General features: G+C 38.7%; 2 protein-coding genes and 1 pseudogene across 2 annotated transcripts; all 3 read right to left on the bottom strand.

Annotated features, from left to right (window-relative positions):
• Nucleotides 1–24,632: 24,632 nt before the first annotated feature.
• On the bottom strand, nt 24,633–25,739 carry LOC139744531 (5-hydroxytryptamine receptor 1F-like). The gene has a single exon (XM_071654963.1). The coding sequence runs from the start codon at nt 25,737–25,739 to the stop codon at nt 24,633–24,635; it is 1,107 nt and encodes a 368-aa protein (XP_071511064.1).
• Nucleotides 25,740–35,059: 9,320 nt separating this feature from the next.
• On the bottom strand, nt 35,060–36,144 carry LOC139744530 (G-protein coupled receptor moody-like; annotated as a pseudogene).
• A 6,936-nt stretch (nt 36,145–43,080) lies between these two features.
• LOC139744529 (G-protein coupled receptor moody-like) lies at nt 43,081–44,217 on the bottom strand. The gene has a single exon (XM_071654962.1). It carries the CDS (start codon nt 44,215–44,217, stop codon nt 43,081–43,083), a length of 1,137 nt encoding a protein of 378 aa, XP_071511063.1.
• Between the last annotated feature and the right edge of the window lie 27,872 nt (nt 44,218–72,089).

Raw genomic sequence — 72,089 nt, 5'->3', positions numbered from 1 at the left:
AGAATATTGCATATGGTTGTGATTCCTAGTAGGTTCTTTAACTCTCTTCAATATGAGAATCTATATCATGACGAATCTCCGGAATAACGAACCTTTGGAAAAAAAAAATGAACCTTAGGAATAATAAACTGTGGCCAATATTGTTATATTGTACAAGCGTTAACGCCGACGTCTATTAACCTACTAATCACACTCTTTGAAAGTAAACACGCCGACAACCAACGTCACAACACGAATGGAAACAATGTCACTATCGTTTTCAAATTCCCAGTAACAGGGCATTTAATCTTGTTACTTTCGCGTGGCCTTTCTTTCTCTAATATACAAGAAGTAAATTTGTTATTGCTTTCAGCCGGCAGCATAGTTTTCGATGGCTTGTGATATCATTAAAATTAAAACATTGAGCTCTTCATAGCTGACAATTGTAAAGTAGTAGCCCGCCAAAGTTGTATTACCTTTTTTTGATAGGCACTCTATAAACTGAACCCCCCCCCCACAGAATTATTGGGTTTTTTATCAATTGTACATTACAATAGCCACTCAAATGATCACTCAAGGCATATGTCAAGGCATATGTAGCACCCAGCTGAGCCCAAGGTTTTCATATTAGCTCATCTGGGGAAAAGAATAGGTGAAATTGGGCATATTACTCATACGAGAGTTTGTGTACAAGCACACTCGGGGATTATGCCCTATTCCTATAATCCTACGCTAACCTAATCCTAATGTCCTACCCCCATCGACCTACTTCCTACTTCCTAATCCTATCTGATGATTCTGCGTCACAGTATTTTATATATCTGCAAAAAAAAAAGAAAATCTAATGCGTGAAGACATCGGCGATCGTTACTAAAATCCGATCACCCAAATTTCTCATTTGAATATTCATATACGCATGAATATTCATGATTATGTGTCCTTATAGGTCCTATGTGGGACTGCTGTTGGACCCGTGTGGGTAGGCCTATAGAAACCATAAGTCCCATCAGGGATTAACTAAATTGTCATGTTTGGTTAATGATAAAGATTTAAGTAGCAACAGCTGTATGCGTCCTACACACACACACACACACACACACGATCATACAAGCACACTATACAATCGCACACACATAAAAAAGACAGAGCTAGCCCTACAAAACCCCATCATGCTCCCTGGTGGCCATGTGTATGCCCATGTAACACCCAAGTGGCAGGCCCATGTGAAACCCATATCAACTTTTCCCGTCTCTGCCCTTGGCTGGCCCACAAGGGCCCCTTGAAGGATGACCCTCGAGTAGCCCTTGCCCAACTCCAACCCGGCTTGCCCACCTTTTACCCATGTTTGCCAAAGTGGGCCCCACATGGGTGTGTTTGCTTTCACCAGTTTTAGAACGGAATCACATTTGTGTGTGGTGTGCACTTTGTCAGATAGACACTTGTAATTTTTTTGTTGTCTGTTTCTTTTTGCTTCCATGTGGATTAGTTGGGGATGTAGGATCCTTGTAGGACAGTTTGACGTTACGCCTGAAGAACAATAAAAAGAAAATAGCTGGGGAGGACATTACCCTTAAGATATATTAATAGCAAGTCCCGAGGGACTGTGGATGTACTTTTCATTTATAGAAAAAAAAGGAAAATTTTTGAAATTCTCTATATAAGTTCCTTATATCGTTGTCCAGAAGCGCTGCTATTATGCATTGTGGTAGTTTTTTCATTCATCGATGGCAGCACCGTTGCTTTAAAAATTCATAACTTTTCAACGGATTGTCCGATCTTCCTCAAAACTCCCCTCCTCTGTGTTCTGCTAATAAAGTTATATCGTGCGTTAACTCATATTGTTATATCATCATTACATTATCATTATATATTGGGGTTTCATTCCCCGCTAGAAAGATCCAGGACATGCCGGCCAAACCAGAATATAGCATGTGGTTGTGATTCCTAGTAGTTTCTTTAACTCTCTTTTCAATATGAAAATCTATATCATGACGAACCTCCGGAATAACGAACCTTTGGGAAAAAAAAAATGAACCTTCGGAATAATAAACTGTGGCCAATATTGTTATATTGTACAAGCGTTAACGCCGACATCTATTAACCTACTAATCACACTCTTTGAAAGTAAACACGCCGACAACCAACGTCACAACACGAATGGAAACAATGTCACTATCGTTTTCAAATTCCCAGTAACAGGGCATTTAATCTTGTTATTTTTGCGTGGCCTTTCTTTCTATAATATACAAGAAGTAAATTTGTTATTGCTTTCAGCCGGCAGCATAGTTTTCGATGGCTTGTGATATCATTAAAATTAAAACAATGAGCTCTTCATAGCTGACAATTGTAAAGTAGTAGCCCGCCAAAGTTGGATAACCTTTTTTTGATAGGCACTGTATAAACTGAACCCCACCCCCCCCCCGAATTATTGGGTTTTTTATCAATTGTACATTACAATAGCCACTCAAATGATCACTCAAGGCATATGTAGCACCCAGCTGAGCCCAAGGTTTTCATACTAGCTCATCTGGGGAAAAGAATGGGTGAAAATGGGCATATTACTCATACGAGAGTTTGTGTACAAGCACACTCGGGGATTATGCCCTATTCCTATAATCCTACGCTAACCTAATCCTAATATCCTACCCCTATCGACCTACTTCCTACTTCCTAATCCTATCTGATGATTCTGCCTCACAGTATTTTGTATATCTGCAAAAAAAAAAAGTCTAATGCGTGAAGACATCGGCGATCGTGTGTGTTTTTTTTCTTTCTTCTCATTGCATGTAATTTGATCTGCTGTTTAATTGAAGAAACTGTATTACTTTAATCTATACTGGACCCTCCTGTAAAACAGCGGGACCATAATGGTCCTCTTCGCTGAGCGAGGCTATCCAGCCGTATTATTTATGAGTTTTTGTATCACATGATTTGTAATGTTGATTTTTATATTTACGGAAATAAATTACCATACCATACCATACCATCGTTACTAAAATCCGATCACCCAAATTTCTCATTTGAATATTCATATAGGCATGAATATTCATGATTATGTGTCCTTATAGGTCCTATGTGGGACTGCTGTTGGACCCGTGTGGGTAGGCCTATAGAAACCATAAGTCCCATCAGGGATTAACTAAATTGTCATGTTTGGTTAATGATAAAGATTTAAGTAGCAACAGCTGTATGCGTCTTACACACACACACACACACACACACACACACACACGATCATACAAGCACACTATACAATCGCACACACATAAAAAAGACAGAGCTAGCCCTACAAAACCCCATCATGCTCCCTGGTGGCCATGTGTATGCCCATGTAACACCCAAGTGGCAGGCCCATGTGAAACCCATATCAACTTTTCCCGTCTCTGCCCTTGGCTGGCCCACAAGGGCCCCTTGAAGGATGACCCTCGAGTAGCCCTTGCCCAACTCCAACCCGGCTTGCCCACCTTTTACCCACGTTTGCCAACGTGTGCCCCACATTGGTGTGTTTGCTTTCACCAGTTTTATAACGGAATCACATTTGTGTGTGGTGTGCACTTTGTCTGATAGACACTTGTAAATTTTTAGTTGTCTGTTTCTTTTTGCTTCCATGTAGATTAGTTGGGGATGTAGGATCCTTGTAGGACAGTTTGACGTTACGCCTGAAGAACGATAGAAAGAAACTATCAGGGGAGGACATTACCCTTAAGATATATTAATAGCAAGTCCCGAGGGACTGTGGATGTACTTTTCATTTATAGAAAAAAGGAAATTTTTGAAGTTCTCTATATAATTTCCTTATATCGTTGTCCAGGAGCGATGCTATTATGCATTGTGGTAGTTTTTTCATTCATCGATGGCAGCACCGTCGCTTTAAAAATTCATAACTTTTCAACGGATTGTCCGATCTTCCTCAAAACTCCCCTCCTCTGTGTTCTGCTAATAAAGCTATATCGTGCGTTACCTCATATTGTTATATCATCATTACATTATCATTATATATTGGGGTTTCATTCCCCGCTAGAAAGATCCAGGACATGCCGGCCAAACCAGAATATAGCATGTGGTTGTGATTCCTAGTAGTTTCTTTAACTCTCCTTTCAATATGAGAATCTATATCATGACGAACCTCCGGAATAACGAACCTTTGGGGGAAAATTAACCTTTGGAATAATAAACTGTGACCAATATTGTTATATTGTACAAGCTTTAACGCCGACATCCATTAACCTACTAATCACACTCTTTGAAAGGAAACACGCCGACAATCAACGACACAACACGAATGGAAACAATGTCACTATCGTTTTCAAATTCCCAGTAACAGGGCATTTAATCTTGTTACTTTCGCGTGGTCTTTCTTTCTGTAATATACAAGAAGTAATTTTGTTATTGCTTTCAGCCGGCAGCATAGCTTTCGATGGCTTGTGATGTCATTACAATCAAAACATTGAGCTCTCCATACCTGACAATTCAGTGTAAAGTAGTAGCACGCCCAAGTTGGATTACCTTTTTTTGATACGCACTGTATAACCTGAAAAACAGATTTATTGGGTTTTTATCAATTGTACATTACAATAGCCACTCAAATAATGATGTATTGTTTGAGTTAATCTTCGTACACCACTAAATTACCAATTGCTAATAATAGTCTTAATCTTCGTTGTAATATTAAACTAGAAATGTCGCTATGACGACTGGTATGCCTCCGCCATAATGCATGATTCTCCTAATAGGTCTATAGTACATGTGGACAATGTGTGATTACATTTGCACAAAACTGGCAAAATGTTATAATGGCATGTTTGTCACAAATGTGTTGAATGTTCACCTTCCTTGACCTATTCAATTCAAATTCAATTCAAAGGTTTTATTTTCACTCCTTTCAACAGAATGTACAAAAAATAAAGATTCGACATGCGTTTGAAGGAATGATACGTAGATAGCAAAGAATAACATTTGTCAATAGTCTTTACAAAATTATAGGCATTTTTCATACAGACATATTATTCATTCTGCGAAAAAAAGTGGAGGCACCCACTTAAAAGACTATGCTTTTACAACGTGGGCACCTCACAGGAGGAAAAAAAGGTGAAAACTTAACTACAAATGTGCGGGATGAAGAAAGAAGTGGAAAAGGGGAAAGGGAGGAAACAGAAATACAAGTAAAGAGATGAGACAACTAAAAACAAAAAGCCTAGATCAATCGATACATTCAAGATCAAACAGAGATTATTAGCCATATTAGAAGTGTAGAGCGTTGAAAGCGACGAGAAAGTGTTATACAATTGTATGGAATTGCTGATACTAGAACACATTATCTGTTCTGTGAAGGCACGTGTAATAATGTACAAGTTTTCAATAAGAAAAACAGGGGATGCGATGCGGAATTCCGCGAAAGATGCGACCTAACATGCCTATGAAAAATCAATAGCACCCTGGTGCTTTCAAAACCTACTTACTGAAAAAGATTAACAAACAAAATTAGTTTCTTTCTGTTACATTATAAGACTTAAGGAGGAATGATTTCAATCTTTTTTTTTTAATGAAAACAAAGAAGGATCATTTTCTTTATGTCTGGACTAAGGGAGTTCCAGAATCTTGGGCCTGTATAAATAAATGTCTGCTGAGCTAACACCGTTCCAAGCAGGGGCAAATGAAATTCATTAGACTGTTTTGTTGGGTATATGACATGTCAGGTTACGAGAAAACATAGAATCAAATATAAGCGGAAGACAGATATTATTATAACTATACATAAATTGTCCTAAATGAAATAAAAACATATCTTTAATTCTCAGAATCTTATTTTCAAAAAACAGAGAAGCTGTATGAGAGCAAGGAGCGGCATTACAAATGATTCGAAGTGCCTTCTTTTGTAACAATAAAACCCTATCTAATAATGTTTAATGCGTGCTTCCCCATGCCAAAATTCCGTAATTTAAATAAGGTAATATCAAAGACGAATACAGTATGAATAATGAATGTTGGGGAAGAAACAATTTGAACCTGCTAATGACGCGTATACTGCGTGAAATAATTTTACAAACATAATCTATATGAAATTTCCAAGAAAGTTAATTATCTACTGTAATTCCAAGAAATTTTGTATGTGAAACACTTTCTAAAACAGTATCATCAAAATAAACATCCATATTCAAATTATGTAAAGTGTTACTAAAAAACATATACTTGGTTTTATTAATATTCAGGGACAGCTTATTAGCTCGTATCCAATCTCGTAAATTTTGTAACTCCGAATTTACTGTGTGCACAAGAATATTTGAATCTTCATGTGAAAAAAAAAACCACATTTGAGTCATCGGCGAAAAGTATGAATGATAACACTTGGGAGAAGGCACATAAATCATTGATATAAACAATAAACAACAACGGCCTCAATATACTACCTTGTGGCACGCCACAAAGTAGTTCTGTCATATCAAAGTTGTAATTGTTTATTGAAACATATTGTTTACGATCAGTTAGATAACTCCTGAACCACTTCAAGGCCTTACCCACGTATACCATAGTGGGACAACTTATAAAGCAATATATCATGATTAATAGTGTCGAAGGCCTTGGAGAAGTCCAAGAAGATACCGATCAAATGAGAGTGAGTATCTAAAGCATGTGCTATTTGTTCAATGAAATTCAAAAATGCATGAGAGGTGATATACTTTTCTCGAAAACCAATCTGGGAGTTTGTTAGAACACAATGCGTCTTCAAAAAATCCATTGTTCTTTTATATATAATTTTCTCTAACATTTTTGATATACAGGATAATAAAAAAATAGGTATATGATTACTAATATCTAAATTATCACCGTTTTTAAATATAGGAATAACTTTTGCTGTTTTCATGTGTTCAGGAAACTGACCATTTGACATTGACAAATTGAAAATATACACCAAAGGATCCACAATAGAATATATTGCTCCTTTTAAAGTCATATTGCTTTTATCATCATAACCTGCACGTTATTTTTATTTTTCAAACCAGAAACAATATCAATAACCTCATACCTAGTGGTAGGAGTAAAAAATATGGAATGTGTATTATACTGATTCAAAAAAAAAAATCATTAAAATGTTTATCAGTATTGGGAATTTCTTGAGCAATATCTTCTCCAATAGTTGTAAAATATTTATTGAAAATATTTACAATATCTTGAGAATTGTCAATAACCTTGTCATCAAATCGAATTTTCGATATACCAGAGATTTCGGTAGATAAACTCATAGCTTGTTTTAATACATTCCACGTACTTTTTATATCATATCTATATCTCTACAATTGCTTATGATGATATTTTTTCTTTTCTATACGTAATATTTTTGTGAGGTATTCTTATACGAAGTGTATTTCAAACGTGCTTGCTCAGTTCTTCTCATCTTAAATGAATAAAACAATTTATTTTTTCTAATAATAGATCGCAAAATGGACTTTGTAATCTAGGGAAGCGTTAGTGTTGTTTTATAATTCCCCCGTTTGTATTTTCTTTTGGGAATACAAATATCCAAATGATTATTCAAAACGTCAAAATAATTATTCAAAGACAAATTAATGTCATCTGTATCAAACACACATTCCCAATTAGCATTATCTAAAGAAGCACAAAAAGAAAACAAATTTTCTTGAGTTACTCTACGCCTTTCCTGACGATAAAATGAATTAACATTAATATGATTATACTTAAAATCCGTCATAACAGGAAAATAATCAGTCATATCAGACAAAATTATAGAAGAATATAGGAGAGTTAAAACATTACAAAAAATATTATCAATCAAAGTAGCCGAATGACTAGAAACACGAGTTGGTTTGGAAATAAGAGGTAAAGAAGAAAAGGATAAGAGTGTATCAAGGAATTCACCCGGTATATTGTCTGTTGTATGTTTTAACAAATCAATATTAAAATCACCGATTATAAAGGACTCTGAGTAAAAAAATAAAGGATCTCTGAGCAACTCTGTAAGATATGATAAAAAATCTTTGTTATTAGAATTTGGGGGTCTATAAATAATACCTATCACAATATTTTTACTCCCAGGAACATTAATTTCAACAAAAAGGGACTCCACAATATCATTCATTTTGCTCAACTTTTCACAAACAATACATTCGAAACTGCTTAAAACATATAAGGCAACCCCACCGCCAGAACGATCGGGTCTGTTATTCACAAAAACATTATATCCTAGGTTTAATTGGATGAATAGGAGAGCATGTATTTGGGGATTTTAGGACTTTAACTTGACTTTGACCCTTTCATAAGTTTATACATTGAGTAATTTCCAAGGTATGGAGAAAAAGTGCAATTTCTGTATTGAGTAGAAAATTGTTACCATTTTCATCTGGCCTTTGACCCCGAAATTCATAAGAGAATCACTGTCAGGCAGAACATGCATAAATATGTACTTAGTTTTAAGATACCATGAGCCACTTCCGAGAAATGGAGGAAGAAATAAGTTTAGCACTTTCATTTCATCTTTGACCTTCGACCTTTTTGGCAAAAAAAAAAAAATGCCAGAGAATCTCTATTTTGGGTCATACATGCATACACCAAGTTAAAAAGAAAAATCCTGCTAGCATTGCATAAATATGAGGGAAATAGTAAAATTTTTAAAGTGTTGCCCTTGACCTTCGACCCCATGAACCCCAAAGTCCCTATATAATCACTTCCAGTCAGTACATGGATATATACTATGTTCCATGAAGACACGTTGAACACTATCCAAGATACAGAGAAAAAAGTAAGATTTTATTATTTTCACTTGACTTTCTCATATTTTTTTAATTCAAGTTCCATATTCCACATTTCGTACAAGTTTTATATTCCATTTGATTTGAAGCAGAAATGATTTTTCACACAATGGTCAGTTTGAACCAATAATGCACAAATGTATAAGGACATATAATTAACGTGTAATATGAGGAACCCACTAAAAAGCAAAGCTTTTAGGATGTGGGCTCCAAAAATATAACATAGGGTTTTAGTACAGTATATCAAAGTCAGAAGTGACGTAACATGCAGAATTCAAGATATCGAGAATATTACAATGTTTACGGGATGTACAAAGTATAGTATATAATGTTTATGATTAACTTATGGTATAAATGCTAAGAAAAATAGCAAGTTGATCAAACTGATGAGGTCATCCGAGCAAGGCATCATTTGAGTATATGCAAAAAAATAAAAAAATTCAAGCGATTACGGCAAAATCATTAAACATAGGATTTTAGAAATTTGGCTTTAAGATTTTTCTTAAAGGAGCTTAAAGAACATTTGACCTTAACCTCATGACCCCACACTTTTACCCGTGAATTTTAATTGGGTAATACCTATATTAACTAAGTTTTAAGAAAATATCTTCAGGCATTGCAGAGATATGGGGGGAATGGTGAAATTTTAAGCATTTGACATCGATCTTTTGACTTTGACCTTGAGCATGTGCACTCAAAAGTTGATAGGCACAATATTTCACCCCCAATACACATACATGCCAAGTTTCATTAGGATACATCAAAAGGTTTTTTAGATACACTGTCCAAAAATTCATTACGGGCGGACAGAAGGACGGACGGAAGGACGGACAACCCGAAAACATAATGCCTCCGGCACTACTTCGTGGCGGAGGCATAAAAGAGAATCTTGATTACATAGGTGAAGTAATCTTTGAAAATATGTAAATATTGATATGTACGGTATTGAAATTGTCGTGTTGATTATCCTTTATGGTACGTTACTACTCTCGTGGAATTCACTAAGCTGGTTCCACTTTCTCGATTCGCCCGAAATCGTGGTCTTACTCGGGGATTAATCGTGCTGATCATCAGATAATCAAATCTTGATGTCAGTCAAAGACATTGTGTTGATCGTAGTAATTTTCGAACAGTCCAATAATTCTTCTACGATCAACACGATTACCACCATAGACCTCAAGATGTAATAAGCCATGATAAAATCACCACGATCACTCGTACACTAAGAATCGATTTGTGGTAGATAGTATACATACATGTATTAGCATATCGAGACGCGCGACGATGAGAACCTAGTGAAAGTGTTTAACGTGCAATGTCAATAATCTTTTGGATATCGATCATGCACATTTATATTTACTCTATTTAAAAAGGATCGGCGGACGAGTAGGGCATGTATAAGCAGATAAAGCTGAGCATCAGGTGATTGGTCAATCTGCACAGATTTAAAGATTTACTCTTTATACCCAAAAGTGCTGTGGGCAGTTCTACAAGACTTTAAAGGCATAATTTACCATTTGCATATGAAACAAAAGCCTAGCATTAGTACTTCAAAATAGTTCTAGAATGTGAGTTTGGGATAGAAACAACCAATGTAAACATGTTTACCAGTATAATCGATTAACACCCAGAACAATGGTCGTGAGAAATGGCCAGGGTTTTAATGCTCTATCACAACATATTCATGAGAAATTCCACTATCACAGTTACTCTTTTCATCCTGTAATGTAGTTTATGCAAGCACATAAAAACACGTGCTTGGTTTTTTCATGTGTATGCATTTTCCCCTTTACCATGAATTCAGATTTGCCCAGGGCAATTCATCATGAATTATTAATAAAGAATTCATGTGCATTGGCGCAAGAGACCAGACGCCTTCTGCTATATAGTCGGCAAAGCTCTGAAAAAAGTGGTATTCGTGGTATTCATTTCTATTGTTCAGGGTCACTGTAAGCACACACTCACATACGCATCACTGGTTCCTGTGTAAAGTTCTATTCTGTACAGAGGGTCCAAATTTGACCAAAACCTGAAACCTAACTTTAAAAGTACATGGATGTAATGAAACTGATTCATGCTCTCATTTTCAAATCACATCCAACAAATTGTACACTATTCAGCTATTACGTATGTATATCAATGACAGTGTAATCTGATGTATAGTTTTCGAACTGTTAAGGATCAATAGTGGGAAATGTTTTTGTGTAACACCTAATACTTACATACCGGGAACTTTAATGCAAACTATTCTTCCATAGTACGTATAATTGTTTTCATCTTTTTTGAATAAATGTATGTAGCCTATGTCTGCTCTTTGTGATGTCTTTACCTTCCTATTGCAACGCGACCACACGTAAATGTTCATCAATCTTTTGTACGTATTTTGAATTTGTCTCCCACACCTAGAATAGAAATAAACCACAACAAGAGGCTATTATACATTCACAACACAGAATAAATCAATTTTGTAAACTTACTAGCCTATAGTACATGACACAGGTCTGTAACCATCTTTACAGTAATTGGCAATATTTGTGTTTGTCTGTTTAGCTTGTTTATATTTATTTGTTTTAATATGTTGTGTAAGGTTTATTAACTGAACAGGAACCACTTAAGTATATCAAAGTGCCATTCGTCCTTCCAGTTTAGTGGTGAAAAGTTTTCCAGGAGCAAGACTTGAAACAAATATAGTAACATGAGCATACTCAAATCTATTGATCAATGTTTTCACTACTTCTTTTCACAAGAAGAAACTCTGATATTTACTATCAAAGCATGCTTGAGAACATCGCTCTCATCCCAGTATACTATTTTCTCATGATAATGTTTATTCAACACATTGACAATGGATCGTGTATGTGCTATAGGACTATGAAGCCATTGAGACCTACTGACCGAAAGTTGTAGCCTTTGAATTATAATAATGGCCATATTGTTAAACATTCTTTTCTCCACACTCGTGGTAACAATAGTTGCGGAAATAGCCACGATGTACACACGGCTAAAAATCTCACAGCGGAATTGTTGTCTTCAATAATGGTCGCTGCCATATTGAAGGATTGAAGTGGACGAATCAATAAGCAATGTGTGGATCGTCAGTAGGTTGTCACTGTAGTTTGTCCTACCCTATTGTTTCATTTCATTTCGATTATTTGTTTCAATATCCAAATAATACAAAATATTGCACAGTAGCATAATCGATTTGTACAAGAAGGTGAAATGTCATAAAGCACTGATACAAATGAAAACAATAATGTTGCGGTCGTATAGTACATGTACAGCAGCACGGGCTGCACCTAGAAATGATTGTACATGAAGATGAAATGTCATGAAACATTGATACCAATACAAACATCAATATTACAAAAGTATAATACATGTACAGCTGCACCTAGAAACGATTATACATGAAGGTGAAATGTCATGAAACATTGATACCAATGCAAACATCAATAATACAAAAGTATAATACATGTACAGCTGCACCTAGAAACGATTGTACATGAAGGTGAAATGTCATGAAACATTGATACCAATGCAAACATCAATATTACAAAAGTATAATACATGTATAGCTGCACCTAGAAACGATTGTACATGAAGGTGAAATGTCATGAAACATTGATACCAATGCAAACATCAATATTACAAAAGTATAATACATGTACAGCTGCACCTAGAAATGATTGTACATGAAGGTGAAATGTCATGAAACATTGATACCAATGCAAACATCAATATTACAAAAGTATAATGTATACATGTACAGCTGCATCTAGAAACGATTGTACATGAAGGTGAAATGTCATGAAACACTGATAGAAATGCAAACATCAATATTACAAAAGTATAATACATGTACAGCTGCACCTAGAAACGATTGTACATGAAGGTGAAATGTCATGAAACACTGATACCAATGCAAACATCAATATTACAAAAGTATAATACATGTACAGCTGCACCTAGAAACGATTGTACAAGGTGAAATGTCATGAAACACTGATAGAAATGCAAACATCAATATTACAATAGTATGATACATGTATAGCTGCACCTAGAAACGATTGTACAAGAAGGTGAAATGTCATGAAAAATTGGTACCAATGCAAACATCAATACTACAAAAGTATAATACATGTATAGCTGCACCTAGAAACGATTGTACAAGAAGATGAAATGTCATGAAACACTGATACAAATGCAAACATCAATATTACAAAAGTATAATACATGTACAGCTGCACCTAGAAACGATTGTACATGAAGGTGAAATGTCATGAAACACTGATAGAAATGCAAACATCAATGGCAACACGTTATGGCAACCGTGCCTTCAGTGTTATTGCACCCACACTATGGAACAACTTGCCCATCCACGTCCGTGAAGCTCCAACAGTAGACTCCTTCAAATCATCACTGAAAACTCATCTGTTCTCTCATGCCATGTAATTTGTATTGATTTATTATATGCAGTCTGTATATGTTAAGTTCGTTCTATACGTTATAACTTACAATGTTTATCTTATGTATTTTGTATAATGTATTGCGTTTCATCGTATCTCAATCTTTATATGTTCCATGATTGAATCTATTTTTCCTAATTTTTCTTCAGCGCTTAGAAACATCGTAATAAGCGCTTTATAAATGATATTTATTATTATTATTATTATTATTATCAATATTACAAAAGTATAATACATGTACAGCTGCACCTCAGTAGAAACGATTGTACATGAAGGTGAAATGTCATGAAACACCGATACAAATGCAAACATCAATATTACAAAAGTATTTTTTTTTACCCCAACAGGGTATTTATTGCCTCCATAATTCAACATTTTATATCACATTATACAAAAAATGGAAAAAAAATACAATGAGCTTCAAAAGGGGTTCCTGAGATCAAAGGAAACCACAAACTATTTACACAATATACTTCATTTCCTTTGGTAAATTATAATATGTTTTCTTATTATTCAGATCTTCCTCTATTCTTTTACAAATTTCTCTTCCAAACAAATGTTACAAATTAGTTTCACGACATTCTTTTCCGGTTTTATTTCTTAACAGTATATATTTATAAATACACCAAAAGGCAATTGTCAAAAACAAATCTAATTCAGTCTCTTTATGAGCTTTTAACAGATGCATTCCTGTTATCTTAAAATCAACTTTATATATAATTTTAATTATAACTGTTAGATACGAAAAGAAGAACTTATTCAATTTACACTCAATAAACGCATGTAGATTATCTTCATCTACACCGCAATGCTCACATATTCCATATCTTTTGATTTGCCATCTGTACAAATTCTTTTTTACTGGTAGTAGATTATACGAAATCTTAAAATTGAATTCTTTCAATTTGTTTTCTTTACAATAACACAAGTTTCTTTTGAATATATTCATCCAATCAAATGATGAGTCGAATATCTTTTCCCAGTATATACAACATCTGTTACTATCGGGACATTGTGTACACAATAGTTTGTAAAACTGTTTGGTTGAAACATCTTGAATGCTTCTTTTCTGCTCTCTTCTTCCTATTCTTATTTTAGGAATTTCCAATAACCTATTATGAAACTTTATACTTGATTCCGCGTAATTACTTATCCATGCTTTTGGGATAGCCTGGCGTAATAAAATATAATCAAAAATTAATGTTTGCTTACTTTTCTGTCGTTTAAGTTGATACAAAATTTCTGGAGTGGATATAAACTTACCATTCTTAAAAAAGTCTTTAAAAAATACAATTCCACTTTGATACCAACCATCATAAAATAAGGTCTTTTTATGAAAGGTTACATTTTTATTATGCCACAAAATTTCATATTGTACTCCGTGTACCATGGGTTGAAATTTTAAACAAATATCATTCTTTATCATTAACCAGGCTTCTAGTATTTCAATATAAAAGAATGGGAGTTGATCTTTACTTATTCTCTTCATATTCAAACAATCCAAATTAAAATTTAACAACAATTCTAATCCACCGAAAGAGTTATACCAATAAAAACACATTTTACCCCATGTTCCTTTCGTTGCACCTATAGTGCGACCAAGCCATCTCAATCGAAAACTGAGTTTTTGCTTATAAAGATCGATCATATTAACGCCTCCTTTTTCAAACTCTTTAATCATAATAGTTCGTTTCACTTTTTCAGTTTTTGCTTGCCAAATAAAAATGTATAACAGATTATTCAGTCGTTTCAATATTTTCTCAGGAATTGTGTCAACCATAAGTATATGAACTATTTGACTTAAAGCTTTTAAAGTTTTGACAATAATCAATCTACCAAAAAGAGTAAGTTTTCTTTTTCTCCAATTATCCAAAAGTCTTTGCAATTTTGTAAGTTTGTTTTCCCAATTCAATGCTCGTGCTTTATTCATATCAGGTGAAACATAAAACCCTAAGTACTTTGTGGGTGTGTCTGTCCACACTAAATCAAGATCATCGAGTGACCATTTTGACTTGGCAGCTCCCAGCCACATAACAGATGTTTTACTCTTATTCAGTTTTGGTCCCGCTACATTTCCAAATAATTCCAACTCTTCACTTACTTTTTCTAATGATTGTTTATCTGAAACAAAAAATAAAGTGTCGTCTGCATATTGTAGTAATTTTACTTCAAAATTTTCCTCCATTTGTAAAACAGAAATACAATTTATACACTTGTTATTTCTTATTCGGGTCGACATAAATTCTGCAGCAAGCACAAAGAGTAAAGCTGAAAGTGGACATCCTTGTCTAATGCCTCTTTGTATTGAGAAAGACTCAGATATCCAGCCATTTACTAACACTGAGCTGCGAATATCTGTATACAGTATTTTTATCCATGTCTGAAAAATATTACCAAAATTAAACTTGTTTAAACACAATAACACAAAATCAAAATCAATTACATCAAAAGCTTTTGAAAAATCTGCCATTATTATTGCACCATCTAGGATTTTTCTTTTCATATATTCAATAACATCGATTGTCATTCGTATATTAAAAGCGGATAATCGATTTTTTATATAACCAGTTTGATCTTCATTTACAATTTCACTAATCACTGATTGCAAACGTGTGGCTAAAACTGCGGCAATTATCTTGTAGTCGCAGTTCATCAGTGTAATTGGTCTCCAATTTTCTAAATATCGCTGATCTCCTTTTTTATAGATCAATGTTATGAGTCCATTTTTTTGAGTTTCGGAAATTTCTTTCTTTTTGAAACATTCATTAAGAAAATTTAAGAATACAAATTGAATTTCATCCCAAAAAGTTTGATAGAATTCTGTAGGTATACCGTCAGAACCGGGTGATTTGTTTTTATTCATTGAAAAAACCGCACGTTTGCATTCAGCAATTGTAAGCAGACGTTCGCATTTATTCTTTCCCTCTTCACTCAATGAAGGAATTTGAACTGATAGTCCAGTCAATCTAGCGATTTTTAGGGGGTAACCCACCACTAATTGCAACAGTAGGAATTTCACTGCAGAGCAAGTCGTTGAGGCCTCCTGAACACCATACTAAAAGTCCCAAAAAATCCAGCGGGGCAAAATAGTAAAATTTGCATAATATGCAAATTAGCACCTGAAATGAGAGGAAATTGACAGATCTCAGCTTCCCGTTATCCAATTTTAAAGATTTAAATGTATAAACTTATATTTTGTAGGTCAATGAACACAATAGATGCCTTTTCGAATTGGTCGTACAAAAATAATTTACATAAAATGCAAATTAGCGGTAACTGTAAGAGTACATTCATAACAACAGTACTCACGTTGGCATAATGCACGTTTTGCATATGGGGACGCGGGGTTGAGGGGGTAACTTTGGGCGCCTCCCAAGGGGCCGCTTTAAATGTGCACCACTTTTTACTATATAAGTATTGTAAAGCAATGTCTCCTGTGTTGATTACATTGCATTTCTTGAAAACAAAAATACCCTTGCTATAAGGCACGATCGAATTTTGACAGTATGTACTTTTGGAACATATATATTCGCGTTATATGATATTATATGTTTTCCATATTGCCAAGAGGATAAAGGGCATTTCGGGGGCACACGCCACAGGGTCGCCCTTCAATAAGCACCCTCTTTATTGTGTAGACCTTGTAAAGCAAATCTTCTTCTATCATATTCATGACTTTTCATTTATATAAGAGTGTATTTGCTGTATTGCTGGACCTACATTTAAAACCATTCACGCTAGAACAACTGCATTTGCGTTGCTAATATCCGTATCTTGTCATAAAGGGCGTGAGCGTAGGTGTAAATTTAGACACCTCCCCAGGGATTACCTTTGCATGTCCACCTTTTTGACAATGTAGTTATTGTAGAGCAATGTTTCCTCTACTAATTAGTTGCATTTTTTTGGGAAACAAAAGTGCCTTTGCTATACGGCACGATGGAATTTCGAAAACATGTACGTTTGGAACATTCGAGTTATATGATATTATATGTTTTCTGTATTGCCGTGAGGGTGGAGTATTTTTGGCACATCCCACAGGGTTGCCGTTTGATGCGCACCCTCTTAAGTGTATAGATCTTGTAAAGTTAAGTTTCTTCTATCATTTTCATAACTTGTCATCGATGAAAATTGTATTTGATGTATTGCAGGAACTACTTTTACAACCATTCACGCTAGAACAACGGTATTTGCGTTGCTAATATCTGTGTTTTGTCTTAAGGGTGTGTGAGCGTAGGTGTAATTTTGGACCATTCCCAAGGCATTGTCCTTTAATGTCCACCCTTTTGACAATATGGATATCGTTAAGGGATGTCTCCTCTATTAACTACAATGTATTTTTGAAAACAAAAGTGCCCATGCTGCATGGCATGATCGAAGTTTGAAACATGTACGTTTGGAACATAATTCGCGTTAATGATATTCAATGTTTTCTATATTGCCGTGAGGGTGGGGTACTTTGGGGCACATCCCACAGGATTGGAATTTAATGTGCATCCTCTCACTGAATAGATATTGTGAAGCAATGCTTCTTCTATCATTTCCACGACATTTATCGATGTAAAAGTGTGTAGCTGTATTGCCGGAACTACTTCTAAGACCATGCACCAAAGAACGTCAGTATTTGCGTTCATAGTATCCGTGTGTTGTAATTACGGGGCTTGAGCAGAGGTGTAATTTTGGACACTTCCCAAGGGATTGCTGTGAAATGTTCACCCTTTTGACAATAAAATTAAGGTAGAGCAATTTTTTCTTCTTTTAATTATATTGCATTTCTTGAAAACAATAGGGCACTTGCTGTACAACCGTTGGAAAATTGGAACATATTCGTGCTAAATGATAGTGCATGTTTCCTATATTGCCCTAGGGGTTGGATGATTTGAACACATCCCACTCGGTGGGCTTTGATTGTGCACCCCTTTGACTATATGATATTGAAAAGCAGTGTCTCTACCATTTAAAAATCATGAAAAGTAAAGTGTTTTTATTTACAACCCGGCAAAACGACTTTCTACGTGCATGTACAACTGAATTTGCTTTGGCATATAATGCATGTTTTGTTAACCTGTTTTGGGACCACGAAGGTCAAGGTATGGGTGATTTGGGCACTTCCCAAGGGCTTGCGTTTGAATGTCCAACTTTTTGACAATATAGATATTGTAAAGCAACGTCTCCTGTATTACCTGAATTGCATTTTACGAAAATAAAAGAGTATGTGCTAGACAGGCGGAAGAACTTTTCAGAGGCATGTACCCATGGAACATTTTTTTTTTCGCCGTTGTATATACTGCATGTTTTTCATTGCCCTTAGGATTTCACCTTTTCATCTTATAGATATTGTAGAACAATAATTCTTCTATAACTTCCACTGAAATTTAATGGAAATGAAACGAAAAGGACGTTATAGAGGGTTGTTTGTTTGTTTGTTTTTTCGCTTCAAACAGCTGTATTCACGTGTATATACTGTGTTTTGTACCGGGCTGTGATGGTATAGGGATAAATTCGGGTACCTCCCTCCGAGTCGCTTTGACTCATGTGCACCACCTTTTAAAGATGTACTTTCATGGAAATAGTCTTTGCTAGACGGCCAAACGACTTTAAAGAAAAAAAAAATCTTGTACGCTTAGAACAACGGAAATCGCGTTGGTTGATGCATGTTTTGCAAATGGCCGTGGGGATATGATCGATAGGGGCAACTTTGGTCACTACCCACAGAGTTTCCTTTGACTGTGCTATCTTCAATATCTCAAAACCCTCAAGGGTGCAAGAGCTGAATCATCCAGAATCGAATAAGCAACTCTCCAAATTGGACAGGTTATAGATGTTGACAGTTGTTTATATTCGTACTTTGATTCTACGTAATTAATGGATAAGCTATCATTATCTGTCTGATAACAAACTATTATTCGCTTAAAATTATTCATGCTAGGTTTCTAATGCTGAAAAGTTTGTTTTTGGTGAAGAGAAACTGAAATATCACATTTGAACACTCTTGATATGCTCATATCGGGCACTTTGGTGCATTTGAACATTCCGTTGGCTCGGTACCCTTTGCATATTATGCAAATGAGGCCCAGATTATGTACATGGAATTGTTTGTATCGCACTAAGTGACATTGCAAACATATGTTTCAACACTTTCAGTGTTCCAATCTGAAACCTAGAAGCATAGTTTTCATGGAAACACTGTATTATTATCATTATTGGAGCTAATTTGCATATTATTCAAATGAGGCCATGAATATGAACATGGGATTGGTTGCATCGCACTAACTTACATTGCAAACATATGTTTCAACACTTTGGGTGTTCCAATCTGAAACCTAGAAGCATAGTTTTCATGGAAACACTGTATTTTTATCATTATTGGAGCTAATTTGCATATTATGCAAATGAGGCCCAGAATATGTCCATGGACATGTTTGCATCGCACTAACTGACATTGAAAACATAAGTTTCAACACTTTCGGTGTTTCAATCTGAAACCTAGAAGTATAGTTTTCATGGAAACACTGTATTGTTATCATTATGAGGAGCTAATTTGCATATTATGCAAATGAGGACCAGATCATGTCCATGGAAATGTTTGCATCGCACTAGCTGACATTGTAAACATAGGTTAAAACACTTTCGGTTTTCCAATCTGAAACCTAGAAGCATAGTTTTCATGTAAACACTGTATTTTTATCATTATGGGAGCTAATTTGCATATTATGCAAATTTAGCCACTTTACCCCATTGGATTTCTTGGGACTTTTAGTATGGTGTTAAGGAGCCCATAACAAGTTGCACTGCAGTGAAATTCGTACTGTTGCAATTAGTGGTGGGTGAAACCCTATTTTGACTGGACTATGAGTTTATATACTGATTTTGCTTATTTTCGTCAGCATTAGATTTCTTATATAACAGTGAACAAAATTTCACTACTTCTTGTAGTATCTCTGTTTGTTCAGTTAAACATCTGTCTTTTTCTACTGAAAACAACTGGTTCATCTCTTTTCTTTCTGATTTATATTTTTCTAAGCCTAGAAAATACTTCGTACACTTTTCCCCTTTTTCCAGCCACCTAACTCTTGCTCTAACAGCTGCGCCTCTACATTCTCTTTCATTAACCTGTTCAAGTTCTTTCTTAACATATATATACTCTTTCAGTATCTTGACGTCACTGTCTACATCAATCATTCTCTGAAGTTCACTGAATCTTTGTTCTAAGCATAATTTTGCTTCTTTCTTTCTTAAAGCTCTATCTTTGCAGAACTTTTGCGTGAACTCACATACTTTAATCTTTATGAGTTCCCATACCTGTGTAAAGGAAAAACATGCATTACCTGAAATGCTTCTGATGAGCGATTTAACTTTTTGTTGATATATTTCATCCTTTAATATTTCTGTGTTCATTTTCCAACACCCTGGACCTTTAAAAATATTTGAAATCTTTAACTTAAGAGAAATAGCATTATGATCAGCTTTATAACATGGTCTTATATCATTTGACAAAACTTTTGCCTGTGCATTTTTACTGACTAACCAGTAGTCAAGTCTTGATGCTACATTTAATGACAAATTTCTCCAAGTAAATTGTCTGATATCGGTATGAGTATTTCTCCACACGTCAATCAGTTTTCTTTCTTTACAGAATTGGCGCAAACTTTGTGGTGTCTTATGATATGAGCTTTGACTACCACGCACATCTTTCTTTATATCGAGAACGCAATTCATATCCCCACCTACAATAAGATGGACTTCATTTTCTGAAGTATAATAACTCAACCATTTATCAATTTTCATAAAGAAACTTTCTCTTTTCATCTTTTTAGCGGGTGCATAAACATTTACTAAGATAACATCATAACCTTCTATCTTAGCATCTAAAAGTAGAGTTCTTCCGTCATTTTGTGAATCTATCATATTTATTTCTATGTCAAATTTATTATCTATAAATATCGCCACACCACAAGAGTGATTGGTTCCATGTGAGAAGAAGCATTTACCTCTCCATTCACTTTGGATAATTGTCTCCATATCTTTTGTCCAGTATGTTTCTTGCAGAAACATTATGTTAACTTTTTGCTGTTTACACCATTTATATATCTGAGTTCGTTTAAGTTTGTTCCTTAATCCTCTCACATTCAGACTAAGCAAATGACATAAAGAAGAAGACATTTAGGAAGTGGATGCTTTCATCTTTTTTTTCGCGGTTTTCTTCTTGGGTTTCTGCTTTCTTTTAGGTGTCTGGTTCACTTTACCACGCACTTTTCCTGTTTCTGGAGACTCTGCCGAGAGATCAGACTGGTGCTGAGTGATGTTATCTTCCTCGCACTCTGAATATTCACCTGATTCGGACTCGTCTTCTTCAGAACAGGCACTGTTGTCAGCTGAGTGTTGGTCGCTCAGTGCGCTGGTGTCAGCTGGCTTTCCATTGTGTTCGCGAATAGCGTCGCTGTGTTGCCTAGCTTGCTCGATGAATTGCGTAATTTTTGATTGCTGCTGATTGGACGGTTTTGGGGGTGCGGTCTGATCAGCTGTCTCTGACTTCTGTTCAGCGGGACGAAGCGCAGCGGTGGATTCCAGCTGTTGGGGGTTCGCTGCATCCGAAGATCGCATGTTGCTGCTGTCCTCGTGATCTCTCCGTGGACCAGCATGGTGTCGGTATGAAGACGTAGAAGATGCTGTTCTGCTGCTACTGCGTGTTCTCCTGGGGAGGCTGTTGCTTCTTCGATGGGTCAGTTTCTCGGCAGGAGGGAAGTCTGTCTCATACCGGTCCCGTGATAGAGCATTATCTGCGTGGCGGTTTTCGTGGCGACCTCTTTGGTCTTCTGTGCGAGACCATCGAGAGGGCTGTCTCTTTCCTGATTGTTGATTGGCTAGAGAGGTGGGTGTGTCATGGGTTGGGCAGTCAGCTTCGACGTGACCGGTTTGTTTACAAATCCGACACACGATCTCATTCATACACGCTGATCGCAGGTGTCCAGACTTCAGGCATCTCGAACATATCTTGTTCGCTTTGTTTGGGTCTGGCTGTCCAACATGGAAGATCCTTCCCTTGAAAAGCCCAAAGGTGATTGTTCGTGGGAGGGGTGACGCCATGGGTTCCACATACACCACACGATCTCCAGTCAAACACTCTGTCAGTTTCCCATCCACTCTGAGTTTCTGATAGTGCATTTTTCCCGTTATTTTGCATTTTCTCCTCTCTAGCTCATCGGTTATCACGTTCTCATGAACTGACAACGGTATGTCTTTTACGACAAGACGCAGTGTGTCCTCTCTGCCACCAGGAAGAAAAGGATTCGAATCATACACACACACATTGACACTACGAATGTTCAGGCCATTTGTGATGAGTTTGATACGAGTATCTTTATCCGTAATGTACAAGCGCCAAAGTCCCCCAATTCTCTGAATTCCTTTGATTTCACTTGAGGGTACAACGTGAAGGAGACATTTGAACAGTTCATCTGCGTACACATTTTTCCCATTAAAGTCTGGAATATCCTTGCTCTTGAGAAAAACTGGCTTACCTCTGTTCGGCTCTTGACTATCGCCAGCCATTGCTGAATACGACACACTTGTCGCCATTTTGAGGCATTCTCAAGGCAGAAACTTATTGAAGAAATCGTCCAGCATCCACTGTTCTTAGTCTAGATAGCACAATTTTCCTTGCTCACTTACTTCAAAAGGTGTTTCAAAATCAAGAAATTATAAACATATCATTCACTTTCACTCACAAACACTAAAATCAGGGAGATTTTCTGGCTCCGTCAAAGTAGTCGTGACCGCTCAGATGAAGCGAAAATAGCGCCCTCTACAATAGTATAATACATGTATAGCTGCACCTAGAAACGATTGTACATGAAGGTGAAATGTCATGAAACACTGATACAAATGCAAACATCAATATTACAAAAGTATAATACATGTACAGCTGCACCTAGAAACGATTGTACATGAAGGTGAAATGTCATGGAACACTGATACCAATGCAAACATCAATATTACAAAAGTATAATACATGTACAGCTGCACCTAGAAACGATTGTACATGAAGGTGAAATGTCATGGAACACTGATACCAATGCAAACATCAATATTACAGAAGTATAATACATGTACAGCTGCACCTAGAAACGATTGTACATGAAGGTGAAATGTCATGAAACACTGATACAAATGCAAACATCAATATTACAAAAGTATAATACATGTACAGCTGCACCTAGAAACGATTGTACATGAAGGTGAAATGTCATGAAACACTGATACCAATGCAAACATCAATATTACAAAAGTATAATACATGTACAGCTGCACCTAGAAACGATTGTACAAGAAGGTGAAATGTCATGAAACACTGATACAAATGCAGTTAATATTACAAACGTAAAAGGAATGTATAGCTGCACCTAAAACACATATAAATTATGTTCTTGAAGAGGATGATCCTTAACCTCGAGGATAGCTATCTTCGAGGATAAGCTCTGGGCCCCTAACGACGACCCGCGTTCACACGACGAAGCTTATCCTCGAAGGTAGCCATCCTCGAGGATGTTATTGGCCCACTGCTTCCCGTATAACTACGCTTATCTACAAGTTCATATCAACAAGTTATGTCGACACGATGCTTAATACGGGTAGTGACCCTTCGCAGCTCGTTGACAGAGCGCTATCCCCAAGATAACTCTCAAATGGCTATCTTCGGGTTAACTTCAAAAAAAGCTATCAATGAGTTCGTCTACACGGTCTACACGTCTATACGGTGCCTAACTACACGAGCAGGGAGGTGGGCCACCTCCCTGCTACGAGTCTTTTCTCGAAGATAGCTATCTTTGAGGTCACCGTCTTGACGTGACTTTAGATAAACGTGATTTACATACTGTAGTTGATCATCATGAATTCATTATTATGAGCTGAAGAAGCCTACACTAATAGGGCATATGAAGGAATATAGAGGGAACTTGCACAAAAACCAGACCCTGTACAATTAGCAAGTTCCCTGAATAAAAAGAAAAATAAGAGTCTTTGCATACATGCGTACATGAACGAGTGGGCATAACTATTCAGAAGGTATAAGAAGAATTAAGAGGTACAAGTAAAGCAATGGGACGATGACAGACATCACGCCAGTCGTTGACCACGACGTTGACAATGACAGTTTAAAGGATTTTAAGTTTGACTTGTCAGATGGCATTAGCTAGAGTCCTATAACCGAAAACGTATTCCATCCAGGTAGTGCCAGAATAGATTACCATTTCAAGCAAAAAGACAATATTCAGCAATTGAGAAACACGGAGTTTGATTTTGGAATTCCTCTTAAAGCCAGAGGTTTGCTCACGAAGAGCAAAGATGATATCAGACACAAACAACTTGATTATTGCATTTAAAAACATTATAAACAAGTGAGGACAGGACATCGTACACATTGTTTTCATTTTCGCAATGCACGGAAGAATGGAGACGGTTCCGGTATCCTGTCGAAGTCGCATCGGAGGAGCAAGCGGAAAACGACACGGAAATGTGGGTGGTTAAAGCCGTAGATGATTGGATTGATGATGCTCGATGCACACAGGAGCAGAGCAATGTACACAAGTACCCTACCGCTGTTAGGGATTGATACGGCAATCGCATATGGAACGATCGACACGAAGAACCCGCAAACGACGTAGAGAAGATTTCGAGTGATCTGTATCTCTCGCTTCGACGGCATCTTCGGGCCATTCCCTTCCCGCGCTTCACTACTTCTCCCATGCCTTAGGGTGGTCTGCGACGTGGAATGCTGATGGGTAAAAGATGTTGTCTGGTTCCCGTCATTCGAAATGCGCGTACGTGCTAAGAACATTTTCTGTCGTAAAAACCTATATATCTTACCGTATGCAACAACTACAATTATGAAACAGGTGAGCAGAATGAAAGCGGAGAGATATTCATAAATGAAAGCGTACCTGCTGTCTCCATCTATCAGGCATATTTTGTATTTCTTGGTGTAACCAATTGTCCCAAAACCAATTTGAGTTAACACCATTGTGGTGAGAATGAAAACCCAAAGAAGCAGGATCATGGCCGTCATTTTTCCAGTAGAAAAGATTCTCTTATACGTCCTGCGCTCGGTGGTGATGATAACGTAGCGATTGATTGCTATGAGCGTTAGCGTGATCACGCTGGCGATGGCGGAAGAAATAGCGATTCCACCGATGATGCTGCAGAGAGCATCAGGGAGCAGTGGTCCTGTGGTGCTGAGAACATTTACGACTTGGAATGGCAATCCAAGACAGGAAAATAGATCAGTGACACTCAGACTCACCACAAAAGCGTTGGTAGAGGTTTGAAGCTTCTGAGACACTGCGACTGCCACCAAGACTAAAGAGTTACCGACTACTCCAACCAAAAAGATAGCAAGGAGCATCACGGAGACAGCGATGCGCTGACGGTAGTCGGTGAACTCGAAGCCCGACGAGGCTGGCTGTGCAGTTGAATTCAGCAGCGATATATTGCGATAGTGGCTACTACCTAGTTCGGTTTCGATATCAAGCTCCATATTCAATATAAATTACTAAAGTTAATGCTCAAGCTCAGTCCCTCTTGTAACAATTTGATGTTACTCTTCGTTCCACAATCATTTTCACTCCACAAAGCCAAATGTGTGACACCAAAATAAGTCTAATCGTGTTGATGTCTGTCTGTTTTAAGAGGCCGTCACCCACAAAAAGCGTCGACGATGAAACGTGTCCATTCCGAAGAAACAAACAGCGCAAAAAGATTTTGTATTAACCGCTCGTCTACTATCTGTTTTTTTTCTTATTTCCGCCTTATATTCAAGGTATTGTAACTGCTGTATATGATCTTTGGATGCACGTTGTCATTTTCCGCTTAAAATCATTATCTGCACTTTCTTTGTTAAAAAGTTGTTTCCACTACTTCACAGGCAAATTTAGCGACAGCGATGAAATATCATTGCACGTAAGTCTGTTACACTCCTGTCATGAACTGTAATCCGATTTCTAACTGCTGTGGCAAAGAAAACGCATAGTTTAACCGTTTTGTCCACGTTGTCCGTTGTTATCGTCACAGTGCGAGATGCTGGAGCTAAAGAAAATCGTCATTAGCTGGAGTTTAGTACTTGTTTTCTCCACCAATTTACAAAACTTTCCGACGTCCCGATTCAACATTCAACTCCATCTTACGAATGAGTCCCGATTCAACATGATCTAAATTTAGTTGAACAATCGCACACGCCTCTCCTTTTATAGCATTCAGTAAAAGCCGCATATGCAATGGCTTTTAAAGGCGGACGATCGTCATACCTAATGGTACGTAGACTCCCGGGGACCGTTTCATGAAACTTTTTGTCAGTGATTTACACTGTCAACTGTTAAAAGCTACTGAAATCCTTGCGTCTGATTGGCTGATAGCAAATTTGTCGGTGAAAACCTCGGACGAACTCGTTGATGAAACGCCCCCCTGAACGACCGAAGTTTGTGCATGCAATTGGGCAATGCCAGACTCGGTGTGGGACAATGCTGCCACTGAGACACGTGTGTGTGTGTGCGTGTGTGTGTACGCATCATACACAAACATTAGGGAGTTTTAGATTTTAGACGCGCGGACGTTCAAACAAAAAAAAATGTTCTGAGCGTGCGCAGAAGCGCGGGTCAAGTTGACGCACGCTTCTGCTCACGCTCAGAACATGTTTTTTTTTTTCCCTCTGAACGTCCGCGCGTCTAAAATCTAAAGCTCCCTATTGACCGCGAGCTGCGGTGATTGGAGGAGATAGGCCAGAAGACGCGTGGCTCTTTTGGCCTTCTTCATGCGCATGCGCACTGAGAGTGTGCTTCCATTCGGAAGCTCTCGTAGCTCGTTCGGACAGCCTTTTTGGGTCAGGAGATTTGTAGCACAGACCTCTTGTAGTCTAGAGTGTTGTTCGCTGACCCATTGAGCCACCGCTACTCATTCGGGGTAACTACATTTGATACAGAATGGGGGAGGCAGCATGTTGCGTTCGTCTCCGTGCCGCACAAACCACTCGCCACGATTGTATGGCTTTAATAACGTGCGTAATTCGAGGCAGACAATAGCAATATCCGCGTGAGTGCCTTAGCTAAAGGGCGTTTGGTTTAGATTTATTGCGGCAATCCACTGCCTAATTGAAAGATTGCAATATGTACAAGTTAGAATTAGATTGAGTGGGAGCGCTGTGGCATAGTGGATAAGACTCCCGACTCCCGATCGGAGGACCCGAGTTCGAATCCCGCCCAGCGCTTACGTCCTTGGACAAGATGTCTTACCCACCATGCCCCTCTCGACCCAGGTGTACAAATGGGTACCTGGCAACGCTGGGGTAATGATAATGGCAGGGCCCTCTGGTAGAGCAGTGGCAACACTGAAGAGGTTACCCTGGGTAAGTAAGACCTTATTATTATTATTATTATTATTATTATGATTATTATTATTATTATTATTATTATTATTATTATTATTTCTAATGTTCTCTGTAGTAATGACACTGAAAGAAAATATAATCACTCTTAATACGCAGATCAACAGTGAAAGAAATATGATACTGCCACTGTATATTGTACAGAATGTGTGACACGAAAGAAACAAGGAGAAGAAAGAGAACGATAAAGGAGCAGAAAATGAATAGAAAATGGTAGTAAAGGGAAGGGGAAGAAGAAAAAAGAGAAAAGAAAATAGACATAGGCTCGAGACTTAGAGGGAGAGAAAGAGAGAGAGAGAGAGAGAGAGAGAGAAGATGCATTGAGAAAGAGAAGGGGAAAGAAGGAGACCAGTGTGCCCGGCAGACCGTCTGGGTCTTCTAGCGCACTCTTTGTCAAACCACACCCCTGGGTCCTCTGCTATGGCACAACCTTTCTTATCCTACTACACCCTCTGGGTCTTCTGGCACACCCTGTGGCACACCACACCCCTGGGTCTTCTGGAACACCTTCTGTCACTCCACACCCCCTGCGTCTTCTGGCACACCCTTTGTCAGACCACAACCCTGGGTCTTCTTGCATACCCTTTGTCACACTACACCACCGGGTCTTGTGGCACACCCTTTCTCACTACACCCCTGGGTCTTCTGGCGCATCCGTTGTCATAACACACCTCCGTGTGTCTTCTGGCACACTCTTTGTCATACCATACCCCTGGGTCCTATGGCACAGCACCCTTTGTCACACCACATCCTCTGGGTCTTCTGGCACACCCTTTGTCAAACTACACCCCTGGGTCTTCTGGCACACCCTTTGTCAGATCACACCCCTGGGTCTTCTGGAATACCCTTTGTCACACCACACCCCTGGGTCTTCTGGCACACCCTTTGTCAGATCACAACCCCTGGGTCTTCTGGTACACCCTTTGTTACACCACACCCCCTGGGTCTTCTGGCACACCCTTTGTCACACCACACCCCTGGGTCTTCTGGCACACCCTTTGTCACACAACTCCCCCTGGGTCTTCTTGCACACACTTTGTCACACCACACGCCCTGGGTCTTCTGGCACACTCTTTGTCATACCACACCCCTGGGTCCTCTGGCACAGCCTTTCTTACACCACACCCTCTGGGTCTTCTGGCACACCCTTTCTCACACCACACTCCTTGGGTCTTCTGACGCACCCTTTGTTATACCACGCCCACTTGGTCTACTGGCACACCCTTTGTCACACCACATCCCCGTGAGTCTCCTGACACACCCTTTGTCACACCACACCCCCTGGGTCTTCTTGAACACCCTTTGTCATACCACACCCTCTGGGTCTTCTTGAACACCCTTTGTCATACCACACCCTCTGGGTCTTCTGGTACACCCTTTGTCACATCGCAGCCCTGGGTCTTCTGGCACACTCTTTGTCACACCACACCCCCCCCCCCCCCGGGTCTTCTGGAACACCCTTTGTCACACCACACCCTCTGGGTCTTCTGGCACATCCTTTGTCACACCACACCCTCTGGGTCTTCTGGCACACCCTTTATCACACCGCAGCCCTGGGTCTTCGGGCACACCCTTTCTCACACCACACTCCCTGGGTCTTCTGACGCACCCTTTGTTATACCACGCCCACTTGGTCTACTGGCACACCCTTTGTCACACGACACCCTAGGTCTTCTGGCACAGCCTTATTGGCGTATCTAGGGAAAACGGCGAAAATTGCGCTCTTGGTTTCTTAAAGAGTGTTCAACCCCAACCCCATTCCAGAAGGGACTTTAAAAAAGTCCAGATGATATGCTTTTTTCAAGCACTTAAAAGGGGTCTTTTGAGGGTGATTTAAATGTAATAAATTTTGGTAGATTTTGGCGAGCGAGCGCAGCGAGCGAGCAGATTTTTTTTTTTTTTTTTTCAGCTTACAAATCATGGAACTCTTGGTTTTTTTTTTGGTTATTTAATCTTACAATTCTAATCAAGATATAATGACGGCCTTATAGATAACGATTTATACCAACAAACTGAAGACATGAAAAAATACTCTAAATTAGTACGAGCAAGTGAGCCGAAATTTATATATTTCTGTGTAGGAAACATAGCACTTATCTGTTAGTTCCTTGTACTTGTAAATCATACAATGCTGACACACTGTTATATGGTGGCTTGCCTTGTATATTAGATAACAGATCATTGATAATTGAATCCAAAAGGTTGCTAAAACCTACAAATCAGTGTGAGCATTTTCTGAACATGTTCGTATATAAGAGGTACGGGATTCTCTTCAATATATGGTTGATAATTCAAGTAATTATTAATATTATTGTATGATGGCTGATCCGGCTGGATTTATGAATGGGGATATAATTATACTGACAACCCCCCCCAAAAAAAAAAAAAAAAAAAAAAAAACAAAAACAAAAACAAAAACAAAAACAAAAACAAAAACAAAAACACACAAAAAAAAACACGACAAAGCATAAGAGTTAGTGCAAGCGAGCGCAGCGAGTTAGGTCCTCTTATTATTCACTTAGGTTGTCAAATAGCTATTATCGTATAATTCCCAATAATGGTACGGTGGCCAATTGATAAAAGATACATATATATATAAGTTGGAGAGAGGCATATGTATGTTGTAGAGCGTCAAAATTCTTGTTATTGAAAAGGAAATGCTGGAGTTTTCTTCAGAACATGTATTTAGTTGTGAATTACGTTTTATCCTAGATACACCACTGCTAAAACTGTGCCCTTATAAAGACTTTTTTTTTGTGATTACTGCCAGGCAACTACATTATGTACCTTAAATTTAGCAGAACTGCAGAAAAAGTGGAATAGTTAAGCACCCTAAGTTGTCATACATGAAACTTGTTCTTTAGATTTCTCATAATTGTATATGTCGCCCCCTTGTGTCCAAAAATGGGTATTCAGGTATAAACATTGTGTATACTGATTTGTTGTTGTTCTTGTTGTTTTTAATGAGGAAATGTCTGTGATGACTTATACAAGATTTGGGGGTAGTATATTGAATTGCTAATGAAGTGAATTGAAAAACTTAGAGGTTTTGTTTACTTTTCTTTGTCATGCATTTATTTGTGATTATGTATATTCGAGTTTCTTTGTTGTTGTTGCTGTTGTTATTGCTGTTGTTGTTGTTGTTTTTGGCGACCGCAAGGAGTGGCGCCTGGAGCAGGTACCCCCTTGCCCCACAGCACACCCCTGGTTCTTCTGCCACATCCTTTCTCACAGCACACCCCTTGGTTATTCTGGCACACCCTTTGTTATACCACGCCCACTGGGTCGACAGGCACACCCTTTGTCATACCACACCGTTGGTCTTCTGGCACAGCCTTTCTCATCCTATTACATCCTTTGGGTCTTCTTGCACACCCTTTTTCACACCACACCCCATGGGTCTTCTGGCACATCTTTTCTAAGTCCATACCCCTTGGTTATTCTTGCACACCCTTTGTCACACAATACCACATGGGTCTTCTTGTACACACTTTGTCACACCACAGCCGTGGGTCTTCTGGCACACCCTTTGTCACACAACTCCCCCTTGGTCTTCTTGCACACACTTTGTCACACCACACGCCCTGGGTCTTCTGGCACAGCCTTTCTCACACCACACCCTCTGGGTCTTCTGGCACACCCTTTCTCACACCCCACTCCCTGGGTCTTCTGACGCACCCTTTGTTATACCACGCCCACTTGGTTTACAGGCACACCCTTTGTCACACCACACCCTAGGTCTTCTGTCGCAGCCTTAGTGGCGTATCTAGGGAAAACGGCGAAAATTGCGCTCCTAGTTTCTTAAAGAGTGTTCAACCCCAACCCCATTCCAGAAGGGACTTTAAAAAAGTCCAGATGATATGCTTTTTTCAAGCACTTAAAAGGGGTCTTTTGAGGGTGATTTAAATGTAATAAATTTTGGTAGATTTTGGCGAGCGAGCGCAGCGAGCGAGCAGATTTTTTTTTTTTTTTTCAGCTTACAAATCATGGAACTCTTGGTTTTTTTTGGTTATTTAATCTTACAATTCTAATCAAGATATAATGACGGCCTTATAGATAACGATTTATACCAACAAACTGAAGACATGAAAAAATACTCTAAATTAGTACGAGCAAGTGAGCCGAAATTTATATATTTCTGTGTAGGAAACATAGCACTTATCTGTTAGTTCCTTGTACTTGTAAATCATACAATGCTGACACACTGTTATATGGTGGCTTGCCCTGTATATTAGATAACAGATCATTGATAATTGAATCCAAAAGGTTGCTAAAACCTACAAATCAGTGTGAGCATTTTCTGAACATGTTCGTATATAAGAGGTACGGGATTCTCTTCAATATATGGTTGATAATTCAAGTAATTATTAATATTATTGTATGATGGCTGATCCGGCTGGATTTATGAATGGGGATATAATTATACTGACAACCCCCCCCCCAAACAAAAACAAAAAAAAAAAAAAAAAAAAAAAAGAAAAACAAAAACAAAAACAAAAACACACAAAAAAAAACACGACAGAGCATAAGAGTTAGTGCAAGCGAGCGCAGCGAGTTAGGTCCTCTTATTATTCACTTAGGTTGTCAAATAGCTATTATCGTATAATTCCCAATAATGGTACGGTGGCCAATTGATAAAAGATACATATATATATAAGTTGGAGAGAGGCATATGTATGTTGTAGAGCGTCAAAATTCTTGTTATTGAAAAGGAAATGCTGGAGTTTTCTTCAGAACATGTATTTAGTTGGGAATTACGTTTTATCCTAGATACACCACTGCTAAAACTGTGCCCTTATAAAGACTTTTTTTTTGTGATTACTGCCAGGCAACTACATTATGTACCTTAAATTTAGCAGAACTGCAGAAAAAGTGGAATAGTTAAGCACCCTAAGTTGTCATACATGAAACTTGTTCTTTAGATTTCTCATAATTGTATATGTCGCCCCCTTGTGTCCAAAAATGGGTATTCAGGTATAAACATTGTGTATACTGATTTGTTGTTGTTCTTGTTGTTTTTAATGAGGAAATGTCTGTGATGACTTATACAAGATTTGGGGGTAGTATATTGAATTGCTAATGAAGTGAATTGAAAAACTTAGAGGTTTTGTTTACTTTTCTTTGTCATGCATTTATTTGTGATTATGTATATTCGAGTTTCTTTGTTGTTGTTGCTGTTGTTATTGCTGTTGTTGTTGTTGTTTTTGGCGACCGCAAGGAGTGGCGCCTGGAGCAGGTACCACCTTGCCCCACAGCACACCCCTGGTTCTTCTGCCACATCCTTTCTCACAGCACACCCCTTGGTTATTCTGGCACACCCTTTGTTATACCACGCCCACTGGGTCGACAGGCACACCCTTTGTCATACCACACCGTTGGTCTTCTGGCACAGCCTTTCTCATCCTATTACATCCTTTGGGTCTTCTTGCACACCCTTTTTCACACCACACCCCCTGGGTCTTCTGGCACATCTTTTCTAAGTCCATACCCCTTGGTTATCCTGGCACACCCTTTGTCACACAACACCACATGGGTCTTCTTGCACACACTTTGTCACACCACAGCCGTGGGTCTTCTGGCACACCCTTTGTCACACAACTCCCCCTTGGTCTTCTTGCACACACTTTGTCACACCACACGCCCTGGGTCTTCTGGCACAGCCTTTCTCACACCACACCCTCTGGGTCTTCTGGCACACCCTTTCTCACACCCCACTCCCTGGGTCTTCTGACGCACCCTTTGTTATACCACGCCCACTTGGTTTACAGGCACACCCTTTGTCACACCACACCCTAGGTCTTCTGTCGCAGCCTTAGTGGCGTATCTAGGGAAAACGGCGAAAATTGCGCTCCTAGTTTCTTAAAGAGTGTTCAACCCCAACCCCATTCCAGAAGGGACTTTAAAAAAGTCCAGATGATATGCTTTTTTCAAGCACTTAAAAGGGGTCTTTTGAGGGTGATTTAAATGTAATAAATTTTGGTAGATTTTGGCGAGCGAGCGCAGCGAGCGAGCAGATTTTTTTTTTTTTTTTCAGCTTTCAAATCATGGAACGCTTGTATTTTTTTTTTTTGGTTATTTAATCTTACAATCTTACAATCAAAATAGTGACGGCCTTATAGATAACGATTTATACCAACAAACTGAAGACGTGAAAAAATACTCTAAATTAGTACGAGCAAGTGAGCCAAAATCTATATATTTCTGTGTAGGAAACATAGCACTTATCTCTTAGTTCCTTGTACTTGTAAATCATACAATGCTGAAACACTGTTATATGGTGGCTTGCCCTGTATATAAAATAACAGATCATTGATAATTGAATCCAAAAGGTTGCTAAAACCTACAAATCAGTGTGAACATGTTCGTATATAAGAAGTTCGGGATTCTCTTCAATATTATGGTTGAAAATTCAAGTAATTATTAACATTATTGTACGATGGCTGATCCGGCTTGGTTCATGAATGGTGATATTTACTGACAACCAACCCCCCCCCCCCCAATAAAAAAAAATGGCAAAGCATAAGAGTTAGTGCAAGCGGGCGCAGCGAGTTAGGTCCTTTTATTATTCACTTAGATAATAGCTATATCGTATAATTCTCAATAATGATACGGTGGCTAATTACTCATATCAATGACAGTCTGATGTATACCTAATTTTCGAACTATTAAGGATCAGAAGTGGGAAAGTGAAAGAAGTGTTTTTGTTGTTGTTGTTGTTGATGTTGTTGTTGTTGTTGTTGTTGTTGTTGTTGTTGTTGTTTTGTAACAGTTAGTACTTGAGTACTTGTATACCGGGAACATGATGCAAACTATACTCTTCCCTAGTACGCATATGGCCATACATGTATTTGCTTTTTTGCTGTCTAGATGTATGTAGCCTATGTCTGCTGTTTGTGACGTGTTTACCTTCCTGCTGCAATGCAAGCACACTTCAATGTCCATCTATATTTCGTACGTATTTTGAATTGGTCTCCCACACTTAGAATTGAAATAAAACCAAAACATGAGGTTATTATACATTCACTTCGCAGAGTAAAATTTGTAAACTTACTAGTCTAGATGGAACATGACACAGGCCTGCCATATATTTACAGTATTTGGCAGAGTTTTTGTATGTCTGTTTAGCTTTTTTTTTTTTTTTGGATATGTGTGTGGTTAAAGCGATTAACTGAACAGAAACCACTTAAGTATATGAAATTGCTATTCGTCCTTCCAGTTTATTTGTGCAAAATTTTTCAAGAGCAAGACTTGAAACAAAATATAGTAACAGGAGCATACACAAATCTAGCGATTAATATTTTCACGACAACTTTTCACTATAAGAAACTCCGATTTTTTCTATCAAAGCATGCTTGATAACATTGCTCTCATCCCAGTATATTCTCCTGATTATGGTTATTCAAGACATTGACAATGAATCATCATCCGCACTCCAATGGTGTACCGGAGGAGCACCGGAGGAGCGAGCGGAAAACGACACGGAAATGTTGATGGTTAAAACCGTAGATGATTGGGTTGATGATGCTCGATGCACACAAGAGCAGAGCAATATACACAAGCACCCTACCGCTGTTCGGGATGGACATGGTAATTGCATACGGAATGATCGACACGAAGAACCCGCAAATGACGTAGAACAGATTTCGAGTGATCTCTATCTCTCGCTTAGACGGCATCTTCAGGCCATTTCCTTCCCGTGCTTCACCGCTTCTCCCACTCCCAGGGGTGGTCTGCGACGTGGAATGCTGATCGCTGAAAGTTGTTGTCTCTATCCCGTCATTCGAAATGCGCGTATTCCTACGTGCTAAGAACATTTTCTGTCGTAAAAACCTATATATCTTACTGTATGCAACAACTACAATTGTGAAACAGGTGAGCTGAATGAAAGCGGAGAGATATTCATAAATGGAAGCGTACCTGCTGTCTCCATCCATCAGGCACATTTTGTATTTTCTGGTGTAACCAATTCTCCCAAATCCTGCAACTTGAGGTAACACCATTGTGGTGAGAGGGAAACCCCAAGAAAACAGGATCATGGCCGTCATGTTACCAACAGAAAAGATTTTCTCGTACACACTGCGCTCGGTGGTGATGATAACGCAGCGATTGATTGCTATGAGCGCCAACGTGATCACACTGGCGATGGCGGAGGAAATAGCGATTCCACCGATGATGCCGCAGCGAGCATCAGGAAGCAGTGGTCCTTTGGTACTAAGAACGTTTGGAAGGGCAATCCAAGACAGGAAAATAGATCAGTGACACTCAGACTCACCACAAATGCGTTGGTAGAGGTTTAAAGCTTCTGAGACACCGCGACTGCTACCAAGACTAAAGAGTTACCGACTACTCCAACCAAAAAGATAGCAAGGAACATCACGGAGACAGCGATGCGCTGACGGTAGTCGGTGAGCTCGAAGCCCGACGAGGCATGCTGTGGAGTCGAAGACAGCAGCGATATATTCTGATAGTTGCCACTACCTAGTTCGGTTTCGATATCAAGCTCCATATTCAATATGAATTACTGAAGTCAATATCGTATACTCAAGTTCAAACCCTCTTGTAATAATTCGATGTTACTCTTCGTTCCACAAGAATTTCCACTCCACAAAGCCAAATGTGTGACACCAAAATAAGCCTAATCGCGTTTTTTCACAAAAATCGTCGACGATGAAACGTATTCATTCAGAAGAAACAGACATCGCGAATGAATTTTGTGTTAACCGCTCGATTTGTACCTGTTTTTGTTGAGAATCTTATTTCCGCCTTCTATTCAAGGTATATATAGCTACTGATGGTCTATGGATGCATACTATTTTCCGCTTAAAGCCGTTGTCTGTACTTTCTTCTTAAAAAAAAAATGAAATGCAAATGGTCAAGTAGACTTTAGTTTCTACTTCTTCAGTGGAAAATAACTTCATCAGGAGGTAAACTATTTGCGAACTCATGATTTAGTGACAGTGATGAAATATCACTGCACGTAAGTCTACATTCCTGTCATATGCTAAACTCCGATTTCCAAGTGTTATTTGGCGAATTGATTTTGCTTTTGTGAATTATCATACGTGTTACGGTAAACACTTGCAGACCTTATACATAAGTCATGGAGATAGGCAAGTTTGCGTAGTACCTCGATCCTTGCTGAAATTACCGATTTTAGCGGTCATCGATCACCATCACTACGAGCGATGTGACGATGCCGATTTGATGCTTTATTTCACTTGTTTACTTTCATTTCCAACGAAAATGCAATGACAGCAAAACATTTTGCAAATAGGCCTACATAATTATTCAACAACATCAACACCAATGCCAGAGGCGGATCCAGAAGGGGGCGCACCGGGGCCTGCGTCCCCTCTTTATTATTATTTTTTTTTTTTGGTTAAAACAAAAGAAATGAAAAGAATAAAAGAGGCGAGGGAACAAGTGCGCCTTCTTTCATTTTGTAAAGGCGCCTCCCCTTTATGGAATTCCTGGATCTACCCCTGAATGCAGATAAAGCTGAGCATCAAGTGATGGACCAATCTGCACAGATTTAAAGATTTGCTCTTTACAACCCAAAAGTGCAGTGGGCACTTATCTTCTAGAAGATTTCAAGTCCTAGGTTTCGTTTTCTTTTTGTGGCTTGATTTCGTCCCTGTTCTTCTATACACGCTCTCATTTCCTCATTACTTGTAAAAAAAAAAAAAAAAACATTTCTCGGCACGCTGGCATTGTTACATTATCCAACATTATGTTGAAATAAACACGAGTACTCTGCGTATACATTACACAGCTATCAAAATATTATAAAAAAACGAAAATAGTTATACCGAAAACAGACTACGTCATTAAAGACGGAAAAACTAAAAAAAAATAATTTCTGAAAATAAAAGAAGATCAATTCTGTGAGTCAGCTTCCTGGTAGAGACAAGAACCACATAGAAATCAAAATTGGCAACTGTGCCTTACTGCAATGTACTAGGCATTGGGTCTTGGGTCTTGGGTCTTGGGTCTTGATACTAGATTCTGAAATCCCCATGGACTTAATACACAGGCCACCAGGTTCCTGTAATGAACGGGTTAAGGCAGTAAGTTGCGTGTGCTTATATAGTTATTCACAAAACTCATTAATTGCTGAAACAAAATGGTATATTAGCTATCAGGTGGTAAAGTACATGAAGATGCACTTCCCGTTATGAAAAGTGAGACAAAGAGAAAGCACTGGAAAGAGAGAGAGAGAGAGAGAGAGAGAGAGAGGGGGGGAGAGAGAGAAGAGGACCTATGTCGAGGCCATGTCATTGATATACTAGGTGTTACAAAAAAAAACAACACATTTCCAACGTTTGATCCTTAATGGCTAAAAAAACTACATATCAGACAACACTTACGTTGATGATATTTATGAGCAATAGATGTACGATAGGGTACAGTTTTGTTTGAGGTGATTTAAAAATGAAAGTAGGCCCTATGAATCAGTTTCATCAAATTCAAGATTTATCTGTAAGCTTGATTTCGGATTTTGTTCTATTTCCAGCCGTCTGTACTAAACTTTCACTTTCTTTGAAAGCACACACTCACATACACATCACTGCTTCCTGCTATGTGTAAAGTTCAATTTTGTACAGAGGGTCCAAATTTGACCAAATCTGGAACTAAACTTTAAAGTTAATCATGGATTTAATGAAAGTGCTCTCGTATGCAAAGCACATCCAACAAAATCATACACTATTCAGATATCACTCATATCAATGTCAGTGTTTTTATGACGTATAGTTATCGAACTACAACTTGTATAACCCATTAAGGATCAAAAGTTGGAAATCTTTTTTTTTTTTGTAACACGTAGTACTTGTATACCGGGAACATAATGTAAACTACTCTTCCCTATACGCATGTGGCTATTTTTTTTTCTGTCTAGATGTATGTAGCCTATGTCTTCTCTTTGTGATGTGTTTACTTTCTTGCTGCAATGCAAGCACACTCCAATGTCCATCTATTTTTCGTAGGTATTTTGAATTGGTCTCCCACACCTAGAATAGAAATAAACCAAAACAGGAGGCTATCAAACATTCACTTCGCAGCTAAAAATTTGTAGACTTACTAGTCTAGATGGAACATGAAACAGGCCTGCAACCATCTTTACAGTACTGTATTTGGCAGAGTTTTTATTTGTCTGCTTAGCTTGTTTATTTTTTTTTTGATATGTTGTGTAAGGTTACAGCGATTAACTGAACAGGAACCACTTACATCAAATTGCCATTCGTCCTTCCAGTTTATTTGTGACCCTGCACCTCAAAACAAACAAAAAGTCGCCAGACATGAATTTTTAGTTAAGACCATATTCTAAAAGAGCAGACTTTAAGCTTTAAAATGATGTATAACTCAAATCAAATGGACTCTCTTAACCTATCTAAATATTGGAAAGAAAGCGCAAACGCAGGAAAAGTGTGAACTGAGAAAAGGGGCTCTGAAGTACAGTGTCTATTCAAGCGCTTAATCTTTACCAAACCGTGCTGGCTGTGCGATGAATGGGACAAAAAACAGGAAGTAAACCACCAGAGTAACAACAATGAAGAGATTATCAGATTAAACTGAAATTAAGCATGCCTCATTAACACATTCTGTCCATAATTAGTGCCAACTTTCAAAGCAGTGGCACTATCCTCTCAAAAGTTATTAGAGTTGAAAGCGAAGAGTGTGGACAAGATTTTTTCAGAAATGAAAAAGGAATTCTAAAGACACACCTAATCACACTATTCTACCAAAAATTTTCGAGATAGACTGCTAAAAAAACACACTTTCCTGCCCGTTTTATGATACCAAATTCTAGCATAACGTAAAAGAAGACCCGCTCTTTCAGAAAATATGAAAAAGTCAACTTCGGCTAGGTTGACCCATTTCACTTATTTTCAGTCCTCACGCAAAATCAGTGTGTGCGACTTTATGTTCGTTTTGAGGTGCACGGTCACATTTGAGCAAAATTTTCCAGGAGCTGGACTTGAAAAAATAAAGTAACAGGAACATACTCAAATCTAACGATTAATATTTTCACGACTACTTTTCACTACTAGAAATTCCGATATTTACTATCAAAGCATGCTTGATAACATCGCTCTCATCCCAGTATACTATTTTCTCATGATAATGTTTATTCAAGACATTGACAATGAATCGTGTATGTGCTATAGGACTATGAAGCCATTGAGACCTACTGACCGAAAGTTGTAGCCTTTGAATTATAATAATGGCCATATTGTTAAACATTCTTTTCTCCACACTCGTGGTAACAATAGTTGCGGACATAGACACCATGTATACACGGCTAAAAATCTCACAGCGGTATTGTTATCTTCAATAATGATCGCTGCCGTATTGAAGGATTGAAGTGGACGAATCAATAAGAAATGTGTTCGCCGTCAGTAGGTCGTCACTGCAGTTTCTCCTACCCTGTTGTTTCATTTCATTTCATTTCATTTATTTGTTTTCATATTCAAATAATACAAAATATTGCAAAGTAGTATAATCGATTTATACAAGAAGGTGAAAAGTCATAAAGCACTGATACAAATGCAAACAATAATGTTGCGATAGTTGTACAGCTGCACCTAGAAACGATTGTACAAGGTGAAATGTCGTGAAACATTGATACCAATGCAAACATCAATACTACAAAAGTATAATACATGTACAGCTGCACCTAGAAACGATTGTACAAGGTGAAATGTCATGAAACACTGATAGAAATGCAAACATCAATACTACAAAAGTATAATACATGTACAGCTGCACCTCAGTAGAAACGATTGTACATGAAGGTGAAATGTCATGAAACACTGATACCAATGCAAACATCAATACTACAAAAGTATAATACATGTACAGCTGCACCTAGAAACGATTGTACATGAAGGTGAAATGTCATGAAACACTGATAGAAATGCAAACATCAATATTACAAAAGTATAATACATGTACAGCTGCACCTCAGTAGAAACGATTGTACATGAAGGTGAAATGTCATGAAACACTGATACCAATGCAAACATCAATACTACAAAAGTATAATACATGTACAGCTGCACCTAGAAACGATTGTACAAGGTGAAATGTCATGAAACACTGATACATAATGGAAACATCAATATTACAAAAGTATAATACATGTACAGCTGCACCTAGAAATGATTGTACAAGAAGGTGAAATGTCATGAAACACTGATACCAATGCAAACAATGATGTGTTACAAAAGTATATTATATAGTTAGAGATATCTCGTAAATCAGGGGCGGATCCAGGAATTCCGTAAAGAGGGGGCGCGTTTACAAAATTAAAGGGGGGGGGGCACGCACCCCTCCCCCATTTTTGTCTCGCCCACCGGAGGTGAAGGCGAGACTAAGGGATCCAAATGGCGTCCGTCCGTCGTCCGTCCGTCGTCCGTCCGTCGTCCGTCCGTCGTCCGTCGTCCGTCCGTCGTCCGTCACAAATGTTAAAGTTTACCTGCAAGACTCTCTTATGATGCATAACTTGGCAACTGTTACAGCAATGGCAGCCACACTTGGGTGATAGAAGCACTAGGGGTATCTTCATGTTATGGTGTTGTCAGAGGTCATGTGATGATGTCAAAGGTCATTTGAGGTCATATATTAAAGAGTATGTGCAAGACTCTCTTTTCTACGTTAAAGTTTACCTGCAAGACTCTCTTTTGACAAATAACTTCACATAAGTTGCTTGGATTACAACCTAACTTGGGTCATAGATGCACTGGGGGTACCTTCATGTTATGGTGCCGTTGGAGGTCACCGGATAAGGTCAAAGGTCATTTGAGGTCATACGTTAAAGTTTACTTGCAAGACTCTCTTATCACATGTAACTCGACACATGTTGCTACAATGGCAATCAAACTTGGGTGATGGATGCACTGGGGGTACCTTCATGTTATGGTGCCGTAAGAGGTCACATGATAAGGTCAAAGGTCATTTCAGGTCATACGTTAAAGTTTACTTGCAAGACTCTCTTATCACACGTAACTCAGCACATGTTGCTACAATGGCAATCAAACTTGGGTGATGGTAGATGTCTCTTGGGAAGTTGAAGGTAACCACAAGGTCAAAGGTTACAGACAGGGGTCAACGAACTTTTAGGGCCCAATGTTAAGTTTTTAGGGCGCATTTCGTTTATGGCTCATAACTTTTGATCCCTTTGTCCGTGTGTGACCAAACTTGGATGGAAGATGTCCCTTGGGGAGGTGAAGGTCGTCACAAGGTCAAAGGTCACAGACAGGGGTCAACAAACTTTTAGGGCCCAATGTTATGTTTTTAGGGCACGTTTTGATTGTGGCTCATAACTTTTGATCCCTATGTCCGTTTGTGACCAAACTTGGACAGTAGATGTCCCTTGGGGAGTTAAAGGTTATCACAAGGTCAAAGGTCAGAGAAAGGGGTCAATAAATTTTTAGGGCCTGATGTTAAGTTTTTATGGCGCGTTTCGATTACGGCTCATTACTTTTGATCCCTTTGTCCGTTTGTGACCAAACTTGGATGGTAAATGTCCCTTAGGGTGTTCAAGGTCACCACAAGGTCAAAGGTCATAAGCAGGTCAATTAACTTCTGGGAGTTATAAAAAATATTAATTCCTTGTGCGCGAATGGGCGAGACACAATTTGGCGATTGCCTTGTTTTCTTTTTATTTCTTTTTTTTTCAACAAAAATAAAGGGGGGGGGGGCGTGCGCCGGTTGCGGTCCTCCCTGGATCCGCCCCTGTAAATGGCTATCTTCGAGCTAACTCAATAGCTATAGTAACGGTGCCTAGTTACGAGTCTATCCTCGAAGATAGCTATCCTCGAGGGTAGGGATATCGTCTTAACATAACTTTAGATACACGTGATTTACATAATGAAGTTGATCATCATAAATTCACTGTAATGAGCCCAAGTAGCCCGAGCTAATAAGGAATATGGGGTGGGGGTATGGAGTGAACTTGCACAAAAAGCAGAGTTGAGGTACAATTAGCAAGTTTCCTCAGTAAAAAAAAAAACAACAACAAAACAAAACAAAACAATAAGAGTCTTTGCACACGTGTGTACATGAACGAGTGGGTATAACTATTCAGAAGGTATAAGAAGAAGAGGTACAAGTAAAGCAATGGGACGATGACAGACATCACGCCAGTCGTTGACCACGACGGTTACAATAACTGTTTAAAGTTTTTTTTTTTGACTTGTCAGATGGCAGTAGCTATAGAGTCCTATGACCGAAAATTTATTCCAAGAAGTTGTGCCAGAATAGATTACCATCTCAATCAAAAAGATTCTGCAATTTAAACACGCAGTTTAATTTTGGAATTCCTCTTAAAGCCAGATGTTTGGTGACGAAGAGCAAAAGTGACAGCAGACACAAACAACTTGATTGATCGCATTTAAAAACATAATAAACCAGTGAGGACAGGACATCGTACACATTGTTTTCATTTTCGCAATGCACGGAAGAATGGAGACGGTTCCGGTATCCGGTCGAAATCGCATCGGAGGAGCGAGCGGAAAACGATACGGAAATGTGGGTGGTTGAAGCCGTAGATGATTGGGTTGATGATGCTCGATGCACACAAGAGCAACGCAATGTACACAAGCACCCTACCGCTGTTCGGGATTGACATGGTAATCGCATACGGAACGATCGAAACGAAGAACCCGCAAATGACGTAGAACAGATTACGCGTGATCTGTATCTCTCTCTTAGACGGCATCTTCGGGCCATTCCCTTCCCGCGCTTCACTACTTCTCCCATGCCTTGGGGTGGTCTGCGACGTGGAATGCTGATCGATGAAAGTTGTTGTTGTTGTTGCTATGCTGCCGTCCGTGTTCCCGTCATTTGAAATGTGGAAAGTTCTACGTGCAAAGAACATTTTCTGTCGTAAACTCATATATATCTTACCGTATGCAACAACTATGATAATGAAACAGGCGAGTTGAATAAAAGCGGAGAGATATTCATAAATGAAAGCGTACCTGTTGTCTCCATCCATAAGGCACAATTTGTATTTCTTGGTGTAACCAATTCTCCCAAAACCTGCAACTTGAGGTAACACCATTGTGGTGAGAGGGAAAACCCAAGATAACAGGATCATGGCCGTCATGTTTCCAGTAGAAAAGATTCTCTCATACGTCCTGCGCTCGGTGGTGATGATAACGCAGCGATTGATTGCTATGAGCGCCAACGTGATCACGCTGGCGATGGCGGAAGAAATAGCGATTCCACCGATGATGCCGCAGAGAGAATCAGGAAGCAGCGGTCCCCTGGTGCTGAGGACATTCGTGACTTGGAATGGCAATACAAGACAAGAAAAGAGATCGGTGACACTCAGACACACCACAAAAGCGTTGGTAGAGGTTTGAAGCTTCTGAGACCATGCGACTGCCACCAAGACTAAAGAGTTACCGACTACTCCAACCAAAAAGATAGCAAGGAGCATCACGGAGACAGCGATGCGCTGACGGTAGTCGGTGAATTCGAAGCCCGACGTGGCTGGTTGTGCAGTCAAAGACAGCAGCGATATATTGCGATAATGGCCACTGCCTTGCTCGCTTACGATATCAAGCTCCATATTCAATATGAATCACTAAGGTTAATGCTCAAGTTCAATCCCTCTTGTAACAGTTTGATGTTACTCTTCGTTCCACAATAATTTTCACTCCACAAAGCCAAATGTGTGACACCAGAATAAGCGCGCTGAAGGCTGACTGTTTTCAGAGGCCGTTACCATGTACACCTTTTACAAAAAGCGTCGACGTTGAAACATTTTCATTCCGAAGAAACAAATGACGGAAACGAATTTTTTATTGACCGCTCGTCTTTTGTCTGTTTTTGTTGAGAATCTTATTTCCGCCTTCTATTGAAGGTATTGCTATTGCTATGGTCTATGCATATCATTTTCCGCTTAAAGTCATTGTCTATACTTTCTTCTTTAAAAAAGTGAAATGCTAAAGGGTCATGCAGACTTTAGTTTCTACCACTGCACAGACAAATAAGCTTCATCAGAAGGTTAACTATTTGCGAAGTCGTGATTTAGCGACACTGATGAATTATATCACTGTAATAAGTCTGTACACCCCTGTCATTAACTACACTCCGATGTCCAACTGTTATATTTTGTCCACGTTGTCCGTTATTATCGTCACAGTGAGAGATGCTGGAGCTAGAAACGAAATTGTCAGTAACCGGAGTTCATTACCTGTTTTCTCCACCAATATTGACAAGCTTTTCCGACTTCCTGGTTCGTTATTCAACTCCACCCGCGAATGAGTCCCGATTCCACAGCTATGATCTAATTGAACAATCGTGCACACTCCTCTCTGCTTATATAGAATTCAATAAAAGCTGCATATCGTCCGCTGAGAATGAGAAGGGCGTTAAGTGGTCTCGAACACTAGTGGCAACTTAACGCCCTTATCATTCTCAGCCGACGATATGCAGTGGTTTAAAATCCCGAGTCTACTTTGAAAGATTGCACTAAGTACACGCTAAAATTAGATTGAGAAAACAGTTTAGATAGATGATCGTGAATCTAGTTCCTAAAGTCCTCTGTAGTAATGAAAATGAAAGAAAACATAATCATTCTTGGTACGCAGATCAATAGTGAAAGACAGAATTATCTTATTTGGAAGCTTTCTGTCCTATATTGTACATAAATGTGTGACATGAAAGAAAATGTAACATAGAAAAGAAAGAGAACGATGGAGGAACAGAAAATGAATAGAAAAGGGAAGGGGAAGAGGAAAAGAAAGAAGGAGAGGGAAGATGAATAAGCTCAAGCGAGAGAGAGGGGGAAGGGAGAGAGAGAGAGAGAGAGAGAGAGAGAGAGAGAAAGGGGGTGGATTGAGAGAGAAGGGAGAAAGAAGGAGACCAGTCGGTTTGACATTACAGCCTGGGTCTTCTGGTGCACTCTTTGCCACACCACACCCCCTGGATATTCTGTCACAGGCTTTTTCACACCACACCCCTTGGGTCTTCTGGCGCACCCTATCTCACACCACACCTCTTGGGTATTATGGCACACCCTTTGTCATAACACACCCCCTGGGTGTTCTGGCACACCCTTTGTCAGATCACACCCCCTGAGTCTTCTGGCACACCCTTTCTCACACCACACCCCATGAGTCTTGTGGCACACCCAGTGGCGTATATAGGGAAAACGGCGCCCGGGGCAAGCGCGAAAATTGCGCCCCTAATTTCTGAAAAAGTGTTCAACCCCAACCCCATCCCGGTAGGGACTTTTAAAAAAAGTCTACATGATATGCTTTTTCAAGCACTTAAAAGGGGTCTTTTGAGGGTGATTTAAATGTAATAAATTTAGATAAATTTTGGCGAGAGAGCGCAGCGAGCGAGCCGAAAATTTTTGCATATTTCTGCGCCATCATCACGTTTTGTGCTTATCTTTTTTGTGTGTGTGAGATAAATTTTGGTGAGCGAGCGCAGCGAACGAGCCAAAAATTTTTGTATTTCAGCTTACAAAACATGGAATTCTTGTCATTTTTTGCTTATTAAATCTTACAATTCTAATCAAGAAAATTAATGGTGACGGCCTTATAGATAACGATTTATACCAACAAACTGAGGACTTGAAAAAATACTCCAAATTAGCACGCACGAGTGAGCCGAAATTTGTATATTTTCGCGCCATCATCACGTTTTGTTCTTATCTCTCTTTTATTTTTTTTTTGAGAAATTTTAGCGAGCGAGCTGAAAATTTCTGTATTTCAGCTTACAAAACATGGAATTGTTGTCGTTTTTTGCTTATTAAACCTTACAATTCTAATAAAGATAAGTGACGGCCTTATAGATGAGAGTGATTTAAATGTAATAAATTTAGATGGATTTTGGCGAGCGAGCGCCGCGAGCGAGCCGAAAATTTTTGTATATTTCCGCGTCATCATCACGTTTTGTTCTTATCTTTTTTTGTGATAAATTTTGGCGAGCGAGCGCAGCGAGTGAGCCGAAAATTTTTGTATTTCAGCTTACAAAACATGGAATTCTTGTCATTTTTTGCTTATCAAATCTTACAATTCTAATCATGAAAATTAATGGTGACGGCCTTTATCGATTTATACCAACAAACTGAGGACTTGAAAAAAAAATACTCTAAATTAGTACGCGCGAGTGAGCCGAAATTTGTATATTTCCGCGTCATCATTATACGTTTTGTTCTTATCTTGTTTGATTTGTTTTTTTTTGCGCCCCCCCCCCCCGTATGTTCGACACCTTTGGCGCCCTCGTTTGATCCAAAATGGGCGATCGCTTCAGAACGAAAGAAATAAAATTGCAGCTGCTGCTCCGTGTAACATTTTGCCTTCTAACGATGGCATGTGTGAACACAATATACATTGTCATTTTGTCCGCGTCATCATCACGTTTTGTTCATATCTTCTTTTTTGTATATATGATTTTTGGCTAGCGAGCGCAACGAGCGAGCCGAAATTTCAGCTTTCAAAACATGGAATTCCTGTGTGAACACAATAAACATTGTCATTTTTTTGTTTTTATCTTGTTTGACTTGGTTTTCTCTCCCCCCCCCCCCTCCCCCACCCCCATTCTCCCTCCTTCCCGGTCCGGGCGATTATTTCTGTGGGGTTTTTTTTTTTCTTCTTCTTCTTCTTCTTCTTTTTTCTCCTTTTTTTCTTTTTCTTCTTCGTTTTTTTCTTTCTTTTTTTCTTTTTTTCGTTTTCGGCGCCCCCAAAGAGTGGCGCTCGGGGCACGTGCCCCCCTTGCCGCCCCCCCCCCCCCTAGACACGCCACTGGGCACACCCTATCTCACAGCACACCCCTGGTTCTTCTGGCACATCCTTTTTCACACCATGCCCTTTTGGGTATTCTGGCACACCCTTTGTCATACCACACTCCTTGGGCCTTCTGGCTCACCCTTTCTCACACCACATCCCCTGGGTCCTCTGGCACACCCTTTCTCACACCACACCCCCTTGGTCTTTAGGTATACCCTTTCAAGCAGAAGCTGAAAATGTGAAAGTTCCGTTTCCTAGATCTCCCCCTTCCCCTTTCGATATCCCCTCATTCGCCATGTATATAGGAAACTTGAAACTATGTTCGTATTTACTCTGCAGCATGCACTGTTACAGCTCTATCACTTTCAGTTCTATTTAAGACATTTTATTAAAGAATCCCTCGGGCACTTGGTGCCCCTTTGAATAAACTGAGTTTCTATTACCCATTAGGGATACTACATGGCACGTTTGGTAAAATCCATCATACATTTTTCAAAAACAGAGGTGAAAATGTGAACATTTTGCTCCAATACTGCCCCCCCCCGCCCCCTGGATCTGCCATAAGCAAACTTGAAAATACATACATGAATGTCTTCATAGCGTTAACTTATCCCTACCTTTCTGGGTTTTAAGAAGATAAACAAATTGTTGCAAATGTTTGTTTGTTTGTTTGGTTTTATTTCTGCATTTTTTATCATTTCAATTCAAAATAACATCATGAATAATATTTTTTTAAAAACATTTTCAATACAAAATATCGTCATCAATAATATTTTTCAACATTGCAGACGAAAGAAAATGCAGTGCAAACATTGTTTACAAATCTATTATCAACGATGATAAACGATGCCAAATAAAAGGGAATGTTTGTAAGGTGAAAATGCATCAGACCACATATCGTAAGCGTGTGCTTGAAATGATAATGGCCTGAGGAAGTGGTAGTGGACAAAAAAAAAAACTCGAAAAAGAGTGGGAGTGTTAAGTGTAATATTGTGCAAGGTGCATCGTGCTATTAAGTGCGGAAGTTCATGGACCTCAAAATAATGGATAACTATAAATAAAAATGGATCAAAAAATAATTGCATTAAAACCATAGTGCATTGTTTTTTTTTCTTTTTTCTTTCAAATAACATTTATTCATATTTCAAACAACAAAGATAACATCAACATTTTCATTTACATGCATAAATTACAGAGAAATTCAAATATAATCAAATAAATCATTTGGAAGATTAAACAAAGGTCTGCCACAACGTGTTTTGTTTACTTCAAGTCTTTTCGGTAATTCTGATAGAAACATATATCGCAATCTACGTTCTCTATTATTAACACCTTTGTGATTACGCAGTACTATAAATTTATGAATACACCAAAAAGCTATATTCATAAAATCATCTACTTCCTCTTCTTCGTTGCTCTTTAACAATAATGTAATATTAATGTCAACAGAAACATGAAAAACTTGCTGAATTAACCAAGAAATATAATTCCAAAAACTTCTGTTCAGTTTGCATGTAATAAAAGCATGTGTTATATCCTCATCTAGCTGACAAACATCAAACTTGTAATTGCTACTTATTTTCCACTTAAACAAATTCATCTTCACTGGTAATAAATTATATAACACTTTAAAATTAAATTCTTTCAACTTATTATCTTTTACTTTGACTGAATTACGTACAAAACAATTATGCCAAATTATCTTCATCCCTAGTACGCCTTCCCAGAAAAAACAACACCTAGTGTATACTCCTTCTTGCTTGATCAATTGATTATAAAAATATTTCGATGTTACATCACATAATCTCTTTACATTTTTTCCAACTTCTAAATGTGGGGTACATATTAATGACATATTCTGCTCTCTGTCCTCAGATAATTGAGTCAACCATATTTTCGGTATAGCCTCCCGCAGTTTCGAATAATCAAAAATTGCCCTTCTTTTACTATTTTTAAATATCAATAATGACATGTCTTCTTCCACCGTTTTGTATTTCCCTCCCAACAAAATGTCTTCTAATCGGATAATACCACTCTGAAACCATTCTTTGTAAAACAGAGGCTTCTTTTTGAAAACAATTTTTGATTGTGCCATAATAAAACGTTCTTTTCAACAGGGGGTTTCTTTCCCGATATCTCTTTGTCTATCAAAGACCAGGCACGCATTATTTCAATATAAAACGAAGGCATATTTTTACCAAATATGGACGTAACATCATACTCTTGAAAATCACTGTTCAATAACAAATCTAAACCCCCAAAACGGTTAAACCAATAGTGAGCAAGGGTTTTCCACATGGCTGTCGTGTCATCAACTATCCTCCCTATCCACCTTAACCTGAAACTTAACACCAGCTTTTCCACATCCACCATTTTTAATCCACCATTTGAATAATTTTTGATAACATCACGCCTTCTTACTTTTTCTACCCGGCTTTGCCATAAAAATCTAAAAAACATCATATTCAACCTTTTCATAATCATAACAGGAACTGAATCAAACATAAGCAAATGTACTATTTGACTAACCACCAAACTTTTCAAAACTATCACTCTCCCCATAAAGGTCAAACTTCTTTTCCTCCAATTATCTAGGAGGCGTTGCATTATTTCCTACTTATTTTCCCAGTTTGCTTTACATGTGATCTTCTCATTTCGTGAAATAAAAAACCCAAGGTATCGTATAACATCTTCTGTCCATGTTAATCCTACATCTGACAAATTCCATCTATTTTCTCTCTGACCGATCCACAACAAAACAGTTTTATCTTTATTTATTTTCGGTCCTGCCACTTTTCCAAACACATCTAATTCTTTTAAAATAACTTTTAAAGACATGGAATCTCCAACAAAAAAATGTTGTATCATCTGCACACTGTAATAACTTCAACTCAAACTGACAGTTACAATCCCTGAAACACACACCTTTTATATCATCATTTTTACGTATCTTATTAGCAAGAAACTCAACCGCAATCACAAACAAAAGGGCCGATAACGGGCAACCTTGTCGAATCCCTCTCTGAATTTCAAATTGTTCTGTAATCAAACCGTTTACAATTACAGATACATTACTGCTACCCAGTGTCTAAACTCTGCTCCAAAATTCAACTTTTCTAAACATTTCATAATAAACAATCTGTCAATAACATCAAAAGCCTTAGAAAAGTCAACCATCATAATTGCACCTTCTTCAGCTTTCTCAGACATATAATCTATCATATCCCGTACAATTCTAACATTAAAACCCCCTAATCTTCCCTTAATATACCCAACTTGCGTTTCCATAATAATCTTTGATAACACCTTTTTTAATCTTACTGCCAAAACTGTTGCCATAATTTTATAATCACAATTAAGGAGAGTAACTGGTCGCCAGTTTTTCAATTCATCACTTTTTCCCTTTTTAAAAATCAGAGTGATAAGCCCTCTGCGTTGAGAATCCGTCAACTGATCTTTTTCATATGATTCATTAAACGTGTTTATTAAAAGTTCACATACATCATTCCAAAAAAACTTGATAAAACTCTACAGGCAAGCCGTCCATTCCGGGTGCTTTATTTCTCTTCATAGAAAAAACTGCCTGTTTAATTTCTTTCAAATTCATTAACCCTTCACACTGCTTTTGATCTTCTTCATTTAAATCCTTTATATGTTGCGATAACACATAATCATTAACACAATCCGAATCAACAAAATTTCTCTTATACAATTCCTCATAGAATCTTTTAACCTCTCTCAAAATATACTGTTGGTCTGTAACCAATTTCTGTTTACCTCGATTATGTAACTCACATTCAATAACATACACTAATTCTTTTTCCAAAATACCTTTCGTATCTTTTGTTTTTTGCTCATTTTCCTACTGTACTTCTGAGCAAATTCTCTGCACTTGATCTTCAAAATTTCCCATTTCATAACACTTGATCCCTCAACACTATCTGTGCATTTCTTGATGATATTTCGGATGCCACTACAAAAATGTTCGTCACAAAGCAAAGATGTATTCATTTTCCAATATCCAGGTCCTTTATTTACCCTATTAATCCTTAATTTCAATGAGATGGCATTATGATCGCCTTTTATAACAGGACGAATGTCAGTTGACACTACTTTATTCCCTATATCTTTACTAATCATCCAACAATCTAACCGTGACGCTATATTCAAACTTAAATTTCTCCATGTAAATTGCTTTTCATTCATATGCAACTTCCTCCATACATCAACTAAACCGTTTTGTTTCAGTATTGATTTGAGTCTATGTGGAGTTCTATAATAACAACTTTTCGACCCTTTCGTGTCCTTTGTTGGATCTAGAACACAGTTCCAGTCTCCGCCTAACACAAAATAACAATCCGCAAATTCCTTTTGAATATCTCCAACTTTTTTACTAAGCTGTTTAAAAAATGAATCTTTGTTCCTTTTTTTCAGTTTTTTTTTCTTTGTCTGTAAATGTACCAACAACGCTTATATCAATATGTTCTCTTAGCAAGATTGCAATTCCTCTAGAGGGATTGTTCCCATGGGAGAAAAACACATCTCCTTTCCATTCATATTATTTTAATAATCTTCTCGAAGTCTGATGTCCAGTATGATTCCTGAATAAAAACCACATCAGCTTTTTGGTGCTTACACCACCTGAACAAAAAAAAAGTATTGCGCTTGGTTTTATTGCGCAATCCTCTTACATTCACGCTCAGTAAATGGCACATCGAACCTTTGAAAAGTGAATTATATAGTATTACATTCATACTTCAGCCCCAAAGCTGATTAATTTTTTCTTTAGTTTCTTCTCCTTTAGTTTTCTCTTTTTGACTTCGGCCGATCTTGTTTGGCATCCAGCCTTTGGCACCTCTGGAGATTCTATTGAAGCATCCGATTCCTGACAATCATCTGTGTCGTTCTCTTCACTTTCTCCTTCACTCGGTTCGTCTCCATTGGTTGCCATGGTTGCCATGCTTGGGCCGTCACGTTTGTCCGCGCTCGAAATGGCGTCACGCTCGTGCTGTATGAATTGCGTAATTTTGCATTGTTGTGTGTTCGCTGATGAATTCTCTCTATTCTCTCTGTTCGCCTTAGCAACGGGGGTGTGGTTTCGCGAGTCGGGAACCTCCCTAGCAGTGCCAGCTGGTCGACGCGTTGCTGTGGTGACGCTTTGCCGGGACTCCCCACTTGCGCTGACACCCCGGCGTCGTGCTGAATTTGTCGTGTCTGTCGATGTTTCCCTCGGCTTCTTGGCATGCTCGTAGTTCGTCTTGTTCCCGTGGATGGAGGTCGTGCAGTCCCGCTGGTAGTGTCCGACCTGTTTGCAGAAGCGACACACTACCTGGCTTGTGCATGCTGACCGATGATGCCCCTTTTGAAGACAGTTTGAACACACAACCGAGGTGTGGTCCTTCGGAATTTGGTTAGCATGAAACACCTTACCTTGAAAAATTCCGAATGTCACAAGTCTCGGGACAGGTTGTTTGGGTCTCTCGATGAAGATGACTCGATCTGTCACCTGTCAGACAATTTGTCAATTGTCCGTCTACTCGTAGCTTTTGTAGCATCACCTTCCCTTCTACTTTGTATTTCCTTCTCTCCAGCTCGTCTACGATCACAGAATTATCAACTGACAATGGAACGTCTTTGACTGTTAGTTTCAGTAGATTTTCGTTCCCTCCAGGCAAAAAGGGGTTTGTGCCGTAGACTGCTATGCATGCATCACGAATGGTCACCCCGTTTGTGATAAGACCGATTCGAACGTCTTGCTCTGTTATGTACAATCTCCACAATCCCCCTGATTTTGGAAGAGGTTACAGTCTTCAACAAGGCTTTGTACACTTCCTGAGTTTCTACTTCTTTGTCTCTTACATTTGGTATGTCTCTATGCTTTATGAAGACTGGCTTACCATGATTTTTGTCACTGAAAGCAGAACCCGCCGCCTCCGCGTACGAATGTGTCTCATTGACATCCATGGTAAAGTCCGCCATTCCCATAAATCCAGAGCCATGTAAGGGCTTTTTACACTTGTAAATTTTTGCTTAGCCCCGGACTATCGGTGGGGCTAAGGGGGGGGGGGGCCTTAGCCCCACCGTTGGTACGGGACTATCCTTAGCCCACTTTCTGTTTACACTCGTTTTTGCCAAAGTGGGCTAGCCCCACCGATAGTACGGTACTATCTGGCCCTGCAAAATAGCAGGGGTTAGCACCGCAATTGCGGTGCCAAGCAAGTGAGTGTAAACAGAACGAAAAAATAATCCTGGGCTAAGCGACGGAGACGAAGTCCGACCCTCACTGACCAATCAGAAACGAGGCAATCAAGTGCTGCCGGTGCGTGCGTGTACGTGTACAGTACACAGCGTAATTATGAATATTCATGTGGTTTGGAAAGTCCGGGGCTAAGAAATACGAGTGTAAAAAGGTCAGTTTTCTCCTTAGCCCCGGACAAGAGATAGTACGGGACTAATTGGCCAGTGTAAAAAGCTGAAAAAATTGGTACGGGACTAACGATAGTCCTGGGTCAGAGAAAGTCCGGGGTTAAGAAACACAAGTGTAAAAAGCCCTGTAGAGTGGAAAGTTTCCGAAACCTCACAAGGTCATGACACACTGAAAATTTCCTTCAAAAAGCAATTGCTTGATACCTCTGAATATCACTTGTGAGTTCTCAACAATCGCTATCTTGAAATATCCTTCGATTTCGTCGATATGGAGGGATTTTCCTAAGGCTTTACGAAGTCGTGACTATCAGTAAAGAGTAGAAATAGCGCCCTTCCACCATAATGCATTGTTATTAGAATATTCGTTTCGATTATTTTTGTATGCATCAATAATATTGTATACAATGCAGTGAAAGTCATTGTAACTCACTTATATCAGGTCGCGTTTATAAGATTCTGCGTGCCAAGAATCACTGTTTTGAAACATTGATTCGGAACACTGATTTGAAACACGGTTTTGTCAGGAGAGCCGCGTTTATAAGATTTTTCCCCGAGCGTGTAGGGGCTCTCGTTCAGGCTGTGGCATTGCGCAACTCTGCAAAAGGTCAAACAGGGCGCGCGCAAGGCATTGTGACGTCATTTAAACATTGTTTGAGATTGCGGTTGCGTTTATAAGATTTTTGAAACGCTGTTTCTACAGAAACACTGCTTTGAAACGCACTATTTTGTGCGTTTCAAAACACTGTTTCAAAACACTGTTTCAAATCATGGCAAGCGTTTGTAAGATTTTTTTTTTTCTTGCAAGAAACACTGTTCGGCCAGAAACAGTGTTTCAAACACACATCTTATATTTTAAAACGCACCCTATGTCAATCAATCAATCAATCAATCAATCAATCAATCAATCGATCAATCAACATTCTGTAGGGCACTGCTGACAACCCCCATCTGCAGGAAGCTAGGTCCCATAACTACGATACGTAGGGGCCTTTAGCGACAACATGAGAACCAGCAGAAAAAAAGACACGGTCAAATAACATTGAAAGTACATCCTGACACTCACAAAAAGTAGTCCTAACTTGCTATTTCGTCCAAAGTAAAACTGTTCACCGGTCTTTGTTACACGAATCTAAGAGTAACACATGGTATAGAAACGAAAGTCGAGTCAAATAAGGGAGAGAAACGTTAAAGTGGGAGTACAGTCGAACAGCGCCATAAATAATTTGCATTGATTTACATTTCCTGCATATTCATTTTTTTTTTTTGGTACCGCTACAAAACACAAGATATTTATCTAAAAACTGAGCGTAAAATCGCTTAAATTCAATTTTAAAAACGAAAATTCTCCCCTACCCGCTCGTTCCACCTGTATGGACCTGGTAAGCTGTATGAAAGACGCACATGGGCCCCATAAAAAAAAAAAAAAAATAAGTGACAGATATGCCCTTATTATCTATAACTCTGTCGCTGCCCTACCTATAGCTCTCGTGTTCACCCAAATAATCACATGTTCCGTAAGAAAAAATTCCTAAAAACATAAATGTAATATCTATAGTATCTGCATATCTACAATTATATCTATATATGTTTTATATTGGCGTGAGGGTTTTATTGGATGAAAGTAGTATAGTGTTTGCAATCAGACATTATCTTTTTTTCCATTTGTTCTTATGCCATCAAAGCTATCAAAGTCCTAGAAGTCTTTTCATATCCATCTGATTTGCTTTCGATTTCTTGTATAACAGTTCAAGTTTACAGTAATTTCGTCAACACTATACTTAAATTGCTCATTTTAATGTCTTGAGTTTTAATGTTATATTATTCATCATTTGATTTAAAGAGAGCTATTCACAGCAAAACCATAAAGTGGATACCTACGGAAGCACTAAAGAGACATCTCAAAACACTGCTTACCAAATTTCCCTGCTTACGAAATCGAAACTCACCCCACTTTCATTTTCATATCTGCACGGGACTAGCTAGCTGGCACGCGAAAATATTAAAGGGTATTCTATCTTGGAATTATTCTGCATTATATGAAAAACAAACGATTCAAATCAGAGAATAATTCACCACTTAAAGATAAATTTATATATATATATATATATATATATATATATATATATATATATATAGGTGTACCTGTGTTTTGGTGCCTTGTTTGCTACCGGCGGTTTCACGCTGGGATCGCGATCCTCAGGCAGACTGACAAAGTGGTGTGTTTCTGTGCTCATGTGGCGCAGTGGATCGGTTTGACGCATGGATGATTTTTTTTTCTTTTCCGGTGTCTGCATTTGGATATAAGCTCGGACCTTTTATTGAGTGCGTTTTTGTTTCGGATGATGATGGCCTTCTCATCGAGGCAGAGGTTGCACAGGCCACTCCTTCTTAGAGTTAAGTTTGACTTTTTTTGGATGTCCCATGTCAGTGTGAAGTTTACGCGTTTTTCTTTCAGGCTCCAGATGTATTTTGAGAGTTGGGTTTCGTTTTTGTATTTCTCATTCTTGATGGATTTAACATGATTCCTATATCTGTCTTTGAAGGTACCCCCCGCCAGCCCGTAGTAGCGCTTTTCCTCGTTGTCATGCTTGACGGTTGTCTTATACACAAGAGCCGTTTCCATGCATCTTCCTCTCAACGGGCGTTGATCTTTTTGGCGGCAGTTGCATTTGGGTTTGGGTTCGTTGTCACGTGAATTGGATTGTTTGATAACTCTTTGGTTGTGGGATTTTAATACAGTGTCTATTCAAGCGCTTAATGTTTACCAAACCGTGCTGGCTGTGCAATGAATGGGACAAAAAAAAAAGAGATTATCAGATTAAACCGAAATTAAGCATGCCTCATGAACACATTCTGTCCACAATTAGTGCCAACTTTCATATCAGTAGCACTATCCTTTCAAAAGTTATTAGAGTTGAAAGTGAAGAGTGTGTACAAAGTTTTTCAGAAATGAAAAAGGGACTCTAAAGACACACCTAATCACACTATTCTACCAATAATGTTCGAGATAAACTGCTAAAAAGAACAACTTCCCGATTTTAGCATAACGTAAAAGAAGACTTGCTCTTATAGAAAATATGAAAAAGTCAAGGTCGGTTAGGTTGACCCATTTCACTTATTTTCAGTCCTCACGCAAAATCAGTGTGTGCGACTTTTTTGTTCGTTTTGTGATGCACGGTCACACACACACACACACACACACACACACATATATATATATATATATATATATACATATATCTTCATATTCGGTACAGACCGAAAATTTACCCGTTGAGGAGGACACGCGAAAACGAAGTTTTCTAAACTTCACCGAGAATAGAACAGGTCCAAGGAAAAAAAAAATCTCGACAGGTAGATGAAAATTGGTTGATTTTTGTGTACTATCCCAATGGATAGCTTTCCAGATACAGAGTTGCCAATTTCTAATTCATAACTTTATCTTTATGGCTGATATTATCCACAAAAAAATTCATTGTTGCATACCGTCTGCTTTGATTTATCTTTTCTTACGAATAGACATAATATCTTATTAGAATTTACCTCACCACGTTGTTTCGGTGTTCCCTGTCATGTGTGCACAACATGTGAAACATGTAACAATAATTATGGAATCACCAGCGTGGGTAGTACTACAAGCTCGAAATGAGATTTCTGCGAAATGCCTACATAGTACATGTAATCATATCCTACACGTAGTGATGATCAATTGCCTCTCTTAACGATAGATTCCCCCTCAGTTACTTTGTGGGGTAAATATAAAGAGCATCAAGCACTTTGTCAAGGAAGGTTTTGCTACTTTTCAAAAGCTATTTATCATTTTTGATGCAAGCGTTTAATTGCAATGTGGCGTGGGGGCAGCTATATATAATAGCAATCAAAGGAGACCGACACCTTTATTGTAATTTATTTCATTTCATTTAATTTATTTCCATATTCTCATTTTAAAGCAAAGAACAAGGTGGGAATAATAACATTACATTGTATTACAATAAACATACTACACATTGAGAAGGAGAGAGAAAGAGAAACGAAAGTTTACAAAATATATTTTAAGAGAAAAAATGAAGGAGCTAGCAGAGACCATTGGCCTTTCTACGGCTGGGCTCCCACTCGATATTTTGTGTACATTATAAGATGCGATTAAGAAGGAGAAAGGGACTTAATAAAAAATAGAACAGGCAAACTAAGACCAGATGATGAAAAATATTGCAGACATTACATAGATATTCATTTTAGCTGTATTTCACCGAAAAATGCAGTTGTAGTTACTAGTATTCAACAAATTATCTTATATTACCAGACAAGGGATCGATATAACTTCATATCATCAGGCACAAAATTCCAAACACGTACTCCTTCACTGTCCTTGGTATCTTTGCGATGTATATTAAAAGACTTAGTGTAAGTCATCTGATTGTCTAGTATTATATAAACGTATATTCCCTTAACATAGTAACATTATCAAAGACAGAGGGTAATGAATTATAAAATATACACATACATAAATAAGGCTGTTTGTAACTTACATAATTATGTCACATACAAAGAAACTGGAGGTTTTAAACATTTTGAGATGTTGAAGGGTGATGGTTTGTTGTTGCGTGTATAGTGACCTTTTCTGGAGTGTGTATGCACAATTTAAAAGAAAGATTTGCACATTGACCCCAGATCATGTACAATAGGAGTACTAGGATGAACACGGCAATAAAGTGGCAATACAAATATGAAATAAAATGTCTTATCCTATAGATTACGCCCGTTGCACGAGAGATCTCCATTGGAACATCTGTGGCGCCCAGTTAAGATGTTCATCTATAAAATGTAATGCCAAAGAAATTATGATGTACAAGAGTCCCACAATACTTTCATGACTGTTGGTTACAAATGCCAATATTAAATATGATTTCTGGTATTTTATTCTTTTTCTGTTTAAATACTAAAAAAATTGTTTTCTTCATATTGATTACGAACTGATATGCTAAAAACCTTTGTTTAGTTTAAGTACTTTATTTATTAAAACAGATGTTATTTGGATGGTGTTACTACCAGATATAGATAAATGAAATTTGTATCATCTGCAAAAATAACTGAACTCAGTTTGCTACTCACATTTTGTACATCATTTATGTATAGCGTACAGTAAAAATAGTAAAGGACTATAATAGGATTGATCCTGGCAGAAACCCGTAGTTATTCTCTAGAGTGTGGAGCTATTGCCATAAATAAAACCCAATCGTTTTCTGTTACTTAAATAATGCTTAATCCATTAAACAAGAATCTGCATATACCATTAAAGTTTAATTTATGGAACAAAATAGAATCATCCAAAGTTTCAAAAGCTTTCGACACATCTAAAAAAAAAAATGCAATACCCACATAACCAGCTTCGAACAATATGTTAAGATTATGAATAAATTTAAGTAAAGCCATATAGTTATGTTGAGTGTCTAGATCGAAATTCAAATTGTTTATTATAAAGTATATCATATTCATCGATAAAAGAAAATGACATAGCATACACAAGCTTCTCAGATACCTTTCCTAAAATTGATAACAAAAAAAAAAAATGTGCCTGTACTTTTCACACTGTGACTTGTCGCCTTGCTTATGATATTTTAATTGGGCTACTGTATCTTTTATTTTCTCCGGAAAGCAACCAGTTTGGAAAGACATAATTTTATTAAAAGAGGATGAAAGGAATGTATGCATCAATAGAATGCATTTGCGAAGTTTGAGGAAAATCATTTCAAAAGTAAAGATTTTCTAAGTTTAGTTTCGGTGCCGCCGTAACTGGATAGGAAGGCAGAACATCTTTATTTTCTTTTTACCTCACGGTAGGGGAGTGATAAGAAGAAAATATGAATAGAATTTAACTTATTTTCATTTCTCCTGCATTAATAAAGAGCACTTGACTATAACTCGTTCACGCTGAATAAAATTACCCTAATTATATATGTTAGGAACGTCAATCGGCTTTTGATGGTGCATGAAGACGTTACAAATCAAAACAGTAGGCTCTGTAGAGAGACTAAGTGGGTAATAATGTTATGAGAATAAATAAACCCAGCATGAAATTCTGACCGGACGTTATGAATTTTACAAGTCCTTTCAGCATTGAAACAATGTTGGAACTGAAAGAAATAAATCGCCACCCACGTTGTCATCTATTTCCTTTCAACACAGACTTCTTGACAGCTCCAGGAAATATGAAATGACCGCTCTGTAGGGCCTATGCCATAAATCTGATTACTCAATTCAGCGATAGTCACGTGTGCATCGGGCTCGCTAACAACGCTTATAAACTTCGAGCGCGAGTCGGTAAAAGTCTACTCATTCCCGGTTGCATCGTACAGACCAAGGATATTAATGCAAAATGGATCGGAGCCATAGTTCATGGTCGATTCTGGTAACAATTATCTTCTATCTTACAGCCTATTGTAACGAAGCATTTTCCCAACAGAATGACGAATGCCATCGCAGAGAAGAGTCGATTACCGGTATCATCGGCAACACAGTAAAGTTACAGTCATCACTTCCCAGAAATTACGCCAATCATGCACTCTTGTGGATAGCTAATAACCAAGACAGAATAACGCGCTGTATGGGACAGAACTGCGAGGAATCAAACCCAGGATATGAACGTTTCCATCTCCATATTGGGAGAGGAGATGAGGTCTCCATGGAAATTAAAGACACGTCTTTACGTGATTCTGGTATCTACTCTTTTGAAGTGCATGCTGAGCCTGTCTGCGTGTTTCTTAAGGTAACTCTTAAAGTTCAATATCCTGCGCCAACATGTGCAACGAATTTGCTGCAGGAAAGTGGACAAATGCTTCTGTCTTGTCACTGGACGCAGAACGCTAATCGCGTGAGTTTCCTGTCTGGAGACGTAACTCTCTTTGCTTATACATCCAGTCACTTTACCACCGATGGGTCATCAGTTCCGAATCACTCTTTGAGCACAAATCTACCTGTAGGCGAACTATTTGTTGCAGACAGTACGACAACCAAGCGATGCGTTGTCACCTATCAAGAGGAAGACTCCGTATCGTGTGAATTCCAAGCTCTCTCTCGAGTCACAACTCAGCTGATTCGCGAAACAGAAAATATTAACTTTAGAGTTAATTGTGATTTGATCGATGGGGAAAATGTGCTGTTATGGTATTCGAAGGACACGGGCGTATTGATTCTGGAGGAAGAAAGACAGTCGTTTGTTCTGCAGACGCGTATGATTTCTGAGAAAGCAATTCTGATGTGTGCAGCTAAAAGCAACGGAAAATTCATTCCCTCTGATATCGTCAAACTGGTTATGAGGTCCAACTTTACGTACGCTTTGTCCTTGAATATAAGGTATCTGCGAGATCATTTTGAAATTTCAATATCAGCATGCTGCTTACAAGATTATAGAAGTGTCGCAGATATTGATACAAGGAAAAGTCTTTGTTCATCTTCGACCGTCGCATTAACGTCCACCAAAGAACCGCAGCAAACAGCAGAAGCTGTCACGAACGGATCATCTCATCTGAAAATTATTGGCTTGTCTGCGTCACTAGCTCTAGTTGTTGTCATGATGTCATTCTTTCTTATTTTGCTTGGTACTCGAGGACGCTTCAGAGTCACATATTATCCAGTGTCTACAAGTGTGAGATTTAACAGGAAAGATGGAGGACAGCCGCTGAGAGTAATACACGCGTCTGCTGAGAGAGGCGTTAATCAGGCTTCGCAGACCAGAGGCCTACCATTGCCTCCTCGAAGTGACTGTAACTTTTCGTCCACTGAATCCATCCCTCCACCATTCACAAATGGGCAGCCATGTCAAGAATGGAAGGATGAAGATGCCGTCTGGACCAGCGCAGACCAAGTTGTCACTTCTGGGCGATTGTATGAGACTCTGGAACGTTCAGGTGAACATTCCTGTGACTGGCAGTGTATTGACAATGAACCTGTCACTGCAAGACTTATGTCACATACATATCTGCGCCAGGAACAGCTAAACAAAGAAGATACGGCTGACGTAGAGGAACCATATGAAGAGCCAATAAAAGTGGGAAGAGTTGAATTGTTTCCGTTAAGTCCGAAATTATCCAACGACTTCTTCCTGTCAAGCACATCACCAGCACAACTACCATCAGGGTACAGCCGACTTTTTAACATAGATGGATCGAAAGAGGTACAGTGGGACGAACCCTCCAAATCTATTACACTTCCATCAACGCTGCCACTGCAGACATCGTCATCCGAGGTAGATCCTCAATCACTACCTCTTCTGTGGTCACCGTTGTCAGCACTACCAACTGAACAACCACCACTATCACCACAACTGGCCTCATCGCTACCACATTTGCAACCACCACTACCACCACCGTCAACATCATCAGCATCTGACTGTCCAGGCACTTCATCGCAAGAATCGATGTTATATGGACAAGTTGCCAGTTCGGGCTCGACTCACTCGACGGATACTCCGGCGAATACTCCCCTAGATAATCCACCTGTCGATACCAGCGATGAACAAGGTCGTTCGTTGTATGACAGGCTTACAAGGTTAAGATATCAAAACTCAAACCGCCGATTTTCCATGCTGTACTGAGTACTCCGTGGTTGTATGAGCCATTAAAAAAAGGGCGCAGAGTAATGATCAGTGAAAATGTTAACTAACAAAAAAAAAAGAAGATATGTTTGAGTGCTACTTTCTATTGTCAATTGTACAGGTGAATATCTCATTCAGCTAAGCGGTAAGGGTATTTCGTACAGCAAAATTGTAACATTTTGTCATGTAGATGTAGAGTAATTCTCACTTCAAACACATGGTGATTTAGACTCTGAAATGTTATCGGAATCATGGAAAACCTCCACAGTTTTCTTCAAAGTGATTGAGAAACAATATTTATTTTCACTTCGATTATGTATAGAAATTGACGTGAGGACGTTGTCATTTTCTTTTTCTCAGTGTTCATATTTAGAATGATGAGACCAATTTACTAACGAAAGACTTAATTTATAACTGCACTAACAATACAAAACAAAAATAGACATAACAGCCATAATTATGAACCGCATTCAGGCAAAATGACCTATGTCGAAATCTGATTTGAGAATAATCGAGTTTTTTCATTACCCCCCCCCCCGTTTTTTTCATTTTTTGATTGGGCCATTTGAAAAATTAGTAGAGTCTTTAAGGTATTCTTAAAGAACATTTTCACTCTTATTTTCTATTCATACAGAAAGGATTTCGTTTTAAGGGAAATAAAACTTTTTAAAAACCAAATCAGAGCACAGTCCAGGGCGGTAACCATACTTTGCCTGCCAAAAGCGCGTATCTTGTGACCTTTGTCTTTTATCCTTGCAAAACTTAACGTCGTGACCTTGTGAATGGATATAATTGTATGTGATATATAATATTTCTTACAGTAAAACGCAGAGTTATTAGATTGTATAGATAACTTCCGTCAGTAGGTGGGCTGTGTTCTTATGCCCTGTGGTCCTTGATGAAGGCAGAGAGCAGAATTCTAATCATGTAGGTTGTACTTGATGGCCGGAAGTCTAAAAGTTAATCTGAGTTTACGAAAAAGTATCAAGATAAAAGCATATTGTTTTTATGAAAGATCAGCACTTTGTCTTTTTGAAAGTATTCTTTTTTTTTTTTTGGCAGAAGATATCTTGCCAGTGAATATTCAACGTAAGCGGTAAGAAATCATAAAGCACTAAGAACATTATGGATAATGTAACATAAAAGAAGCATTTCATGTAGATGTTGTCAATTCAATTTCGATTTACACTCATATTAAGTATCGTTATGTAAGTTAACAGTATGGATAATGATTTGTTCCCCATATTATATACAAATACGAGAAATATTTAAAAACCAATGGCAAATGCGTATGTATTACGAACATGGTGTTGTCATTTTGTGAATGATACATTTGCAATCAATTATCGTTAATTGCGTGCTGTTATGATATTTAGAGTAGAACATTCTCATGCGTGTACCTATCATGAAATGCGTCCAATAAAGGGCAATTAAATTAGAATACGATCCATAGAAATGCCCCTCACGACACGTATATATATTAAAACGCTTTATCTTTCTCAAAAATGCTGCACTAGTACTAAACTATGGATCAAACTGCATGATCGTCCAAACAAGAAATTCAAGCGACGAAGCTGATCTTAGTGTAATATCATGAATTTGAGTAATACAAAGTGTACGTGTAATCATAGCAGGTAATAGTTTCACATATGACATGTTTCTAAAGAGGCCAGCGTATAATAACGGAATACCTTCGAAGTATTACAATATCGTTTATTGCTGGGAGAGACCCCCCTCCCCCTCCTCATATAAAAGAGTATGTATATAAAGTTTTACACATTTGTATGGCAGTTGTGTATTTATGAAGAACTATAATAATTCACATGCACGGTGTTATGTGAGATTACGCTGATTAGGACACGTAATAAAAGTCTGATCGACTGGACTTATACAAACCACGGAGAGTATACAGTCTCATGACTCGTTAGTACACACCTTCTTTTAATTTCGAATTAACGAACCTCATTTCAATTTAAGTATTTACGAATCTTATTTCATTTTCGGATGAACCAACCTTTCGAATGACGGATTTTACCTCATTTTCGGATAAAAGACCCTCTCGAATAACGAACCTTCATTCATTTTCAGATTAACGAACGATCGCAACAACAATTCGGAACTCTCTGAAAAAATGCCACAGATGTTCTTATCAAATAAACCCTATTTAATTTTCTAATTACCCAACATCTAATTATAGGGGGTTTGTGTGTTTCGTAAGAACGAACCTTCGGAATAATGAACCTTATCTGAACTTCGGACAAAGGAACCTTCAAAATGAAGTTTGGAGGTGGGTATTCCCCTCCTGCGCGAGGGAGCTTTTGCATTTTAGAACTAAAATTCAACGATATGGTGGGCACTTTTGATGAAACGTCAAGGCACACGTAAATGAAAAAAAAAAAAAACTAAGGCGATACGCTGATTACATATTTAAGATTTTAAAAGGCGGCAAAAGAGCAAATTCTGTTAATGCGTAATTTATAATTTGTGCTGATAAAAAATTACTTTTTAAAATGTAAAAGTAGGCCTATAAAACGCAGCAACCGCGAAGGTGAGATGTGATCCCTCCCCCTTCACTCGGACTCAAGACTTTCAACTTTCGAAACTATGGAGTGGATAAGCCTTCCGCTCTTATTTGTATGTATTTTGATACTTCATTTTCATTTTTAAGTCTGAAAAAAAAAACCCGCTCTTTTGTTGTATTTCTGCATGTGGAGTTTTGGATTATTTGTAATTCTCTTACATTGTGCTCCGAGGGTGCACGAAATATTAGATATAAATCAAATTGAATTGAACTGATTGCATCTTTTAATTTGTAGCATTTCATCGCATTTCTTTGGTCATTCATTTTGAATAATTAATTAATCGACTGAGATTTCAGCAAGAGGCTTGAGCCATTCGAGATTTTGATGATATTATGATACGTAAATTCACAAATATGCCCTAAGATACGAATACCATAAACATTGTTGAACCCTACAACTGAAACCACTAATTCCGACATGTAAGGGAGAACAGGGAAAAAATACTCCAAGTCACGTGGAATGAACTGACATTTGCAAGTTGTACTTAACAAGCGCAATAAAAAACTATGAAGAATTATCACGCAGTTGAAACTGATACTTGATTCAATGATTCATGAAAGTAAAACTGAAACAATTGATTAGTTCTTTAGAATAAGATAATCGCACGAGGATGAACAATTAGTTCGTCTTGTTCAGCATCGGATATACTGAAGAGGTTCTTTTCTCCCTGCAAGTTTAATTGAAACGTGCTACTCGAAACGCTGAGGTAGAGGACAAAAAACGATTCTTGGAACTCCTGCTTGGAAATCCTGAAGACTAAATAAAAGCATGTCTGATAGAGATGATGTATGAGATGTGAGAGACGTTGAGAACTTGCGACCCCTTTCCATAAGATTGAGATTGAAGAAGGCCCATAAAATCCGCACTCACTTGCGTTCAATTTTTGTGCGTGTGAAGCCCGCAATTAATAATGTGATTAATGAGAGTTTCTATATCGCCCGATATCATGAAGGAGAGTGTGTCACACGACCACAAACGTGACTTTCTAAGGAGAGTTACTTTCCCATGACACTATTGCTCGAATTATTCTTACATCTCATACTTTATTTTCAAGTGAAGTGAATCGTTATCATTTATCACGTCCTAATTCCCTATACATCTAAATCAGAGTGTTTGTAATAATCAAAGGATTTCCTGTCAAATTCAAATTCTTACCAATCCATTTTTTCATGTTTGCTTTATTATTTTTCATTTTTCTTTTAGTGTCTTCTCTATAATGTTTTCGGTGTATCTTAATCATCGTTTAGCTTCAAATTGCCCATCAGTACGCTCTTGTTTCTCTAATAAACATGCATATCATTGTCTCGGTAAGCATATCGTAAAAACGTTTACCTTTGGCATAGGGATAAGGCTTAGAATGTTTTTCTAAATAAACGTTGGAAAATTTCACACTTTTTTATTTTTACATTTTTTTCTTGTTCTTGTTGCTTGCTGATTTGGGGGGTATTTGTTCGCATAGTCTCTTATCAATACTTTGTTAAGTAAATTTGAAGACAACGATTTCTAAGTAAAGTGGCTGGAATATACTGGGCATCATCAACAGTTCAGGGACGTTACGGGGGGAGGGTGCGTTGGGTACGAACGCACCCCCCCCCCCCCTCAGACCCTAAAAAATCATTACCACTTCAGTCTGTGAGCGACTCCCACCCTGTATGGAAGATAAATAATTATTCCATTTTTTTATTGACATTTTGCACTAGGTATGCCAGGGAAAAAAGGTCGTGGGGAAAATCAATTCTCACCCCGGGAGCGGCTCTGGAAGCACTGAATTTATACATAATATTCTTCAGTGTGTAGGCCTACTACTTACCGTACGGTACGGAACACGTAGACGTGTGCGTGCACGTGTACGTAAACTGCAACTGTACAATGACGAAGGGTCTATAATCGTACAGCACTTTACTTCTGACCAATCCAAATTGAGAATGCCAGCCAAAGCCTCAGCCTCAGCTCACCGGCGGCGGAGCCCGCGGCGAACGCAGAGACCAGGGCCCAGTGCCGTTAGACTGCAAGGCCCACGCGTGCAGGACTCTATACTAGTCATGTCTTCATGTACGTTTGTCTTTGCATACCGGTATGGTGGCTACTGGACAACAGGGGCGTCGATCCGGTGGATGGGGGGGGGGGGGGTGGGTGGACAAAATACACTGTATATAATTTTGCCCCTCCCTCCCAATAATTCTGAGATGAAAAGATTTTTTTTTTTTTTTGGTAGAAAAAAGTTGCCCCAGTAATAATATTGGAGGGGCACATATCATTTTGCCCCCCCCCCCCACACAAAACCAAGATGAAAGATTTTCTTGTTTGTTTTTTTTTTCCATGGACTTAAAGCACCATTAGGTTGACAGATTCGCAAATGTTTCATCAAAAGTATGCACAAGATCTGTCACTTCACTTCAAAAAAAAAAATGCAAAAGTTCCGTCGGGTAGGAGGGGATAATAATTTCATTAGCTGTCTCTTTCCCCGGTTGGTTTCCCTCCATATTGTTAGAATACTTAAAGTCTTGTGGGATTGATGGCTTTCCAAATTCCATCAAAGTGTCTTTATGAGCTATTTTCACTTGAATTCTAAAAATGCAAAAGGGGCATCAATCCCAAAGGGCGAGGGGACAAACATGACATTTTGTACCTCCAATAAATCTCGAAATGAGGAAAATTTTCTTACTTTTTTTTTTGATCGAAAACTGTCCAAATATTTCACTCATTGTGCGACGATTTGTTGAATTTCAATTCTGAAAATGTAAAATCTCCGTCCCGTCGGCGGGAGATACACCCTCCCCCGTTAGGTCTCCATCAATACACCTAACAAACTAGGGGGATATCTGTCACTTAAGTTTAGTGTCCAAACGCACCCCCTTAAAAAAAAGCTGGTGACGTCCCTGCAGTTTGCGGTTATTTGTCGGTGGTGGAGATGGTGCTTTTCTTCTATTTCTCCTTCTTCTTTGCAGTTATCGTCGTGAGTCGAAGGAGAGAAGTACTATAATGCGACTGGCAAGGAGAAAGGTGTGATAGGGAGAAAATCGTACCCCCTTCATACGCGGTATAGGAACATTTATAATCATTCTTCATTGATTCACTTTTTTTTTTCAATATCGAAACCGTTACATTTATTTTCAGAGATTGATACCCGATACTCTTAATGCGAAAAAAATTTATAATGATAATAAGAATTTCATTTTCTCGAATGAAACGCTATGAACTCAATGTGCAAAATGACCGTCGAGCAGCTTTGGAAAACGAATGATGACGTCACCAACCATGGGACAGATTCTTCGGAGTGATCAAGAAGGTACTAGGCAGGGGCGGATCTAGCTATTTTTCCAAGGAGGGGGTTTCAGGGACCGAGCTGGGTATTGCGAGGGAGCGTAACGACCCAGCCGGAGCGAGCGAAGCGAGCGAGGGGGGGGGGGGGGGTGCTGGAGATTTTTCATTTTTAGGGTTGTCAGCTTGCGATTTTAAGCAAACTTGCAAGTTCCATTTTTTCTCCTTTTTTGCCCAAATAATGGGGGGGGGGGGTGAGATCCTCTGCGAGGGAGCGAAGCTACCAAGTGGAGGTGGGGGGGGGGGGGTGTGGGAGGGCTGGGGATACCCCCTCCCACGGTAGGGACTTTTTTGTAAAAACGGAGTACAAAAGTAACGTTTACAGAGCATTTATAAGTAAATTTCAAGGGAATTAAGCAGTGGAAAGAATCATTGCGAAGGACTATGATGATAACATAATTATACGGGGCTATACATCATGTTATGTGACGGCGTGAGATCATCGGAGAGGGAGCGAAGCGATCGAGAAGGGGAGGGTGTGGGAGGGGGATACCCCTTCCCATGGAAGGGACTTTTTTGTAGAAATAGAGTATAAAAGTCGCGTTTATAGAGCATTTAAATCAAATTTCTAGGTAATTTAACACATGGTAAAAACATCAATCAAACTTATAGGTAATTTAACATGTAGTAAAAACATCACTGCGAAGGACTATAATCATAACTTATGTACGGACACAGCGAGAGAGCCACTCTCACATTGCCATTCGTCTGAAAGGATTTATTAAAAGCTAAAACGTAATCGCATTGTTCGAGCTATAACAATTATTCATAATTTATATTGCTAGAAAGCACAGAAGAAAAGGAGAAAGAATGTAGGGTTTACTAAAGGTATGTTCCACACGGCACACTCGAAAACGCAAGGCCACCATCTATACACTAAATTTGCTCATAAGTAAGTTGTTTGTGTGTTCTTTTCTTTTTTGACTTGGCAGCCAAAGGGGGGGGGGGGGGGTTAAGCCCCCGGAACCACCCCCTCCCCCCCCCCCCCCGATCCGCCAGTGCTATATCTAGGATAGCTCGCCTACTACCTCCTCGGAGTGATCAAGTGTTCGAAAGCGCTATTAAAAGATAAACCTAACGTTTAATCAATGTCTAATGCTCGCCTATGCCTGCAAAAGACATAAATCATATCATAGGGTTTTCGTTTGAGCTTCGAATCAATTGAATTATGGCACGTTGACAGCGCCGCTCAACACTCTCCTCATGCGGATTGTGTTGGATTGTAATTTCTCAATTAAGTCAGTGTTCATCGAACTCACTGACAACCGCTACAAACTTTTCGATCGCATGTCAGTAAAAGTCTAATCACTCCAGCTTTCATGTACCAACCAGGGAGATTAATGCAAAATGGATCGGAGCCGCAGTTCATGGTCGAATTTGGTAACAATTATCTTCTATCTTACAGCCTGTTGTAACAAAGCATTTTCCCAACAGAACGACGAATGCCATCGAAGAGAAGAGTCGATTACCGGTATCATCGGCAACACAATAAGGTTACAGTCATCACTTCCCAGAAATTACGCCAATCATGCACTCTTGTGGGTAGCTGATAACCAAGACAGAATAACGCGCTGTATGGGACAGTACTGCGAGGAATCAAACCCAGGATATGAACGTTTCCATCTCCATATTGGGAGAGGAGAAGATGAGGTCTCCATGGAAATCAAAGACACGTCGCAGCGAGATTCTGGCATCTACTCTTTTGTGGTATACACCAAGCCTGTCTGCGTGTTTCTTAAGGTAACTGTTAAAGTTCAGTACCCTGCTCCAGTTTGTATAACAAATTTGCTGCAGGAAAGTGCACAGATGCTTCTCTATTGCCAATGGACGCAGTACGCTAATCGCGTACGATTCCTGTCCGAAGATACAACTCTTTTTGAGTATGAATCTAGTCAAGCGACCGCTGATAGTGCATCACCAGTTCCAAAGCACTCTTTAAGTATAACTCTACCAATAGACCGACTGCTTGCCACAGAAAGTGAGACAGCCAAGCGATGCGTTGTCACTTATCACGAGCAAGATTTTGTGTCATGTGAATTCCAAGCTCTCGTGAAAGTCTGGAGTCAGCCAATTCAGGAAGGAGACAATATTAAATTCAGGGTTAATTGCGATTTGACCAATGCGGAAAATATGCTGCTATGGTATTCGAAGGACATGGGCGTAATGATACTGGACGAAGAAAGGCGGTCGTTCGTCCTGCAAACTGATATGGTTTCCCAAAATACAGTCTTAATGTGTGCAGCTGGTAAAAGTGACGGAAATTTCATACCTTCTGATATTATCAAACTGGCTTTAAGACCAAGATTTGCATACTCCCTGTCCTTTGATACAAGATATCCGCAAAATAATTTTGAAATTTCAGTGTCAGCGTGCTCTTTGCAACATAACAAAGGCATTGTATATCTCGGTACAGGTAGAACTCTTTGTTCAGCTTCGGAAATTTCTTTTACGTCTACTGAAGAGCCACAGCATATGGCAGTAGCTGTCACGAACCTCGTATCATCTCAGCAGAAAATCATTGGCTTGTCTGCGTCACTAGCTCTTCTTCTCCTCATGATCTTATCAACCTCTGCTCTTTGGCTTGGAATTCGGGGTTGCTTTCGAGTCAGATGCTATCCAACGTGTACAACTCCTCGAAATAACGCGACGTCCGTAGACATGACACGAAGGGAAGGTGGTGGACAAGCGCAGATATCAATAAACGGGTCTGCTGACAGACATGTGCATCAGGCTTCATCGCAGACCAGAGTCCTACCTTCACCTCCTCTATAGGTGACCGAAATTCTCACACCATCATCATAACTGCGACCCCACATCTTCCGTAGATGAGCATCCACGCCAACAACAGAAAAATGAAACCGCATGCTGGACCAGCGCACGCCATTTTGTCTCTTCCGGAGCGATTGCATGAGACTCTGGAACGTGTAGTCGAACATAAATCATAAGCAAATCATAAGCAAATCAATGGCAATGACCCTGTTACCGCAGGAGAGTGAATTATCCCAAATTATCGTTGCATCAGACAAAGAATATTATAACAAAATATGAAGAAATAGCTTCATCTTTTGAGGTGAGCAATGACTTTAGAGAAAGATGCACGAACAAAAGTAATGCTGCAAAAACTAAACTACAGAATATAGGCCCATAGGAACTTAACAAAGAGCCAATAAATGCCAGGAGTATAAAAGTTGATTAGAATTGAGACAGTTTAAAAGCGAACCTTCCTTGTCAAGCGCGCCATTCGCATACATGTATTTATACCTATCACCAGGTAAAAAAACACACACACACAAATAAAAGAAACTTTTTTTGTAGAGTTACATTGGAATTAACTCTCCATATTTATTGGGCTTGCACTTCTGTCAACTCTGCTACTACATAATTATTACAGACACCGTCATCTCACGAAGACCTTTATTCACCATCTCTTCCGTGGTCACCATAGATCGGAGCAGTATACCTTCCTGCTTCTGCAATTGAACCACCGCCACTATCATTACAACTGACCTCATTGCTACCATGTATGCCACCACCACAACAACCGATGACCAATGTCCACAGCACTTGAATGTCCAATCAAGTCATTGATGTCATTATAGGACATGTTGCAATTGTAGTATCGGCTACTTACTCCGATCAGTTCATGCAACGCTGTTCGTCGTTCAGTAGTTCAAAATTTACATCGCCTATTGTCCATGCAGCAGTCTTGGGTACTAGTAGTTCATAGTTGTATGAACCACAAAAAAGGTTCCAAGTACATGTGTATTGATCAGAGCAT

This window comes from Diadema antillarum, unplaced genomic scaffold (genome assembly GCF_040938485.1).
Source record: "Diadema antillarum isolate AM-2024a unplaced genomic scaffold, OU_Dant_1.0 seq00001186_RagTag, whole genome shotgun sequence".
Lineage (NCBI taxonomy): Eukaryota > Metazoa > Echinodermata > Echinoidea > Diadematoida > Diadematidae > Diadema > Diadema antillarum.
The sequence above is the reverse complement of the archived record's forward strand: the minus strand, read 5'-3'. Positions and strand labels throughout refer to the sequence as shown.

What these genes read in the sequence shown, in the direction of transcription:
- LOC139744531 (XM_071654963.1), bottom strand. Translation starts at nt 25,739, where the DNA reads ATGGAGCTTGATATCGAAACCGAACTAGGTAGTAGCCACTATCGCAAT.
- LOC139744529 (XM_071654962.1), bottom strand. Translation starts at nt 44,217, where the DNA reads ATGGAGCTTGATATCGTAAGCGAGCAAGGCAGTGGCCATTATCGCAAT.